We start from the raw sequence: 57,562 nt of genomic DNA on the forward strand, positions 1-57,562 counted from the left end.
CTCTTCCATGGGTACCTGCCAGTGCCCAGAACATAAATCTAAAGAGGAAAATATTTCGGCAGCTTGCAAGTAGTCTACCGCGTCATCGTTGCGTGGCAGGGGATATACGTCCTTGCGCGTAATCTTGTTAAGGCGGCGGTAGGCTACACAGAAACGGATGGAGCCGTGTTTCTTTTTGACAAGCACAACTGGCGAAGCCCATGGACTGCTTGAGGATTTAATCACGCCGCTCTTGAGCATTTGGTCGACTTGATCTTCAATAACTTGGCGCTTGGGTGCCGACACACGATAGGGGCTCTGCCGTAGAGGAGCGTGGGCACCAGTGTCTATGCGATGTGTGACAGTCGACGTTTGGCCCAGTGAGCTGTGATGACAGTCGAAGGAGGCGCGGAACTTGTGGAGCAAGTCGAGAAGCTGCTTGCGCTGCGGCGGTGGAAGATCTGCGTCGATGGAGCGGAGAAATAGTTCGGTAGATGAAGAAGTGGGTGTAGAAGATGGTGGGCTGAGCGCAGCGAGACTGATGTGCGAAGAACCGGCAGTCTCCTCATGGGTTAGAATAGACGCGACAGGTTGGGCACTGCCGACACATTCGCCACGGTGCAAAGCACTAGAGTAGGGAAAGGGGTTACAGACCCACAGTACGGAAAGGCCAGCAGAAATAGTCAATACGGCGTAAGGCAGAGGGAGGCACTTGCGCCGGAGAAAAGTATGGGCAGGCGTGAAAAGAAATGTCATCACGGGAAGGGGCACAAGAGAGGCGCACAAGGACGGAAGAGCATGGAAGCAGGTCCATGTCTTCGGTGACGAGGGCTTTAATAAATGGCGGTGAAGGAACAGCGTCCGACAGGGATTGGGGCAGAGCAGAGAACCCGACTTCAGTGCGAGAGCAATTGATGACAGCGTCATGACAAGACAGGGAATCCCAACCCAAAATAACAGAGTAGAACAAAACGGCAGTACGACGAACTCGATCATATAGAGGACATCCTGAATTAAAACTCGAGCGGTGCAAGCTGCCGACGGCTTGATGTGCTGAGCGCTGGCCGTGCGCAGCCAGATACCGGCAATTGGCGTCTTAACTTTCTTCAAGCGGCGACAAAGGTTTGCGTCTATTACTGAAATTGCGGCGCCAGTGTCTACAAGGGCCATGACAGAAATTCCCTCGACCGAAACGTCAATAAGGTTCGCAGGTGACAGCTGAGGTCTTTTGTAGTTCGACGAGGACGCAGTTCTTGCCTCAGGAACTCCGACATCTAGCTTTCCTCTTGAGAATTACTTGCGCGGCGACGCAGCGGAGAAATGGAGCGTCGTCGCGGGGAAGGGGTACGGCGGTCGGTAAACGCTGAACGGTCGAGGGAGAAAGGACGAGTGGACGCACGGGGCTGAGTAGACGCGGAGTACTGACGCGCTGGAGGCCAGTACCCGACCGGCGGTGCCGAAACTGGGAGTCCGCGACGGCAATGGCGGGCTACGTGGCCAGGCAATCCGCAAGTGTAGCAAATAGGCCGGTTATCCGTCGTGCGCCAATGATCTCGGTCTCGTGGAGATGGTTGCAGATAAGGTGCCGGCGCTTGTACGGGCACTGACATTATAGGGTACGTAGGCGGCCGAGGTTGTGCGACGACTTCAGTGTAAGTCATTGGACTGGCGACAGGTTGTGGAGCGACGTTGGCATAATTCAGAGGGGTGGCGACTGGTCTTGGGGCGGCGTCAGCGTACGCCAGCGGAGCTGCGACAGGTGATAGTGAATGCGCTGACGGAAGCACCTCAGCAACCTGCTCTCGAATTGCATGTTGGAGAGCCGGGGCGAAACATTGTGGCAACCCTTGAGGGCTAGGCAAAAGCGAAAGCTAACGGGCCACCTCGTCACGTACAAAGTCCTTGATTTGGTACAGCATAGTGTAGCTGTCAGCTGCGGGTGGCAGTCGAGAAAGTGACTCTGGCTGAGCCGAGTGCTGACGAGTCAGGACCCTCTGCTTACGCAGCTCCTCGAAGCTCTGGCACAGCGTGATGACTTCCGAAACGGTGCGCAAGTCCTGAGCGAGCAGGATTTGAAAGGCGTCATCATCAATGCCTTTCAAGATCTGCTTGATCTTGTCAGCTTCCGGCATGCTGACGTTCACTCGGTTGCAGAGGGCGATTACATCTTCTATATAGCTAGTGAAGCTTTCGCCGACCTGCTGGGACCGTTCACGCAAGTGTTGTTCGGCGCGAAGGTGTCTGACAGCTGGGCGACCAAACACTTCGGAGAACTTCGTCTTGAAGGCCGACCAAGTCGCAACGTCACCTTCATGGTTGCAATACCAGAAGTTTGCGACGCCGGTAAGATAAAAAATTACATTATTGAGCTTTTTCTCGTCATCCCATTTGTTATACAGGCTCACCCGCTCGTAGGATGCGAGCCAGTCTTCCACATCATGGTCATCTATGCCGCTGAAGATAGCCGGGTCGCTTTGGCGAAGGGAGCCGGCACAATATGAGAGTCGGTGGGCCTGCTTGCACGGCTTGGTGTTGGATGTCCACAGGCATCACAGGTGTCGGAAGAGTGCGGCTACGGAGCTCCAGAGCCGATATCGTTACCCAGCACCTCCACAAAATTTAGGATGGGGGTTTGTTAAAGGCACTGGGACCTCAGGAGCAGGGCGGCAACAGTCCGTGGTCGGCGAAGGCGAGAACACAGCACGCGCAGCGATGGCGATGCCATCGCTAAGCAGAGCGGTCGTCTTCACAATATATTGATTTTTATACTGAAATTTTCCAATATACGAAAAAATTGTTGTTCATCAACTTATCTCTGTTAAAAAACGTGTTTGCCCAGAATTTCTGAGTATGGTTATCTGGCAGCAAGGGCAGTCTAGAGGAAGGCAAAATATTCTGAACGACACCTGCGCGTGGTTGAATTGTCAAGGTCATTTGCTCTTATTAAAACCTGAAACGTAAATAGTTGAGCGCTCTTATCTGGACAGCTGTCGCAGGTGCCTGAATATAAATATCAGGACACAGCTGAGAGCGAATTGCAATACACAGACACCCGTGCCTTCATTCCAGTTCGTGTCGCAGGCCGACGCATTTGCTCATTTGTCGCATAGATGCATCGCACAGTGCCTGGAGAGGAGACAATGGAGGCTTCCAGCAGCACTTCACAGGCAACAATCTCTAATCCTAACAAGCGACTACTTTTAAGGAGGACCTTTTTGGTCTGTGCAACTTAGAATCTCGCCCGCAATTGAGTAGTCGCCCCACGGCTGCAATGGCTTCATTAAATGCTCCGAAATTAGCGACTCTGGCGGCTTCTGGGCCGTGCCGGTTCACACGAAAATGAGTGATTGCCAATATGCACCGATGGTCTAATCCAACTTCCGGAATTTGAACTCTGGGATGAAAAAATGCTGCTGTTTTATCTTTCAGTTACCTGTCCATTCCTTTTTTTTTTGCGGTAAAAACCTTCCAATCTCCAAGCGAAATTTATCGCTAAAGTTCGCTTTCAGCTTTAATTCACAACAGCCGAGAGCGGCGGCATTCGGCTCGACGACCTTCGAGCTCTCTTGTTGCCACGCCGCAGCCGGCTCATTCACGACTTTCCGGGCGCAAGTCAGCCAAATCAAAAGCTTCTATAAAATCCACGTTCGCTGTCTTCCTTCTCTCTGGACTGCAGTCACCACTACTTGACAATAAGAAAAAAATAGCGTTCATAGAGGGTTTCCCGCTTAATAATCCCTTTGTACAGAGTTTCTGGGTATGAAGTTGCCCAAATCCACTCGAGAACAGTAAAAGATGGGACCTATGTAACATAACATTGTTGCTGCTGCCTGGCCTGTAAAAATTCCGCCTTGTTTTAGCACCGTGCCCTCCATCTTGGAGACAGCTTTTGAACCTAAGCACGATTCAAACAGGAGGGGTAATTTGTGCTGGGCGCTGACGAAAAGAAGTTCAGAATTTCCCCATTTTTTTATACCGCAATGCAGTGACCGATAGATACAAAATTTTTGGGTGTAACAGTAGTAAAAAAAATTGGCTGCGGCTTAGCTAAGGTTAAGCCTGGATAAGCGAAAAGCTCTCGCTGCTTTTCAGCCAACTCCCAAGCTACCACTTCTGGATCGATATTTCTGCGCCGTCGGACTGTTGCTTCTTCTTTTTCTTCCATGGTGAGTGTCTGCGCCTGTTCTATGGGCAAGGGCGCCTTTTATACCTCTCCTTTGAAATGCGCACTGCGCACGGCTGCGGCGAAAGGCCAGACGCTGAACAGAGGGTCTTTCTCATTGACTAAAAATGTCCTACATGAGGCACACGCCCTACCCACGGTTTCACTCAACTGAACAGATGCTAAGCTAATGCCTGCCGCATGCCATCACTTACCGGCTAAAGATCCCGCAAATGCCATAGTCTTTCACAAACGTCACACACGTAGCCGAACGGATTCTTCACAAATTCTCCCGTGAAGACCTTGGTCGCACTATCACTTCTGCCTGTTTCTGCGCCGTCCGACTGTTGCTTCTTCTCCTTCCATGGCCAGTGTCTGCGCCGTGCGTGACGTCACTCGGTTTCGCGCATGCCCAGAAGTGTCAAATCTGTAGTGTGGTTTACGCAAAGCACGGCGGTGACTAGCCTAGTGAAGCTTTTAGGTTCAAAAAAGCATGGACCAGTGTAAAAAGGGAAGTTCTGTTTAGAGGGAAATTCTTGCACCCCTCCACGAGCACCAGCCACCCCCCTGTGATGCGCGGGATGATGGCTAGCAACAAAAGACTGCAGCTTCAGCGTCAAAGGCGGGAGGAACCAAAATGCCCAGGGGTAAAATAATTCCTGGAGAAACCATTTATGAAGACACCTCAGTTGTGGGATAGAGAAAAACTTACGCTTCATACGTTCTAGAGCAACTAATGGGAAGAAAATGACCTGGAAGGTCGTTGTTAAGCAAGAGAAAGTCAACCGATGGGCGGTTAGACTTCTTGCCGGTGCAAGGGAAGCACACATACTGTATAGTGACGCTTATAGAAGGAAGCCTCATTCGCACCACTAGGATACTGAGGGCAATCGTTTTTCAAGGAAAGCACGCACTTGAAAGTGGCACATACTCGATAGAAATCCCAAGTTTGGGAAGTTTCGTGGGTTCGAGCGCTCGCGGAAGACGTGAACTCTACTCTTTCGAAAGCAGTGGCCATGATCCACCGAGCGAAAACAGCTATTCGAAAGTGGAACGAATGATAAAGATCACACGTGAGCCGAAATCTCCAAAGTGGTCTGAGCGTCGCCCCCGTTATATACGTTAAATGGAGCCACAGCGTCCCCAAAGCCGAGCAACATTTTCACCTATCCGCTTCGGAGTCATTTTTATCCTTAAGTATCGTTTGAAAATGAAGACATTAAGAGAACAAAGAATTAAGTGAAACAAAGAATCAAGCAGTTAAGCAAACAATAAAAAATTTCTTCAATTGAATAAGTTATTCATTCAATCCTTTTCTCAGTGGCGGAGCATGCTAACGATTCAGCCACCCCGCCAGTTAGACGTGCACCCCGAAATCTAAATGCAATGCTATGCAGTGCTGGCAGAAATGTCCTCTAGCGGCTTCAATTTTGAGCCCTGTACACACCCCGTCCAATACGAACCGCATAACAGTAGAAGTATAGTGTTCTGCAGCAAAGCAATACATTATAAGTTAGACACACGTGGGGATAAACAGAGTTGCGAGAAAAATTATTGCAACATATCGCATTATCCAAAATAGATGTGAGCTTAAAATGCATCGCAGGGTAGGCGTAGCACATTGCAGAGCGGTTTGAACGCGAACAGGCTGGCTACCAAACGGGAGCTATTTCCACCACTCGTTCCACGCACCGAGCAGGAGTAGTGCCTACACAGGTGTCCTGCTGTATCAGGACACCTTAATACACAAATACATAACGATGTACATACGGCAGGAGCTAATAATCTCCTCTATGCACTCTTATTTTAGACACGCGTTGCGTCCCTTCGTTCTTTTGGCCCTCCTTAGGGCAAACTAGCCTTGCCGGCTAAAACCGGTTCTCACCCTCCAGTCGTCGCAAGAATTGTCCCAGAGTCGTAACTTCCAATTATTTGGATAGATAATCGCAGCCAGCAACCCGGATACTATTCGGAGGGAAGGTTTGCACACTTCGTCCTGTGGTTCGGCTTCATTTTCGGCTTGATGTACGCCGTGGTTCCTGAACAGTGTTCGCATGCTTCTCCCGACATTAAGCATTAAACGTACTCTATATTTATTAGGCAGACACAACCTAATCTTCAAGGGCTATGATTTTTGCAAGGGGTCAAGAAAATGTTTTGCCGATACTACGTGGCTTACATGTAGAAATACAACATCGAAACGAAAAGGCAATGAGAACTTCGTACTCAAACCATACTATGGCAATTAGCCTTTTGTGCTGCCTGTCCGCTAAGCATGTTTCTCGTAGCTCCTTTTCTAAGAAGCTCAACCGTTACACCGACCAATGTTAATTCTCGTAGCTTTAAAGAACCACACCCGTTGCAGGCTTGTAAAGAGGACAACTCACGGTAGTAAGCTTGGCTTGTCGGTACACGTCAGCGCCAAGGACATTCCAGCTGTAAATTTGTAAAGCCAACAAAACAACAAGGGCTCTCATGGACAAGCCTACGTCGTGAAACTGCAGTCGCATGTTTGTGCAGTATATGGGATGGCTGCAGCGAGCATGCACTTATGAAGGTGTATAAGCTGATTCTTTTATAGCGAAAGTTTTGTTGTTTTTGGTAATATTTTGCGTCTGAGCTTGTTGCGCGATTTTTTTCATGTCAGCCTGGTTTAGGTTCAGCAAGTTAAAAACAGGCCACAGGCTCATTTTAAACCGCACCTCCTTTACTAAAACTGATTCATTCGCCGCTGATGAGTAATAACATGAATAAAAAACGTTGGTGGTGAGCGCTCTCGTGTTCAGCTGTGCTCGGCGAGCGCAGGTGATGTCAAAACGTCTGTTTCACAGAACAAAGGGGTCACTGCCAGGAAGAAAAATATAAACAGCTAGATAAACCTGTTTTCTAGCGTGGATGTCGGTCATAAAGGATCGTGTTCAGTTAGAGAGCTGTCTAAAGAAGGTAATTGGATTATGAAAGGATCGGTTATCCCTTATACGTTTTTTTACAAGCGTGCTCACACACTTATGAGACTGCATAATACCGCAGTTTGCCTGGATGAAGCAATAACTACCGTGTGATAGGTTGCGGACTATTTTATTTCGCAACAAGGCATAGAAACGTGTCTAATACGACTGCAGTTTTAGGCAAAGGAACAAAAAAAGGAATCCTGTTCCCTATACTTTCTTGAAGTGCGTTTCGGGACAACTTTTTTTGAAAATGCAAAGAAAGGTAAAAAGAAGAAACAAGTCGTATCTAGTGAGGCAGCTGAATATGCATGGTGTTACGCCTAAGAAGTTCGGCCATTTTAAAAATAGGCCTTTTCAGTAAGAAGTGCGCTTTTTTTTTTGGCACAGTAGTGTCAATGGTGTAGCGTGTCGGAATAAACCAAGGTCTTGCTAATCGGCTATTTAAATGTGTAGTAATTAGATTTGAACTATTACTCTCATTATTCTTACCTATGTGATGCATGTAGGCCATTGTAAGTAATGCCTGTATCGGTTTTTAAATTTTCGAAAACGTGGTTACCATGAGTGCTGTCGCGTAACCAAATCTTGATTTTTACAGATTTTCAGGTACTGGAGGGTTTGCTTTGCCTGCAAGCTTCTGGGAAGCCTATGTGTCTTGGCGCCAGGTGACCAAAATTTGGTTTGGTTTGGTTTGGTTTATGGGGTTTAACGTCCCAAAGCGACTAAGGCTATGAGAGACGCCATAGTGGAGGGCTCCGGAAATTTCGACCACCTGGGGTTCTTTAACGTGCACTGACATCGCACAGTACACGGGCCTCTAGAATTTCTGTTTGGCTACCTAGCCAAGGGTAACTACGTCTTCGAAACTCCAGAAAATATGTGAACATAACTTACGGTGGGCGTCACGCCTCTAATAAGGAGAAAGAAACAGCAATGACTAAAACTTATAAGTTCAGCAGTATTTAACCGTGCTGATAGCTAGCACGTTTTAACTCTAATCGAATGCGCTACATCGCTGACAAGCCTATTCCCAAAAAAGCCGTCTTCTAACTCGAAAAGGCTGTTTTCAAAAATTGCAGAACCTCTATACTCCGTTTCATACATCATGTGCAATTCTGTGAAGGCTACGGAAGTAGTCCGCAAGAAAAAAATAAAGAGAGGTGTATCGCTCCGCGCTGTTCTGTTGCCGTGTGGTCTAACGCGTCGCTCCGGAGAGTCGAGAGGCAATGGGAGTGCGTGGGTTCAAATCCCGCATGGTGAATCTTTTTTTTTCGCACATTTTTTTTTAAATCGCAACTTGAATTTTGCGTGACTTGAATGAGAAAACTCGTTTTGTTCAGAGTCGCGTGAATATTATGCCGGGTTCTGAAATGAACTGCACGCATCTGTTCATTTGATGCATACCCTGTTAATGTGAGAAATATAGTTCAAAAGAATCTTCTGGCGGGCTAGATGGTAAGAATCATTCATAATTAAAACTGCGCGAACAAAACAAGGACACGAGCAAGAAACCAGACAACACACACAAGCGCAGACTTGCAACTTTTATTCGAAAAGATTGCCGCGCTCTTTTATACCCTCTGTGGATACAATCAACACACCCTCAAACCCATCCGTGACATTTAAAACACGTGCGCTTATCTCCTATGATTGTTCGAAACAATCCACGTTAATGACCAGGCGCCTAGCGGCACACAAGTGACTCATAACCACGCGCAAACTTTACCTCCAAAAAGACAAGGTCATGAGCCACGTGCCTTGTCAACGACATGTCTAACACGCCAAGAATCACAGAAAAGCAATTAAAAGAAGACAATCTCATCCTACATGAACAAAAGCCATCTGAAACATGAAAGAAGTGAAAATTGACAACAAACACATAGAAGTTATAAGGGTGACATGAAACAAGTGTAAAGTGAGAACCTAACTAAACAAAGCTACAGTACTAAGAGGAAGGCGAACAACTAACCATGACGGTATGCCTTCCTCCCTTCTAGAAACTCGATTTCTTTGTCAGACAGGTGAATTGACGGTGTGCTCACACATCGATCTGCGCTCTTGGCAATAAGAAAGGCCTCAATAATTTCCCTTTCTGTCTTCCCTCCCGCTTTCGCGAGGAATTCAGCATCTTCTAAAAACGCTCCGCAGTCGCGTTTTTCACACTTCGCGCAGTGAATGGTCATATTGCTTCCTGATTTCCTTGACAAATTGCGCTCATGCTCACTCGCCCTTTCGTTAAAGCAACGCCCTGTTTGGCCGATGTACGTCTGGCCACACGATAAGGGAACCTGATAAACGACTCCAGAGGCGCATTGAGTGTACATGGTGCTGTGGCTTACTCTGCACTCTTGTCGCCTACCATCACTATTCATCATGGCGCACACCCTAGATAACTTAACCGGTGCCGAAAACACAAGCCGGACACCATACCTGCCTGCAATTTTCTTTAGATTATGCGCCACGCGATGAATGTATGGTATAACGCATACTGGTTTATGTTCCTCTTCTCTGCGTCTATGGTTCCCTTGTTTAATCCTTTGTAGCAGGTCTTCGCAAACACTAGAAACTAATCGCCGCGGATAACCTGCGGCATACAGTCTGTCTATCTGCATATTAAGGCTCGATTCCTGATTATGCAAGCATGACTTTTAAAGCGCAGAACGGCAGGCTAGATGAACAATTGCCCTCTTCACTAACTTTGAATGAGCACTGTCATAGGGAAGGAACTGCTTTTTCATTCGCGGATTGTAGGACCCACAGATATGTGAGCTTGTGAAGTGCAAGCTAACATCTAGAAACTGAATCCGACTGTCCTTAGGGAATTCACAAGTGAAGTTAAGTCCTGTTCCTTCTGCTTTAAAAACATTGAGGACGTTGCTAACAGTTTCAGAGAGGCCAGACGTGGAAGGGAGGTTAAGGACTACTAGGAAATCATCGACATATCTAAACACGCGCACAACATGAAGGTCACCAAGGCGATGTTCCATGCGTCGGTCAAAGCAAGAAAGGAATATACTACACAACTTAATATACTTAATTTGCAGATAGACAGACTGTATGCCGCAGGTTATCCGCGGCGATTAGTTTCTAGTGTTTGCGAAGACCTGCTACAAAGGATTAAACAAGGGAACCATAGACGCAGAGAAGAGGAACATAAACCAGTATGCGTTATACCATACATTCATCGCGTGGCGCATAATCTAAAGAAAATTGCAGGCAGGTATGGTGTCCGGCTTGTGTTTTCGGCACCGGTTAAGTTGTCTAGGGTGTGCGCCATGATGAATAGTGGTGGTAGGCGACAAGAGTGCAGAGTAAGCCACAGCACCATGTACACTCAATGCGCCTCTGGAGTCGTTTATCAGGTTCCCTTATCGTGTGGCCAGACGTACATCGGCGAAACAGGGCGTTGCTTTAATGAAAGGGCGAGTGAGCATGAGCGCAATTTGTCAAGGAAATCAGGAAGCAATATGGCCATTCACTGCGCGAAGTGTGAAAAACGCGACAGCGGAGCGTTTTTAGAAGATGCTGAATTCCTCGCGAAAGCGAGAGGGAAGACAGAAAGGGAAATTATTGAGGCCTTTCTTATTGCCAAGAGCGCAGATCGATGTGTGAGCACGCCGTCAATTCACCTGTCTGATAAAGAAATCGAGTTTCTAGAAGGGAGGAATGCATACCGTCATGGTTAGTTGTTCCCCTTCCTGTTAGTACTGTAGGGTTCATGCGTCACCCTTTTAGCTTTCTTTAGTTAGGTTCTCACTTTACACTTGTTTCATGTCACCCTTTTAGCTTCTATGGGTTTGTTGTCAATTTTCACTTGTTTCATGTTTCAGATGGCTTTTGTTCATGTAGGATGAGATTGTCTTCTTTTCATTGCTTTTCTGTGATTCTTGGCGTGTTAGACATGTCGTTGACAAGGCATGTGGCTCATGACCTTGTCTTTTTGGATGTAAAGTTTGCGCGTGGTTATGAGTCACTTTTGTGCCGCTAGGCGCCTGGTCATTAACGTGGATTGTTTCGAACAATCATAGGAGATAAGCGCACGTGTTTTAAATGTCACGGATGGGTTTGAGGGTGTGTTGATTGTATCCGCAGAGGGTATAAAAGACCGCGGCAATCTTTTCGAATAAAAGTTGGAAGTCTGCGCTTGTGTGTGTTGCCTGGTTTCTTGCTCGTGTCCTTGTTTTGTTCGCGCAGTTTTAATTATGAAAGAATTAATGTGAGCTGTCCGAAATTCGTTGTCAGTGAGCCCGCACCAGCTTTTGGTCAGCAGTGGCGGTTTCTTTCCCGATTCTGCACCATTGTGACTATACTTTTTAGATGCAAGCGAGAGACTTGTGCGAAAGATGACGTTCATTCGTCGGGTTTAATTATTTAGCACAGTGGTGAGTGGTTCGCAGTGGCCCGATTACCAAGTGGCCGTCCGCAACTTTCGATTTCGCCGTTGCCGAGGAGCCCTTTTTTGTAGGCCTCTGTTAAGGTACCTGGCATGTTAAGAATTGTTCTGTGCAACCGATTAGCGGCTGATCCAGTCTTCGCCAAAAGAGCCTGGGACCGACTTTGTCACTGTGCTGCTGAGTAGCCCAAAGGACTTTGCGAGAGTAATTATTTTTTACTGATTGCGAAGTTCAGAAGCAAGATGTCTGTTAATGTAGAATGCTGGTTTATCATGCAGGAGCGCAGAAAACGTATTGTAGACTTCTTAATCGCCTATTTTCTGACTGTATATGTGTCACATTCTTGTGCATATCTGCAATTCTTTTGTTTTTGTGCGTTTTCCTTTGTTATTGAAGAGAGCTCTATAACTTGGCTGTTACATGCGGCAAAAGAGCAGCATATTTACACTGATGGGTCAAATTATTCTTACACACACCACCTCCATATGGCCTGTTTTCCCGTGTTAAGTGTAAAATTTAGAACATAGTGTTGATTCACACAGAGACAGAAAACAGTACTGCCTCAAGGGTTACAGATTTGTTGTCGTGCACAAATGTATATGAAGGCAATACAGAGGCAAGTCAGCTTGTCTCGATTTCCCTGCTCTCCTAGAAGAGAAGAAGCTGATCAGGCAGGATTTTCATGCAGCCAGGTAAAAAGAGTTCCAAGCTGTGGGAGCGTCAAGTAAGAATGGAGAAAAAGTTGCACAACGCTAGGAAAAAATATTTCGATAGAGCAAACAATAAATGAGACAGGACAATAAAGAATGCTGACCCAACAGTCTTTGCGAGAAATGGTTTATTCTGGAAACAGCCAGTGGCATGGATCACAGTGCATACAAATTAAAGGACACGTGCAGTGGATGTACACCAACACACACTCAGTCAAGTGCTCCAAAATTGGAAAAAAAATGTGCAGCCAAAGAACAACACTATTTGATAAAACAAAAATCTGACCAATGTACTAACAAAGACATGACTCGAAACAAACAAATTTTCAATCAACTGAGCAAGAGCCAGCTTGAAATCATTCACACCTCCCAAAAATTAAGGACAAAACATAGGAACTGGCTACCTCAACACTGGCACTGCATAACATGTCAAAACGACCAGAGATTGACAGTAATGCAAGACAACACCTGACCAAGAATCCCTTTTCAGGACATGAAGATCAGACACCTATACATACCAATCCAAACCCTCACACACAAAATGAGGCCTATTAATAGGGGTTTGTGAATGTTCGAACTTTTTGGACAGCACATTCAATAAATTTCTGTTCAGTTAGCCGAACGAATCAAAGAGTACATGTTCAAAATTATTTTAGATGAATCTGATTTGCTCTCAAATTTTCAGATACTTTTTGAATAATTGACACAACGCTTGATTAAGCTCCACCGTATTTTTCTGCAATGAATCTTCCAAAAACTGCACACATTGACGACGTGTACCAGTATTCATATTCTAATTGGAAAAAGTACTATTTCCACTCCCTTATAAATTATACTTCTATACAGACGCTATTAACACGACCACCTCACCACCTACACTACAAGTTACTGCCGGATACAATTTGATGCAATGAATTGCAATGATGCAATGATTTGATCGAAATGGTACAATGTTTGGTGGAAATGTTACAATTTCCTCGGAAGACTGATCAATACACACACTAACATATTTCACATTTCCACCCACACACGCACAAAGGTGATCACAGCATGTCAATGAGTCCTCTCTCTTTCCTCGGTAGCATGTGTATTACACATCAATTCGAAGTCAGCCAAGTTCCTCGATGCCCCTTAAATCTTCATCACTGAAACCAGTGCTCGAGTCATCAGAGGAGGAGTTGCACGAGTCAGGAATGCTGAAGACAACCAGTTCAATTACAGCGTTAGCAATCATATCGCGTTGCCATGCTTCAGCCTCAACTTGCTCCACATGAACGAAACAGTTTTGAAAGTTTTCATGGCTTACAGACGCCAGTGCTTCCGGTAGGAGCTTTTCCACTTCTGCCAAAGTGAAACATTTGTTGCGACCCGCGATGTATCCCTTAACCTGGCTCCAAACAAGTTCTATGGGATTGAACTCGCAGTGGTATGGTGGTAAACGAAGAACCTTGTGGCCATGGGTAGCCGCCAGGGTGCCGATGCGGTACACAACACTGGGTGTGTTTACCTTTTGAGAAAGCTCCAGCAGTTCTGCCCTCACCATGTCCTGTGACCAAGGAAGGAACACCTTTCTTTGTGAGCCAAAGCTGAATGTCAGCTTTGCGCGTAGACTTGGTAGATGCTTTTTCAAGAGCCACGCTATGATATGGGGCATTGCCCATGAGGACAATGCTAGTGGCCGGGATGTGTGGCAAAAACTTGTCAGGGAACCACTTCTCCAAGTAGTTGCCATCCATCTCAGAGTGGCAGTCAGCGTGGTTTCCCATTCTTGCTCGGATGAAATCAGCAGCGTTTTCCACGAATCCTGCTGCACTGCTCCCAGCACGTACAAGGCTGCCCCTCTGCCCGAAGGCGCAGCCAATCCCGTTGTTAAACCTTTCAGGAAGGCATCCTGAGATGACTTCGCAGTCTTGTCCTGCCATACGTATTCTTTTGTGTGCCCTGTGTTGACCAGGGTCTCATCTAGGTACATGATGCACCTGTAAATGCAAAACTGCACGAATTAATGCTTGTAAGTAAACAAACACACTGCAGCATATAAGTAGGCAATGCACTGCAACAAGCACACTACTGACCACTGTCTGACAAAAAGCCGCTCAAAGGCACTCGAGAAAAAGAATTATCTCGGCTTAATTGCTCCCTTGTTCAGGCTTATATTTCACGCCCAGGCGGCATTTGGTAGCCACTTTATATTCACTGTATGTTTGCATGGGGCACTTGACTAATTCGGCAACGTTTGAAATTTCTTCACTAGATTGAACACACAGTGTTCTTTCTTCTTGGTCCCGTCTAATGCGCTGCTTCTACTCAAATGATGTACCAACTAGCCCGGCTTATTCCTCTCTTGGATTTATCTTCACTCGCGTCGACTGCGAACAAAAATTGCCAACGTTCGCAGCAGTAGCGCCAGTAACTCGCACCACCGGAGCAACGGGCAGTGTACAGTGGGTGTCCATTCGTTCCTACGGTGACGACGATATGGCACTACCCATTAGAGTGCTACATTTTTGGCTGTTTTGCTTTTTTTGCTTGCCGCACCAATTGGGATTTAGCGATTAAATCTGGCCCATACAGACACGTACCCCACCCAAACGTAGCGTAAAACTGGTCGTGAAACGTCACCTCTACGCAAAAGGTCGGCAACAGCAATGTGGTTAAGACGATTTCTTCTAAATGTGTTATTCTGAAGCAACACTCACTGTTACGACTACGAGGTTGCAACGCTAAGTTCAAGCTCTATGTGAAGCCAGTCTAAACGTGCTGCGTAAGAAAATAAGCATGGAACGACCCGTACCTGCCCTGTCCTCGGAATTCCTTGATGGCCCGCAGGTATGTACCTGGGACGCCAGGCAGTGATGTCACTTCACTCGATCAGCGCAAGGTTCCGTTTACTTTTTTTCAAATGTGAATACGATGTCCTTCATCAACCTCCACAATGTGGTTTTCTTGAAGTTCGGGAGGTCGTCGTCCTCATTGACAGCCTTTAGCACACTGCGCAGTGTTGGGACTTCCCTCTTCGCGTACATGCTGTGCACTTTCAGACGGATGGCGTGGACTGTGAAGCTGTCATTCTTGACTGTTCGCTAGCTTGAAATGTTCACGTCGCGAGGTCTTTTCTTCGGAGACGCCACAGGCCCGCACAGACGCTCCGCCTTGATTTTGGCAACGGTACGGGGAGATATGCCGGTGTCCTCGCTCACAGCGCTCAGTACTTCCGGAACAGACTTCACCGGAAAACGGATCCTGTTACGGCAGAATACATTCGAAATTACTTGCTTGGCGTGTCTTGAGAGCTTGAATGCACGAACCTTCAGAAAAATGCGTACAGGACAGCTGACCGTGGCCGCTGAGCTGGACGCCATTTTGTCAAAAGAAAAAGGGAGCCGGACGGAAAGAGCAAACACGGCGACCAACGGGGCAGCGACAACGTGAAATGGAAAAAACTACAAACGCAAAATACAAAATCACAGATCTGGATCGATTCACTCGCAACAACAGCGTTTTTTTGTCACGCTAATGACAAATGTATTAATTATCCACGAAGCCTGCCGGCAAAGCATTTGTTATTTTTCGCTAACCACAAGCAACGCACAATTTTCTGTCACGGATGCAGGCTGCGCAAAAAAGAGCGCTAGCTTTGGCAGCGTCGCACCTGATGTATGAAACGAAGTATAAGGTGAAACACCCGGTAGTGTGCGGTGGCCGCTAATGCCTTCCGTTTTTAAAAAAACTTACTGTGGCAATACTCCTCATTTAGTTCACATTTCTAACGGCGTAATTTCAATGCAGTAAGGTAACCGAAATGGTGGTTTATTTGTATTCACCAGAATTTTAAGGCTGGCATCCATCGTGGGTTTTCGAGACACCCGTGGCCGGAAAAGGAGACTCCAGAGCGAGCACTAAGGAAGGAAATGCTTTCCCCTAACGATGCAAATATCAAACACGTCACGCAAGACCACTCTGCGCTGTCACCAAAAATATCGGCAAGCATTACCAGCAACAGGTTCCTAACAGGTTACGCTTTTACAGTTACACGTTAGGTATCTCAATATGTCGAATTCGTCGTGCAATGTCTTCTAAATGTGCAAGCAAGCGTTATTTTACTTTGCAGTGTTTTGTTGTGGAGCCTTTTCTCTTGTTAATACAAAGGATTAAAGGGAATGTCGTCTGGAATCAGGAAAATTGAAGTTCTATGTGGAGCTCTCATTCCGCACTTTTTCTTAACCAGCACTTCTGCATAAGCCAGCTCGGCACCAGTCGCGGCACTCGAGCAAGCAGCATGTGCACATGCGTGCCTTCTTTTTGGAGACGTAGCTATTAAGTCAATGGTGCCCGGCCTGCGTGTAGTAGTCGAGACTGTCAACAATAAGCCTTCGCACGACATAAGTAGTTAATGAAAAATAATGCATGAGGCGTTGTCTCACTTTTCGGTTGATATCCGAAACGCGGGGTGGAGGAAGGGTTAAAGGAAAGAGCGAAAGAAGGAGGTCAGATTGAGGCGCCGAGATGCCTTAATATTGCCTTAATTTTGACTACCTGGTGTTATTGAAAGAGATACAGAGGCGAAATTTGGAACCTAAACTATTCATAAGATATGATTCAGGGGCGCAGGAAGATGACGTCTAGAAAATTTCAGTCGACGGTGTTGTGTGGAACCTTATTTGATACGATTTGGAATCTTTTCGAGGGAGCGGTTCGGCATTTCCACCCGCATCGATTGATGTGATGGTGCACCTTCCCATAATATGACTGCCCACATGAACTACCAGTGCTTGCCACCGACGCCATCCGCGTTATAAGAGTCCAAGCTGGCCGGTTGACATGGACGTTAGTACACTTCAGCGCTGGTGCCGACCTAGACCGAAACTGCTCGAATCAAATCATTTATAACTCTTCAATCTCCGAATAGCTGTTTAGGGGTCGTTTATAAAAATTACTTCGCCCGCAGCCCTCTTTAAAAGCACAGATAAGGGACGACTTAGCCTAGCTAGTCAAACTGAGAATAAGGTGTGCAGGCTCGTCGGTTTAGGTTCAAGGCTCGGTTTTAAACGTCAAGCAGGCTTCAGACAAAGATGGTCGTAATCGCACTTCAGCTTCGCCTCAAGTGGCTTATGGTAGGGAGGGCAAGGGTGCATGCTGAATTAGCCATTCTCTACTTCACATTCATAGATCGCTAGGAGTCCTCATACCCAGTGCAGTGGCGCAGCAGTTAAGCGACGCGTCACTGCCCTGCGATGACATGTGCTGCCACAGATGAGGCTTGGGAGACCCAGCCAACCTTTCGCGACCAATCAGTTATTGAACTGACACCTGCCACAACGGGCAGTTTGCTAACAATCCGGTGGACAGGCTGTATTGTCCTCACAAGGTCACATGAACTAGGTGGCCCACCTGCCACCTATGGAGGCCACCTAAGGCAGGCCGCCCACAACACGGTGGGCACACGAAGGGACCTCACGGACAACGGCTAAGTGGCAATGGCAACACACTAAAACAAACGGAGAAGGGAAAACCTCGCGTCTGTATCCTTTCAACTTGCCTTGAAACCGTACAGCACACTGGCCTCTCTGCGTTTAGCATCTATTCAGACGTGGCTGCCGTATCCTGGGTTAAACCTCTGCTCAAGCTTCCAAGAAGGAAAATGAAATATTTGAAAACTTGCTGAAGTGGATCAAAACTGAACTTGCTAGTTAGCTTACCAAACAAGGTAGTCGCTATCATGCAGTCCATGTAAACACTGTCCGATCATTTTGATGAAATTGAAAGGCTCGAGAACCACGAAAAGGATATAAACAATGCCAAATGCAACGTGGGAAAAATAGAAAAAATACGCTTCACCAAAGGCGTTCAGTGAGGCTCACGCCGACAGAGACGCACTTGAGTGGCAAAGCAGCCGTCTGAACATGAAAATTCACGGATTACCTGAGGTTGACGGTGAAAACCTGCATGAAAAGGTGCATGAAATCGCACAGAAGCTTGAACTTGAACCCATATTTGAGGATGGTGTTCTGGCCGTTCATAGGCCTTCGGGAAAGCAAGAAAACAGGCGTGGAATAATTGTCCGCCTTGCGCGGATTGCCAAAACGCGGGACTTAAAGGGACAGTGAGGAGAGCTCAATTAATATTTTATTAAAAGCAAATCAAATAGTTTGGCATTTCATGGCTTTGTTGCCACTTGGCCGGCAGCGAAAGATGCATTTATTTCTAAGAAATTTGTATTCGAAGTTGAAAAAGTTTTTCCCGCCGCTCTGATTCAAACTTGGGATTCTCTTATGACGACATAGAACTAAGTGACGTGAAACATGACGTGCACATGGCGAAACGCAGACTCCGTGCTTTCTGGCGGTCAGCAGTGCGGCGTAGCAGCAGCCGAAAAGGTAGCTACCGCCGGCCACACGTTGAAGGCATCTATCGGCTATTGCGGCCGTCGCTACCGTCGCTTCGTTTACGTTTGCACCGGCGTTTTGCCAGCGTTGCGAAGGATCCCGTTCTCGAAGTCGTCAACGAAGTTCTCGCAAATAGACACCTTTAGCGTACCGTGTACTATCGCGCTCAATATGAGTTGCAACGCGCGGTCATCGACCGGGGCTCGTTCCTTGGTGTGCCTCCTCCAAACAGTCGCTCGGAATTCTGGGAGAAACTACTGTTCCAGCAAACAACAGCACCCCTGCTCAGAAAAAAGTTTCTCCCAGAATTCCGAGCGACTGTTTGGAGGAGGCACACCACGGAACGAGTCCCGGTCGATGACCGCGCGTTGCAACTCATATTGAGCGCGATAGTACGTGGTTACCGTTAGCGGAATACCGGGAGCCCGCCTACCGCCGGTCGGTGAGTAGGCGCTGATTGGTTCCCATGCGGCAGGCGCCCGCTTAGCTGCCGGGTACGTGGCGCCATCTGGTGACGTCAAGAAGATTTGCGCATGCATTGCTGCGCCTCAGTGATTCGTGTGTACCGTGTCCTATTGTTACTAGAACCATTGCAACACTGTTTTCTCCTATGACGTCATCACGCTTGTACTTGCGAGTTTGGCCTGTGGCGGCGATACCTGTATTTTGGTTCTTGCTCTTTTCGACGTTACAAGAGCTTTGTTGTCAGTATGAGTATAGTTTTTGTAATCAAGAGCTGGTATTCTGTCGATACAAGCCAACTTCACTTTCTCCTCAGTGTCCCTCTAAAAGACAGCCAGGACAACATCTTCGTAAATGAAAACCTTACCTCTCGCTAGACGACGCTCCTTGCAACCACCAAAAAGAGGACAAAAGAGGCTGGCAACAAGTACGTGTGGCACTCAAATTGAAAAGTTCTCCTGCGCAGGGCAAACGATGAACCGGCACGTGTCGTTAAGAATCAAAATGACTTTCGTTCTCTCTCAGAATGAACGCCTACTTTTTAATAGTATTACTTAACTGCTCAGCGAAATGAATCATTTGGGTATCTTAGGAAGCAGCATTAGTTGACTTCCTTCAAAGCAAAGGAGTGTCTTTCATGCACATGAATGTCCAATCTGTCTCTGGCAAGCTACCTGAATTAGAAGTTTTTTTTTATATATACACAGTATGTGCAATGTAATCATGCCAAGAGAAACAAGGTATTGCTCTGATGATGTATTTCGCCTGCCTCGAAAAAAAGTATTTTATAAAAACTTAACTACACGTCGGGGTGGCGGTGCTACCGTTTTGAAAGACGATCATGTATCATGTGAACTGTGAGCAGAGTACTCTTGCGTAACAGAAAGCTGTGAAATGCTGTTTGTTCAAATACCGGGTGCAATCTTTGCTGTATGGTACCGACCGCCAGATTGTTTATTCGAACGTTTTTTGGTTTTTTGTAGCGCATGCTAGTTTTTGCGTTACGAAAGAAATATGAAGTGGTCTTAAGAGGAGACTATAACATTGACATCAGCTCCGATGGCGCTAGGAAACCAGAATTTCAAAGGCTTTTTACGTCTAGGGAGTGTATAAACGCAGTTGAAACTTTCACGATAATAACACACACTACAAAAACCACTCTTGATCATTTTATAGCGAACTATATTCCACCATTGGTAACTAATCGAATTAACCTGTACTCTAAGGGATCAGTTGACAATAGTTATGTTTATCCAACAAAGAGCAACCTAAACGGAGAAAGAAAACACTAGGAAAAAACTACAAATAATGAACGAGCATGACTTTGCGGCCTTTCAAGATGCCCAGAGACAAGTATCTTGAAAGGAGGTTTTTCAGCAAATTGAAGCTCAGGTAACCTACGACAATTTCTTCAAACAATGATCTGCTGTTTATGTGCACCATTTTATACATATGAAAAGAAAGCATAATTCTTTTCAGAAGCCTTGGATCACTAAAGAGCTTCCAAAAAACATTAATGAACGAGGCAAACTTTACTCCAGATTTAAAAAATCTCTAAACCATGAGGATTTTAAAAGCTTCCAAACCTTTAGAAATACACTAAACAAAAGGCTAAGAATCGCAAGAAATCGCCATTATATGCGCATATTCTCTTCATGCGAGGGACATTCGGAGAAGCTCTGCAACTAGATAAATCACTTAATGAGACGAAATCAGAACACTGAACATATCAAGAAAGTTTCTGTAAACTGACGCCTTTTAAGCGGATACCATTTGGTGAATGCATTCAGTATACACTTTATGGACACTGATTCGTGTTCATCACCAATCCTACTATATGTAATTTGAGTTCCCTGCAAACAAAGACACTATATTTTTTCAAGCAAAAACACCTGCTGAACTTTCTTTAGTTTTTCTTAACCTGAAAAATTTATGTAGCTGCAACGCTCATGGCCTCAAAATAAGGCCTATCAAATATGTTATATGTGACACTGCACCAGTGTTAGTGCATATCTACAACTTATGCAGAACATGTGGTACTTTTCCAGAAAAAAAATGAAAATTGCAAAAGTAACTGTCTTTTATAAGAAAGGGGGCAAGCTCACTTAAAAAAATTATCGACCGATATCTATTCATCCGCAGTTTTCTAAAGGGCTCGAAAATATCATTCCTAACCAATTAACATCTTTCAGCAGGAAATACGAACTAATCACATAAGTCGAATGTGTCTTTCAAGAAGGTAAGTCAACAAACCTAGCCCTTGTATCAGAGAAGCAATAGATACTGCAAAGCCGGAAAATAAGTTACTTGTTATTGTTCTATTCACAGACGTTACAAAAGCGTTCGGTTGTATTAATCGTGACCTCCTAATAAACAAGTTGGAAAGATATGGTATCAGAGGCCTTCCTCCCCAGGTTCTGACATTATACCTTAGAAACCGACACCAATATGTGACCATAAACACTCCCACATCATCTTCACGACAAAAACAAGTAGGTGTCGCTCAAGGAGGTATCCTTAGTTCATTTCTACTGAACATTTACATAAATCCACAAGGAAGTAAACTTTTATCAACTACGCAGACGGCACTGGTGTTTTTTCATCACCAAACTCATATACAGGCCTGATTAAGGCAGCGAAAAATTTCCTAACACATTCGTCTAAGAGAGGCCAGGAAAACATTATAAACGTAAACCCCAAGAAAACAGAAGCAGACATCTTTAAGAGGAATAGTACATGCGTGTCTGCCACAAAGGAACACGGTATCATACAACGCAAAGAATATAGAGGGCGTTAGTTTAGTAAAAGTACCTGGCGTATATTTCACCGAAACATTGAAATAGGACACTCACGTGCACTTTATATTGCAGAAATTAAGCCGCATAACAGATATCCTATATCAAACTCGTTACCTCCTACCCATGTCATAAAATTTGCTCATTTACAATGCACTTGTTGCCCCACATGTAAAATATTGCCACCTTGTATTGGGTACAGCATCAGCTTCTAATCCCACTAAAATACTACTGATGCAATAAAAAATTTTACGAGCTATTGGAAGCATGCCCTAACCTCACACACCGAAGACCTTTTCGCCGAGCACAACATAACAAAAACCATTCTTCTCCGCAAAGACGTCACAGACCTTGTTTTTTTGTTATTTTGTAAAAGTATTCTTTCCCACCCATCTGCCCCTACGTAAAGGGGGCCAAGGACCACTAAAGCTGCCAGCAAGCAGCTTTTGCCTTGGCCACTTCGATTTCTTTTTAAATGGACAGAAATGACATGAAAAATGAAACCTGCGCCCTCGACTTGGAGCCGCGCCACGTCCGCTCATCCGCCAGACGGAGTGTGCAGGAGCTAGAGAGAGGAGGAACGGTGCAGAGGTTGCCTCGCGCACAACGGCTGTGATTCATTCGCACGCATCCAGAAGCAACGGGTGTGAGCTGACGTTTTCTTGCCATTTGCATAGTTGCACGCGTGAGTCATTCGCATTGAGGAACAATGTGATGCAGAACCTTGGGTGAAGGACGCGGCGCATAAATGAGCTGCCAGGAATCTCAAGTAGAGTGATGGCCGTCACTCTGACAGAAGCATTTGCGGCAGGAGCAATGCGCCGAGGCCAGACGTGAAGCACGTGCACACCCCGATGTGCGAGCCTGGGTTCTCCAAGCCACCCTTGAAAGGCGTAAAAATATTTAGGTACAGCCTCTATAAGTAGAACTCGCCGATGAAACACAGCGAAGACCAGTTAGCTGTCATCATGCGGGTTACAATGAACGTGTTATCGGGGTTTTTTTTTTTCTGCGTGCTGTTAGAACTTCAAATAAATGACTGACAAGGACGTAGCACCGACGGTGGATGGAGCTGCACTAACTGCACTCGTTTCAGCGATATATTGATTTTAACACTTTTAGTCGCTAAATAGGCCCTTTGACTTCATGCAATGCCATTTGAAATTCGTTACAACGTGGTTATGTGTTAGCACAAAATGCTGAGGTGAAAGCGTTCCAGTCCATCGGTTCCATCCCTTCGCAGCAGGGTGTCGAACCGGAATTTTTTCGGGTTCGGTTCAGGTTCGGGTTCACGCATTTCGGGTTCAGCTCCGGGTTCGGCTCCGGAGCGACATTCCGTTCCGGTTCGAACCGCTCCGGATAGTGTCGAACCGGTTCAAACGGGTTCAAACGGGTTCAGACTATAAGAAATTCTGAATGAGGTTTTTATTCAACCTTGTTTTGTTTTCTTTATGATATCAGCATATAAAACAGCACTGCAAAATTTGCTCAATGCCAGATGTTTTACTGTCCACGGCAAAAAGATTTAAATTTACGCAAGGGCCGCGAAATCAAAAGAACTAAGAATTAGTGTACACCGGCTACGTATACTAGACTCTATCTGATGAGATACATGAAAAGAAAAGCTGATGGATTTTTCATCTACAAAACATTTCAGCTTCAGCAGTTTCGGAGTCCCCGTGAGGCGAGTAATAGGTCTTTCTTGAAGGTAGTGTCAATCGGGAATTTCCCCGGCGCAAAATGCTTAAGCGGGCGCCGTTAGGACCGCTGCATGCGCCCACTATGAGCGGAAGTTTCCTTGTATTTGGAGGTATATACAGCCAAGCCATCTTTCTGTCGCCCCAAAAGCGGCTTTCCAGTCACCCCCCCCCCCCCCCCCCACACACACACTCAGGCACACCTGCAGCATACATCTAGAGAGTTTACCAAAAATATTTTATTTTCATCCCCTGCTCTACATCGCCTTTGTAACTCGCGTTATATATCTCGACTACCTATAGCTCAGTTTCTTCAAAAACACAGCTAATCATGGCTTGTCGCTAGTACAGTGTAAAATTAAATGTTGGCCTATGCTGATGTCATCTCCGTCTTTTGCTCTGATGAAAACAATATGATAAAAAAAAAGCATGCTTGCATTGGTTGGGGGCACTTCGTGTCTGTACGGACATAAACTTGTGACGTCTTCGATGAGACGTTGCGTTGTGAAAATGTTGTCATTGGTGCATTACAAGAGGAGGACCGTAAATTCGTTAAATAGAATATTTGTGACTTTTCTGGGGCGCTTTAAAAGGGAGCCCATGTGTGGACAGAATTTCATGCTACCTTTATACAGTACGGTGAGTCTTTCGTGCAGTTTTTGCCCACTAACCTGTTTCATGATTTTTATTTTTCGAAACCGAAAACCACCGCTTCTTGGCAGCTGTGCTTATTAGGTGACTAAATGCTCATCTGTCTTTAATGTACATAGTCGTGAAGGAATTTTGTGCTGACACACTCGATTTCCTAAATATTCGTTTTTCCTTAGATTACCTGTACGGCTTCTCCAGAAGGAAGCTGACAAAAGTTATGATCAGTCATTACTTCCTCTACGTGCAGCCTTACCTAGCCTTTCTTGGCGGCCTTATATTAAGGCCAGTTCAGAGGATGTACAGTCAGGCCGGAATGAAACGCGAACACGCATATGTCATACATTTCTGCTTTGCAGAGAGATATTCCTTTACAACCTATTTTCGATTACACATTTCAGTAGGCCCTTTACCCAGATACATGAAACAGGCTAGTTGTACACTTCAGCTGAAAGTAGGCAGGTAAAATATTTTTTTCTTCACATGCTCTGTTCGCGTTTCATTCCGGCCTGACTGTACATTCAATAGGCCCCAAAAACCTTTCTTAGACTTCAAACGTCGACCTTACGTGTTAGGACATGCCATCGAGCCAAGCGGATGTTTGTGCCATGATCAGTGAATTGCTACATCTGCAAGCAAGGAGGAACTATTGAACAACGAAATTATTTGTGACGCTATGTTCGATTGAGACATAGCACACCTCATCAGTCTCTTAAAAAGGACATTGAGATCATGCCTTAAACTATAAGATTTGTGCCAGTAATGAAGAACACCGGAATTCCGTGTGAACTTTTCCTGTTAAGACTGCTTAGCGTGTGAAGAAGCCGCATGATTGATAGGCACGCACAATCGCCACTTTCGGCGAGGACACTGTTCAGAGAACAGTTCATTTTAGCTTAGAACGTATATGCTGCGAAAGTTCAACCTCCTGACTGATCACCCTTTCTTGACATGTGCGCCTTCAGGAATTTTTATGTGCGGGCAGAGCAAGGGAGTGATAGTGGCATTAGGCCGTATGCCGAGGTCGCAGAATTCGGTCCACTCAAGTAAGGTAAGATGAGGTCAGGGAGGTTCCTGATATTCCATGCGGCAACAATAAAAAGAATCTTCGAAGATGGCCGAGTAGCCTAATAAGGCATCAGTAAACGAAGCTTCTCTGTTGCGCCCGCCGCCACTGGCTCGATTCCCACTCAAGGTTATGGTATTTTAGTCGGTTTCTTTACTGCGTTAGCAGTTTAGTCTCCTTTCTCAAAAATTCAAAAATTTCCGTGGTGCGCGTGCACGTGTGTGTGTGTGTGTGTGTGTGTGTGCGTGTGCGTGTGCGTGTGCGTGTGCGTGTGTGTGTGTGTGTGTGCGCGCGCGTGTGTGTGCGCGTGTGTGTGTGTGTGTGTGCGCGCGTGCGTGTGTGTGTGTGTGTGCGCTTAAGCATGTGTATGCACAGGCGTGCACAATTCGGTCGGCGCACATTCGGGCACTCACTGGCAATAAAATGACAGACGGTTGCAATTGTCGGTATTGCGAACTTTAAGCGCAACTCATCACACGCTACCTGGCATGTGGCGTATTATGCTGCTAGCCAATCTTGGGGTCTTCCCGTGGCATCCACCTTCTAGGTGGCGTTTAATTCGCTCTGCTACTTGGACAACCGGTCACGCCGGCTACGCCGACTACGACGCGGAACGCGGGTACGGGCGCATAAGAGCTGAGGTCTAAAATGGCCCATCTACCTGCAGCCGATCTACCTGAGGTGGAATGCTGTGAATGCTGCACGTGTGCCGTCGCAAAGCGTTCCACAAAAGAACTCGAAAACGCTAGCGAATCTTGACACCGCGATGCAAAAAATGCAAAAACTTGTTTTGGAGTCTTCGCGGTGGTGAGCAGCGAGGTTGCAAGTTGGAAATTTTCGCTGTGACGGGCCGCTCAGTCGCCCATTCGCTTGCATGTGAACCAACCTTAAGCCTCTCGCCTCAGACACAAACAGCCCGAAACGAAGGTTCTTGCACAGCTTCCGTCCTCACCGTTCGGCTTAGTTTTTTATGTGGCACTCTCGGTAAAAGAAGACGCATTACGTTCGCTACTATTGACGAGGGTGGAGCTGGGGAACACTCTCATGGTTCGGTTGCACTACACATAAGTGCCCCCGAAAGCTAAAAAGATTAGACAGTCGTCGCCGCAGCGCGGAAGTAGCGGACACCTTAAATTTCCTCACTGTGCGCTTTTCTTTAGACTACCTGTATAGCCTCTCCAGAAGGCAGACGACTCATGTACTTACAGGGTATTTGGTTCCTGTACTGTTGTATCGGCAGCCTTTTCTGGAGTTCCTTAACAGCGAATGTACATTTATTTCTTCTGCTGCAAAAACGTCTTCTCTGAACTTCACACACTGACGTTGCCTGTCAATGCATTATTACTTCATGCTGAGGAGATGTTTGTGTCATGGATGGTAAATTTCCGCCTGCGCAATGCGCGAAATACCATTGACCATTGTTTTATTCTGTGCAATGATGCTACGCTCTTCTGGGACATAATTACGGCTAACGTACACTTGAGAAGGACATTGAAATCACACGGATTAGTACCCGTTTTTGGCCAGTGGAGAAAAACTGTGTTGTGTTGTGTGATCTATTTATGTTTCTGTGACTGTTCAGTCTCCATAGCCGTATGATGGACCCTAGAAGAGCCGCCTTGCTGGCTCCCCTATCTAGATGCATGGGTGGGCCTCTCAGACTTCTGATGTTTAGGGAGGTGGGGATTTGCAGGGGTATGGTGGGCTCGTATTACACAGCTTGGTGTTTTGTGGCATGGACTTACTGCGATTTTCCTTTTCGGCACTGTTTCCATGCAGCAAAGAAAAAATCGTCGCCGTAGCTCAGTTGGTAGAGCACCAGACGCAAAATTCGGAGGTCAAGGGTTCGGATCTTATTGGGGGCATGTGTTTTTTTTTCAGTTTCATCAATTATCGTTAAAAATAATTGCTCTTTAAGCTCCTATTGATGGACACCACAAATTAATTTTAAAAAAGTACATCCCCTATGCTCCTTGGTTTCGGTTATTGTTGGCTTCCCTCATGAGCGGCAGAGAGAGGCAGATATAAGCCGCTCGTCAGAGAATTCAAGATACAGCAGCAGTCTGAGAACAGCGGGACGAAGCTGCCTGCTAGCGATTGACATTTCTTTTTATATGAGCAGAACAATTTCAATGCATCGACATAACAGAAAATCACTTCATCGCAGTAACATTTCATTTAAGTAGCACCTTTCTAGGCGTTTTTCACATCTCAGCGAGCGCATGTATTTCCGCATTGCCTCTTTGTGTAATCACTTTTTTTTTCTAAGTATCGTACCGCTGCTACATTCCCACCTTTCATTGCTTATATCCGTCGCGTGCAACAAAGAATGTTCGGATTCTTTAAAAAGAAAACGCATATGTATATTTCTTTGCTTTGTAATAATCGTATTATGTGTGGTCTAACGCGTCAAAGCGGCGCGGAGACTATCGGGAACGCTGTAGGGGAGGACTCCAGATTAGCGTAGACCAGCTGGGGTTACTCAGAGTGCACTCACATCGCACAGCTCACAGGCATTTTTCCATTTCGTCGCTATCAAAATGCGACCTCGCCACCGGTATCAAACCCGCGACCTTGGCATTAGCAGCGGAGCACCACAGCCACTCAGCCATCGTGAGGGGTCTTATTCATTATCTGCTATGTGAGACAAGGAATGCCTGAGAAAGTAAATGTTGCACAACGTGATTGGGTCATTGCGCCTATGCTTCACATATTTATGGTACTTCACACAAAGAAAAGGAAACCATTCTCACTCAGTGCTTTACGAGTTAAAGCAGTGCTAACAATTCGATTAAAGCTGTACGTAAGCATGTGAAAGGGGGATACTATAAAATCCAACATTTCACGTAAATCTGGCCTAAAATACTTCAGAATTACCAAAAGCACATTGCGGAAACGCCAATTAGCTTTCTTCCTAGCTAGGAGAGTTCTTTCAGTTTTGTTGTTGACATGGATGCCATTTCGACTGGATGCCATTTTCGCACTCCATAGCGCCGACAGCTTTCCCTGGGTAAATCTACGCGCTGGCATATGCCATTTGGTCTGAAAAAAAAGTATGCCGTGTTGCACAAAATGTGCGGCTGAACCGAGTCCCGAACCGGTTCGGAGCGGTTCCTTTGAATCGTTCCGGTTCGGGTTCAGTTCCAAGATGGCGAAAAAAATTTGGGTTCGGTTCGGTTCCAGTTCCGGGCAAAAATTCGGGTTCGGTTCCGGTTTCGGGTTCAGGTTCGGTTCCGGTTCGACACCCTGCTTCGCAGCGTCCTTAGCATCTCGTGTTTTCGCCGGTCGGGTGGGCCGAGCACTACTAAGGTGACTGTACTTATTCAGTGTTCGCGCTGAGGAGGACACGCGTTAGTTCTGCCTAGTAGAGTCGGCACATTAGGAATATGACGTAACGGCAACTAAATATATTGTCAGGGCGTGTGGTTTACTAGAAATGTAAGTGGAACGAAGGGCAACCCAGGTTACTCTTCCTGAGCAGCCTCTCAGGAATAAATGGGCTGCCGCCTGATAACCGGTGGGTGGGTGAGCAGCCTAGCACAAAACTGCCTTGAGACAAACTTTAAACACAGAACGCCCCTATTAGGGGAATGGCCATTATAAGTTCTAGCGCCTTAAAATGGGACATCCGCCTTCCTTTGCGACTAAAGATATCGAGACTCTTATTTGGTCGAGCTAATATTTAAACAACGAAATTATGAAAGCGCTGCCTTTAAAGTGCATGCTTCGGCACAACACATTATCAAAAATAACACTGAATTCACTTCACAAAAGAGTACAAAACAAGACATCCACACTGCACACAGTCGAATTCCAAAGCTAAAAGCGATAACAATCAGCGCATTGGTACGTCCAATTAAAGCCAGCAAATTGACAACACACACAAAGCTTTCAGGATATAGCAAGGAACTAAAAACTAACACTACACTTTTTGTTGTATATTCGTCCTAAACCATTCATACACTATATATTTGACTTTTCCAACGAATTTTAGTCTCGGATCTACCGCAAACAGACAGAAGTAAGATAAAATAGAAAATGATCTAGTCTCCCTCCCACAGTTTGTGGAGACTCTAGGTACAAGAAGCGTTTCTATAGTACAGAAGCCGCGAGTTTTGCGCTTTTTGTTTTAGATTTACTGTAAAAGAAGTTCTTATTAAGTACAATATTTAACATTAGTTTCTGAACTGCAAGTATTCAATACTCTTTCATAAGTTCTTCAATGTTATGGTTATTCTTATTTTTCTTATGAGCACTACGTCCCGGTATTTTATGTAATACTGCGCTGTTTACGACATTCAACTGGCGTTCGCCGCCCATCCAATGACTCCTGCACCGTATCTGGATGCTGCATCACCAAATGCTTTGAACATGATTCTCTGTAATGCTATACGGCAGATTGATCTTTATCTGCGAACATGTGCAGAACCAGTTCTTAATCGTTGGACGAGGTATTCGATATAGTACGTCCAGGAAAAGCTCCCATCACAAAACAGTTCTAGATTCTTCAAGTTTTCTGAATTGTCGTCAACTAATGCATCCACAACACCGCCAGTCATCGCGCTGTGCATGTAAAGATGGGATGACACCACAATTTACTCGCGAGAAGTATGTGCAAATTATTCGAGTTTTTTTATACTGGATAAAACACATTAACTCATGTCATTATTTCACAGACACCCTGCTTTTCATCATAGTTTCGTCCAGCCAGGATTAGAGCAGCGGAGCCGCATACTGATTCATTCTTGTATGTGACGTTGGTGTGCAATGTCCCTGTAAGGAGATAGCGCCACCCAGCGGCGTTCGTGAGGAGAAGAAGACAAAGCACGAGGAGCGCGTGCGGAGGGGAACGCGGGGCAGGTCGAAGAGGATTACGTGGCAGAGGAGAGAAGAGCGCGGTGGGCGACGGACGTGGACGAGTTCTGCTGGCTCCCCGAGTTCCGGGCTTGGGCCTTAGCCGCAGACGTCCGGGCCACCAGACCTGGACATCCATCGTCGAGAGCCTCAACCACCAGGCCCAGGCGCCACTCTTCTCCGTCCATCCGTCAGCTGCTCCACACAGGCCGCCTCTGGCGCCTACGTGACCTTTTTCCGGGATACCAGACCTGGGAACCGTGCCGGGAGCCCACGAACGCTGACGCTGCGGTAGCGTTTCATCGACGTTGGAACGCCAAGAGACTCCTTGACTGCCCGACACCCAGCCAGTCCTCCCCGCTCGTTGCTCGAATAAGACAAGTAGTGTGAACTTTCCTCTTTGACTCTTTTTCCTGCATTTATCATAAGCACTTTGTTCTGTTCCCCCGTGTGTTTTTCCCGTGTATTGTTGCGTTGTTCTCTTGTTCCTTTCCTTTCTTCTCGCTCATATTGTAATTGGTTTCCTTTCCGTTAAAAGCCGCCTCGTTTATTGTTTGTACTTTGGTGTTTGTTGAAAATAAGACCTGCAATCTCACAGAGTCCTCACAAATTTGGCGTCCACGACAGGACAGGACGAGGTCGGTTTTTATCTATTCGCCTGTTGTGTTAATTTAGGAACAATATGAGCGCTTCAGATTTGGTTGCTTTGGGCGAGCGCATGGGCTTGTGCGGCGCGGAGTTACGAGCGTGGGTGGAGGACGAGCTTCGTAAGGCACGGGAAGAGAGAGCCGCGGAGCGTGAAGCTGCTAAGCAGAAATTGGAATTAGAGGCACGGAATTTAGAGGCGGAGCGTGAAGCTGCGAAGCAGAAATTGGATTTAGAGGCACGGAATTTAGAGACGGAGCGAGAGGCTGCGAAGGAACGCTTGGAGTTAGAGGCGCGGAACTTGCAGCTACAAATAAGGCTCATGGAGGGTGGCGCAAATCCTCCGAGTGACCGTGGAGAGCGTAGCGTCTCATCGACCAGCTCCATTAACCCGCACAGCCTCATACCACAGTTCAATGAAGCGCGGGATGACCTCGATGCCTACTTAAAGAGATTTGAGCATGTGGCCACGGGGCAGGGTTGGCCAAAAGAAAAGTGGGCAACGGCGTTGAGCTTGTGCCTTGGCGGCGAAGCACTTAGGGTCTTCGGTCGGCTCTCGCCTGAGGATTCCGTGGATTATGACAAAGCGAAGCTTGCCTTGCTTCAGAGGTTTAGGTTCACCGCGGAAGGTTACCGAGAGAAGTTTCGCCAGAGCAAGCCCCAGGATGGAGAAACGGCCTCGCAATATGCTGCCAGGTTGTTTAGCTTCTTTGACCGTTGGGTCGAGATGCGGGGAGAAGGCCGCACTTTTGAGGTGGTTCGCGAGATGGTCGTGAGCGAACAATTTCTGAACAACTGTCATTCTCGTTTAGCCCTTTTCTTACGTGAGCGGGAGGGCAAGACAGTTTCTAAGCTGGCGGAGGCTGCCGATCATTTTCTCGAGGCACAGCGGCAAAATAACTTGTTGTTCTTTAAAGAGGAGGGTGAGCACACGATAGTTAAAGCCAAGGACGAGGTTTCACGTGCACAATCCCGCCTTCGATGTTTTCTTTGCGAGAAGACTGGGCACAAGGCGTCGGATTGTCGGACAAAGCCGAAGCAATTGTATTGCACCTGGTGCCGCGAGGTAGGACATGATGCCCAGTCATGCAAAGCTAAGAGGCCAGGAGACCGTGAGGAGTCCGCCTGTTGCATGACACCTCGATATTCACATCCCGATAGCACTGCAGTGGTAACGCGCGTAGAGGGCCAGTTGGGGGAGATGGTCTGTCCTTCCAACCCGGTGGAAATTGCTATGCCCGTGGCGCACGGTGAGGTGTTCGGCCAGCCTGGTTCGGTATTACGGGACACGGGCAGCACCGGTATTGTTGTGCGTGAGTCTCTTGTACCGCCAGCGGCACTAACAGGGAAAAAGGCTACATTATTCTTGGCCAATGGGACCCGTGTAGAAGTTCCGGAAGCGGAGGTGGTGATTTCCTCACCATACTTTTCGGGTAAGGCCATCGCGCGGTGCTTGTCTACACCCTTGTACGACATCATAATAGGCAATGTCCCTGGCGCGAAACCTCCATTCTCGGTTGACCCGCGAGTTCTCACTGATCAGGCAGTTGCTCTTGCCATGACGAGTTCGGTCGATGTTCCTTCCCTTACGGTGACAGCAAAGGTTTCAGAGATTAGTAAAAGCCCCACTCTGAACACACTCCACTTGTCACGGCCGGAGTTTTGCCTCAAACAGGAAGAAGACCCGACCTTAGAGGTGTGTCGCAGGAAGTTGGGGCAAATATTTCGTGGCAAGGGACAGACCGCCCACTCTTTTCATACAGATGACGGGGTTCTTTTCCGGTCGTACCAAGTGTGTCCCGGCCAAGTCGTTGAGCAAGCGGTGGTACCGAAGGCCTTACGCACGCAAGTTCTTAAGTTGGCACATAAGAGTGCATTATCCGGCCATCATGGAATACGGCAAACAATAGATAGGGTGCTCAGTGAGTTTTACTGGCCCGGTGTACAGGCTGACATTAAGAGTTATGTCAGATCGTGTGATATGTGTCAGCAAACTGTGTTGAAGGCAAGGGAGAACAGAGTGAATAACGTCATAGGACGGGAACATGTAAAATCATGGTGGAAACCGAGGTCGGCTTGGAGAAAACGGTTTCACAAAGGAAAACGTAAGTACTAGCCGAAAAAGTTCTCGCGACAGTGAAGTGGTTTGATGTGAACAATGGAATACAGGAGAATGTAGCCCACACCTGTTGTTGGAATTGTTTTTATTTGTTCAGGTTTGTTTCTGAGTGTCGGCTATCTACTTTTTATGCTTTCCGTGTTTCTTCGCCCTCTATGGACGCTTTACGTTGACGTTCCGTGTGCTCTCTGTGCTGTGTGTGCGAAGGTCTGTGAACGCTTCGAACATTGACGACCGTCGTATTGTGTGTGGTGTGTAGTGTGCGCGCTGTGGTGCGGTGTTCTTTCCCTTGGAAAAAACTTCCGAAGAGGGGGCCTTCTGTAAGGAGATAGCGCCACCCAGCGGCGTTCGTGAGGAGAAGAAGACAAAGCACGAGGAGCGCGTGCGGAGGGGAACGCGGGGCAGGTCGAAGAGGATTACGTGGCAGAGGAGAGAAGAGCGCGGTGGGCGACGGACGTGGACGAGTTCTGCTGGCTCCCCGAGTTCCGGGCTTGGGCCTTAGCCGCAGACGTCCGGGCCACCAGACCTGGACATCCATCGTCGAGAGCCTCAACCACCAGGCCCAGGCGCCACTCTTCTCCGTCCATCCGTCAGCTGCTCCACACAGGCCGCCTCTGGCGCCTACGTGACCTTTTTCCGGGATACCAGACCTGGGAACCGTGCCGGGAGCCCACGAACGCTGATGCTGCGGTAGCGTTTCATCGACGTTGGAACGCCAAGAGACTCCTTGACTGCCCGACACCCAGCCAGTCCTCCCCGCTCGTTGCTCGAATAAGACAAGTAGTGTGAACTTTCCTCTTTGACTCTTTTTCCTGCATTTATCATAAGCACTTTGTTCTGTTCCCCCGTGTGTTTTTCCCGTGTATTGTTGCGTTGTTCTCTTGTTCCTTTCCTTTCTTCTCGCTCATATTGTAATTGGTTTCCTTTCCGTTAAAAGCCGCCTCGTTTATTGTTTGTACTTTGGTGTTTGTTGAAAATAAGACCTGCAATCTCACAGAGTCCTCACAGTCCCTTATGCGGGGAAAAGTAGGTTTCACCGTGAAGCAGGTGCGCGGCGCCGAATCGAGCGACGAGCTTTCAGCTGCGTCTCTTGGCCTTTCTGTGCTGGCGCTTCCCGGAGCGTGGGGACACACGCATATTGACAATATTCTTACTTACCCGGCCCCACTGCACAACATAGTCCGAAAAGAGTAGGTCATTGCGTGGCCATATGAAGAGGATCCTCCTTATGGAATAGTGCACGTGCCCTCGTTCTCCCGTGCACTTTTCCCCTTCTTCATAAGGTTACGAGAACGGAAGCGGTATCTCTTAGAAGGAGCAGGGCTGGGGTGGTCCAAACCCGTCGGTCACGTGCCGATGCGGCTCTCAAGAAGACGCAGGACCTACCACCTCCCGAGGTGTTCCACACCAGCTGCAGAGCTGGATGTTCACCGCTTGCTGCTGACTTGTGCAGCGACAAGGGATTCAAGAACTCAAATTTTACAGGAAGTGGTCTATCGACGATAAGGGCAGAGGATTTCTCCAAGTGGCTAATTAAAACAGTAAGAACAGGAGATTTCTTCTGTTCCTGTACGAGAATACCTTGCATGATTTCCTTTAGTACATAGAGAACTAATATTATGCATTTTTGGAAAGTGTTCGAAATGAAAAATCATAGAGAAAGTAAAGGCGACGCTTTGGGCTGACAGGATGCGGTGCACTGCACATGATATTTGTCAAGGATGCCCTGACGTAGGTTCGAGTTCAAATCAGGTGTTCCCTTGTGGCACTGCTGGTCTTATAGAATAAAATTCCAGGCGTACTATTTTGGCTGAAATCCTAGCATAAATCGTTATCGTAGTCAGCTGGCTTCCTTTTCATGCCCTCGCAGCGGCATATCTTTTATGCAGGTATTGGTGGGTTGCGGCACCACGGATTTCTGAGCATCCGCAGGGACACCCCACTGGGGATGACGGCGGAGCAGTACGCCACCACGCACCCGAGCAGCCGCGCTCAAGCATGCGTGGCATCGCTGTGTCCGGGGAAAAAGGGATCCTGGTAGTTGAGCCAATGATGAGTGTCTCGACCTTTAATGCACCTCGATGGAGGCAACGCACTACTTTATGCCCAGTTTCCGGTAGACGGCAACTACGGTTAGTCCCGACTGGGGCAAATCGGCCGTCGCCTGTTCCTATTCTTCCTCATCTTTTCCTTTCCTATCTGTTTCTTTCAAATCTCCAGTCTCCTCCTTTTTTCCCGGCTTTTTAACTTAGGCGGCTAGGGTTAACCTCGTGCGGCAAAGCAACCTGTGTTAGACCATATTTGGTTATAGTTGTAGTGTACAGATGGCGTGGGCAAGAGTGGCTTGCAACTTTCTCACCCGTCCCTCTGCTGGGCACCATGCTGGGCGGCGGCCAACGCAGGGGAATAACATTTTTTTTTTTTGAATTCCTTTTCTGAAACAAATGAGCGCCGTCAGAAACGAGGTCTGACCGATATCACTGCGCAGTTGCTGCAAAGAACAAATGAACTTTTCCGTAAGTACCATGTCATACATAGTGGAGATGGCGAACAACCAGCCCGGAAAATGTCTCCTTTTCCAGTTCCCAACACTCTTACTGACACCCTGTGCCTTGGCTACAAGGTGACGAGGCTAGCCAGTGGCGACCTACTTCTTCAAATCCGAGACAAAGTGCAATTCTAGAAACCGCCAACCATAGTTCCCTTTGGAGACATACCGGTATGAGTAACTGCATATCGATCAATAAACACACTGAAAGACGCAAAATCTCAACATGATTTCCTGAATCTTTCCGAAGAAGAGGTGCTAGAGGGTCTAAAGATCAGAAAGTCACCAATTGCCATCGAATCAAAATCGGAAAGGGCGACATAGAATTGCTGACAACACGGATAGTGCGGACCTTTGCCTCCAGCAATCTCCCCGAATCTATAGCAGTAGGGTACCTTAGGATACCTGTAAGACCGTACATTCCAAATCCAAGACGATCCTTTAAATATCAAAGATTTGGCCCATGGCTCTCAGAGCTCTCGCGGCTGCCAAACACATGAGAGCATCGGCGGCTGCCAACCGATGCTGTAACGGTTCTGTCGAGTTGGCGCGCCATTTTGTATGTGCACTCTGTAGACATCCTTAAAGCTGTTTAGAATCTCGAGATTAGAATGCTAAAGGTGAAACCAAAGAAGTGGCGCTCCTCGGTCCTCTTATCCGTGACCCAATGCAGCTTCTTTCTTGCCTTGAGGTCAGTGCCATCAGTGCTAACCATACCTTGCCTCTCGCGCTTTCATCTTCGCTTAAAGATTGTAACTATGTTTAAACGTTAAAATGAACACAGTGATGTGTTTCTTGTAGCCACTTTGTTTGAAATCGCCATCGAAATGCGCAGATATAAGTATTTGTTCAATCAGTGCTCATTATGGCCTTTGTCTGGCTTTTAATGGGATGAAATTCACCTTGTCGAAGGTCGTGAGCGATACATTCACCCACTGATTCATGCTGCTGTTGTGCTTGTAAATCCGTGTTTAAAACGTTGGCCTGAAGCAAGCCAATGCAGGGGCCCTGGAAAATTTCCAGCGCACACGCGTGTGCACCTGCTCACACTGAAGCATAACCACAGACGACACTCGGCCAGCTGCGTTTCCCTTGATTATACTGCCGGAAACTCGAATGACGTACGTAATACCGCTCAAGGCCAGAGTTACGAAACCCGTCGCAGCTCGCATTATGGGTTCTGGAAACGTATGTGGACTGGATATTGTGTTAGGAGAGGGCGTTTGCCAGAAATATTGCAAGCAAAGTCACGCAGAGTATTTTCACTTCGTTCAGATGTCCTACTGGGGAAATGTTAGCGATGGGTACTCGGGCAAAGAAAAGCGAGCTTTAGTTACAAAAAAGCTCTGCAGGAGGGGTTGTAAAGCGTTTCACTATAGTCAATCCCTGCACTCGCTTCCGACGCATGGTTGCATGTGAAACTTGAATGGAACAGGGTGTTTTTTTCGCGGTGCAAATTACTGTTCCTTTCCACACGAATAATGAAGTAAGATTGTTTCGAGGACAGTGACTGTCCTGTGCATTGTAACTTTACGTATCTGTGTCCTGATTAATTGCTACGGCCGTTTTTGCAGTTAACGCTACTCGGTGGTGTCACACTGACCATGGTGGCCATGGCGTCGCTCAATTACTTCAGTCCATGTGACATTGTTTAAAAATGGATCTATAGGGTGTTTTTGGTGAGTTTGCTAAAATTCACGAGGCAGGCGACAGAAACATGCAGGTTTTCTTCTGTACGCATATAAAATATTTGGTAGTTATCCGCTCAATGCAGCGGATATCGTTACAAGCCATGATGTTCTCCAGCGCTGTTGCTGAATGAAAGATTCTAGCCCCGTCTTTTTTGTTCATTCTTTAACTTGAGAATGTAATTTGTACACTGTGCACGATTCAGTCTGGTTGTAATTGTTGGCGGCGCAGACAGCTGCCGAATGCACGAAGCAAAGAGAGGCGAAATAAATCCACGGATGGTAGTACACAAGCCGTTACCCATGTAAATCCAAATGTGCCTTTTGTATGTTAACCCGCTACAGTTGATAGGGCGCGCAGCTATTGAACGGGAGTACGCGCGTTCGAAGACGACTGCGGCGTCCGTGTTTCAACGGAGGCGAAACGCAAATAGGCGCACGTTTGCTCTGTGATGGCCGTGCACGTTAAAGATCCCCAGTGGTCGAAATTATTCCGGAGACCTCCACTCCGGCTCTTTCTTCCTTCTTTCACTTTCTCCTTTACTCCTTCCTTACCACGCAGCTCGGGCGTCCACCGAGACACGTTAGATAGTGAGGCAAGTAACTTTAGAAACGCTTTATTCTAAAAGAAACGTTTAACCCATAGAACTGTAATGTTGTGCAAATGCATCTTTGAAACTATGAGGAACCACATGCCAAACATTTCATGTCAGTGAGGTTTATTGAGAACAGGACCAACAGGAGATGGTTTGAATTCTGAATTTTATTGGGGTGTAAGCCTCCCCTAGAAAATACCTCGCTTGCATGATAGAATCTAGACTGAAGCAAGACAGAAAGTGTACACTTAAATAAGATTCCAACCATGGCTGCTTCGAGCGGTCTCAATCGGATCCCAAGACCCGCCATCCAGCATGGCTGTTTTGTGCTCGGCTCGTCTCAGTATGGTCTCCGAGCATTTGTTGCACAGCGAACGCCTCTTTTGCACGTCACAAATCCTCTGGACGCGTTGAGGCAGGAGAAGCAACAGCGACATTTGTGGTTCGGAAGCGGTGGAGCATCCTAGCCCCCAAGTTCAAACCGATAGTCAGCACCAGAACTGTTGAAGCGGCGCGTGGGCTGCGAGCAGCAGGTCATGCTCCAGCTGAACTTTGTTGCGTTCGGGTTTTTTTATTATCACGGCCGGATGTACAACCAGGCCCCACGAGTCTACATCAATTAGCGCCGAGCGCCCAGTTCAGGTGTTCTCATACGTTGATCTCGACTAATGCAAGCGGAAAATTTTTCAGTCGGGTGCATCCGAATGGAGGACAACTGCTCAAGTTCGCTTAGCGAGCCAGCGTGAGGCTGCGTGTTTCAAGCTGCGTGATCATTGCACCGTCGAGCGAAGCCGGTCTGCTGAGCAAACGAGTTGAAAGCTGCGCACCAGAGCGCTAGTTTAATCTGAATGCAGGTGCAGCATGCCACAGCTTATCTGCAAATCCCAAGTATCGTCACAAAAGAACTCTGAAAGCACAAGCTGGGGCGCTATGCTGGAAGGCCCGAGTTTGCTGAAACTCGGAATCTTCCCGAGCTCTGGCGACGCCCTCAGATGAGTGAACTAATGGTAGCAAGACACAATCCCACCCTCGTCACGCTTCCAACTTGATTGGGTTATCTGGAAATATTCCGTGCTTTATCATCACATCGGCGCCAACTCATGGGCTTCTTGGGCGGTCTACAAAGAACGGGTCACGTGAGCCAACCGCCGGTGCACTTTTCATTTGTGTGTCGCTCCACCAAGTGCATTGCGTGTGCAGTTAAACAAACGAGGTTTGTTAAATTTTATAATGCACTTAGTACACCTTTATAAGCATTTTATAGTGTGCAAGATATGAATTTAAAGCGCTTTAGAGTGATTCATGCATTATTAAATTTTGCTTTGTACCGCGAGGGAACGCCACCAACGCAATGATCCCGTCATCAGCTGACTGCCAATGGCGACGAGGTACACATGCAACGCTGTGAAGGCTACGGAAGTAGTCCGAAAAATAAAATAAACAGTGGTGTATCACTCCGCGCTGTTCAGTGGCCGTGTGCTCTAACGCGTCGCTCCGGAGAGTCGACAGGCAATCGGAGTGCGTGGGTTCAAATCCCGCATGGTAAAACTTTTTTTTTTCGTATATTTTTTTTTTCATCGCAAGTTGAATTTCGCGTGACTTGAATGAGAAAACTCGTTTTGTTCAGAATCGCTTGAATATTATGCCGTGTTCTAAAATGAACTGTATGCATCTGTTCATTTGATGCATACCGCGTTAATGTGGCTGTCCGAAATTCGTTGTCAATGAGCTCGCACCGGCTTTTGGTCACCAGTGGCGGTTTTCTTCCCAATTCTGCTGCATTGTGACTATACTTTTTAGATTCAAGCCAGAGGTTTGTGCGAAAGATGACATTCATTCGTCGGGTTTAATTAATTAGCACAGTGGTGAGTGCTCTGCAGTGGCCCAATTAACAAGTGGCCGTATGCAACTTTCGATTTCGCCGTTGCCGAGGAACCCACTTCTTTGTGGGCCTCTCTTAAGGTAATTGGCATGTTATGAATTGTTCTGTGCAACCGGTTAGCGGCTGATCCAGTCTTCGCCAAAAGAGTCTGGGACCGACTTTGGCACTGTGCTGTAGAGTAGCCCAAAGGACTTGGCGAGAACAATTATTTTTTACTGATCGCAAAGTTCAGAAGCAAGATGTCTGTTAATTTAGAATGCTGGTTTATCATGCAGGAGCGCAGAAAACATGTTCTAGACTTCTTAATCGCCTATTTTCTGACTGTATATGTGTCACATTATTGTGCATATCTGCAATTCTTTTGTTTTTGTTAAGATATCTTTCGTTCTTAAGCAAAGCGCGTTTTCCTTTGTCATTGAAGAGAGCTCTATAACTTGGCTATCATATGCGGCAAAAGAGCAGTGTATTTAAACTGATTGGTCAAATTATTTTTACGCACACCACCTGGATATGGCCTGTTTCCCCGTGTTAAGTGTTAAATTTTGAACATAGTGTTGATTCACACAGTGACAGAAAATAGTACTGCCTCAAGAGTCAGCTTGGCTCGATTTCCCTGCTCGTCTAGAAGAGCCGAAGCTGCTCAGGCAGGATTTTCATGCAACCAGGTAAAAAGCGTTCCAAGCTCTGGGAGCGCCAAGTAAGAATGCAGAAAAAGTTGTACAATGCTAGGAAAAAATATTTCGAAAGAGCAAACAATAAATGAGACAGGACAATAAAGAATGCTGACCCCACAGTGTTTGCGAGAAATGGTTTCTTCTGGAAACAGCCAGTGGCATGGATCGCAGTGCATACAAATTAAAGGACACGTGCAGTGGTTGTACACCAACACACAATCAGTCAAGTGCTCCAAAAATGAAAACAAAAAAATGTGGAGCCATCGAACAACACTGTTTGATAAAACGAAAACCTGACCTATGTACTAACAAAGACATGACTCGAAACAAATTCACACTCAACTGAGCAAGAGCCAGCTTGAAATCATTCACACTTCCGAAAAATTAAGGACAAAACATACAGTACTGGCTACCTCAGCACTGGCACTGCGTAACATGTCAAAACGACCAGAGATTGACAGTAATGCAAGACAACACCAAACCAGGAATCCCTTTTCAGGACATGAAGATCAGACACCCATACATACCATTCCCAACCCTCACACACAAAATGAGGACAATGCCTAGGGGTTTGTGAATGTTCCAACTTTTTGGACAGCATAATTGAATAAATTTCTGTTCAGTTAGTCGAACGAACCAAACAGTATAGGTTCAAAATTATTTTAAATGAATCCAATTTGCTCTCAAATTTTCAGATACTTTTCGAAGAATTGACACAACGCTTGAATATGCTCCACTGTATTTTTCTGCAGTTAATCTTCTAAAAACTGCACACATTGACGACATGTACCAGTATACGTATTCTAATTGGAAAAAGTACTATTTGCACGCCCTTACACATTCTACCTCTATACAGACACTATTAACACGACCACCTCACCACCAACACTACAAGTTACTGCCCGATACAATTTGATGCAATGAATTGCAATGATGCAATGATTTGATGGAAATGTTACAATTAACTCGGTAGACTGATCAACACACACACCCTCATGCACACATACTTCACATTTCCACCCACACACGCACAAAGGTGATCACAGCAAGCCGATGAGTCCTGTCTCTTTCCTCGGTAGCATGTGTATTACACATCAATTCGAAGTCAGACAAGTTCCTCGATGCGACTCAAATCTTCATCACTGGAATCAGTGCTAGACTCATCAGAGGAGGAGTTGAACGAGTCAGAAATGCTGAAAACAACCTGTTAAATTTCAGCGTCAACAATCATATGTCGTTGCCATGCTTCAGCCTCAACTTGCTCGACATGAACACAACAATTTTGCCAGTTTTCCTGGCTTACAGACGCCAGTGCTTCCGGCAGGAGCTTTTCCACTGCAGCCGAAATGAAAGATTTATTGCGACTATGGATATTGCATAAGAATGCAATCTGCCAAGTGACACAAATGCTACCGTTTAAAAACACATAAAAATGCATGCATGAAATAGCTGGAAAAATCCATGCACTTATTACATCCGCAAACATGAGGTAAAACAAAAAATTATCTACACTGTGTGTAAAACGGCTCAGTTACTGATAAACAAAAGCGGTTTTTGAGGTTTAATGCCCCAAAGTAACTCAAGCGATGAGGCATGCTATGGTGAAGGGCTGCCAATAACTTCGACCATATGGGGTTGCTTAACATCCACTGACACTGCACAGTACACGGACCACAATCACTAATAAATGGGAGAACATTCCATTAACCATAACATGCATGAAAACAAAAACAGAGCATCTTACAACAATTGTGTTCAATTCATAATGTGCCTTCCTCGTGAAATAGTTGGCCTTCACCATGTCAGGGCTGGACTTCGAGGAGCCTTTACGCCAATGTAGGTCCCGTGGACGCATCCCACGACGTATGTGATGCCGCCGCGCACAAGGAAACGCTCCTTAACGTACGCACGCTCGGCCGCAGTTGTGGGCAAAGAGAGCCACCGCTTCTGCACAGCCGCGTCGATAAGCGCATCGGAGACGTCCCTCACACAGCGGCTCACAGTGCTTTGGTGGCGTCCAATAAAACGGTCTGCGCTGACGCTCCCCTGGAAGCTCCCGGTCGCGAAGAACCGGAGGGCGCAGAGGACTTGCTCTTCGACCGAAAGCGAATGAGGCCCGGTACGCACTCTCCGCAGGCGTGGGTCGTCGCCTAACTCTTTACACAACCATCGTACCGATGTTTTGGAGAGGCGAAAATGTCGCTGGAATTCATCGTCGGCCATGGCAGTAAACGGGTCCAGCCGGCCGTACTGACATTTGCCGTCAGAGGAAGCAATGACCCAGGCTGCTGCTGCCGCCATGACAGTCCCGAGATGAATTCGGGGCACTTCACCGTTCACGAGTTTAGCTCCGAGTTCACCTGTCAATCAAAACCATTGGTCACGCCCCCGGCGTGCCGTACATAAATTATAGGCGTACGCGCTATGGGTGGGCAACTCCCAACATCCTTGCCGGCTACAGGTATGCTGCGCGGCTGTGCTGATTGTTGACAGACATCGACAATGTTGACCATGGAAATATAACAGGCAAAAGGGACGTCATCGCTGATTAATCTAAGCACCTCTGCGAAGGAAACGCAACGTGGCGACAGCGGCCAATTTTTTCGATCGCATATCAAGATTGCACAACACTATAGCCTGTTGCAACCACGTAAGACGCAGCGCAACGCTGACGGCGCGTCACACCTGCTTGCAAGGCGTCAAACACGGAGCACGGCGACGAAACGGTGCTTGGAGCACGTCCTACTCCACCAACGTCGCATCACAGGTGTTTGGCTTGGCCGTCCTTTCATCGCTGATAAAGCTCAGCATCAATGTTTCAAACACATCCGGGATGGACAAACGGTCGCTGCTCCAGACCCAGTGTAATAAAGAGTTTGTAATTTCCAGCACGCAAGCACTGCTTACTCCACAACCGTAACACCTTTCTCTGTTATAAGTCCGATTCCATTATTGCAAACAGGATCCTTCATCGGCACGAACGATATTATTGCGATGTCACTGCGGTATACAACGGCGATCGACGTTAGTGACAAAACCAGTCCGCAAAACCTTGAAGTGCGCGACGTAAACAAATACTACGCAGATACGCGCGCCACCACCTTCACAGCTTTTAGTCAGCGTCTGATGACATAGGATGAGTTGTGTCACTGAGTAGCACGCTCTTCGCATCCGCAGAGCACTAAAGAGGCGTCACACACAATAGGCATGCGTAATGAATTATTGGATACAGCCAAACAGCATTTTGTTTCTCACACCGCATCACAGCCGCTCGCACGGCCAATTTCTACCGCTGAGATTCGCCAAGAGCGCACTAAAAGCAATGGTTGGCCATAGCGGGGTGCGGCAGCGGCTGTAGCAGCGGAGAACTCCACCTGAGGTCACTGCAGAGAGCAGCAGAGACGCGGGGGTGCAGTGCAGTTCAGTTTTTTGCTTTTGTGCATTATGCAAGCCAGAAGATGCATGACTGTTATATTTTGATATACGACACAATAAAATATACTATCGCAATGGCCGAAAAATAAGACAGATTCAGCGTGTAGTAGTTGCCCAGTCTTTCCAGTCGAAGGCAGCGCTACCGGCGGCGTGTCAGCGCAGCAGCTCTGTCGTTTTCGGCACGGTGGGCTGCCGCTCTAGTTCGTATGCAAGCCACGCTGCAAGCCATGAAGTTCTTTCCTTCCTCCATGCTGCAAGCAATGGTCTCACTATCGCCACTAGCGGCAGAAAGTGTCAAATCTTTGTTAATTTCCTAAAGCTATGCTTTGCAACAACGATTCATTGGATTCAGATTTTAAAATACATTTGGAAATGAACAAAATGTTCATAATATTATCTGTTGCCTTGTAACGTATTCGAGAGAAGAGAAAGGGTTGATAAGAAGAGTGCACCTAGTGCGCACTGTTCGTCTTCGGAAATGGAGAGACAGATAGAGCCTGAAAGAGAAGCCACACCTTTGACGCGCCCGAAAAGGCGTGTCAAACAGCTAGCGGCGAGTGTGCAGATAGATAGCAGAGAAGTCACAATTTCGCGATTGCTGATATAGCGCTGATAACTTCAGGTAGCGCTGCGGCCTGGTATTGCGCGGTGTATTGTGTTTGAAGTGTGAAACAGGCGCGCAGGGTGCGCTTGTATCGCCTTTACGTGGCTATATCTCTACATTTTATTGTCCGCTGCCTGCGCACGTTCCGCGCTATCTTCGTTCACTGACTGCCGTCATCGCAAACTCGGATGAAACGCGGCCGAGCGCCAAACTCGGGCCTTCCGGCATAGCGCCCCTGTGTGCGAGTTGGTTTTTTATGATGGATGTGAAGCAACACAAGGGCACACGGCCAGAGAAGAGAGCAGAAGCGAAAGTGAAACGGACCCAGCACAACGCTGAATTAAGACACTGTCATTTACTTGGCGTGGTGCGCATATAAACACACTTAAGGCAACTACGAAAATGAATGACAACCACCGCAAGGAGAACACTCATTCACCACGAACTTCGCAAGACAACAACTGCTAAGTCATTCCATTTCCCGATAAAGGTACGACGGAGCACTTGTAGCGCAATCATCCTGGTTCTTTATCTTTGTGGCATGGGAGCAGTCGCTCTACCAATTGCGCTAACCGGGACGGTAAGTTTAAGGTAGGGAGAGAGCGAATTGATCAATAACTCGAAGTGGAAACAGTGTTGGTCGAATGTTTAGGGGAATCCTCCAAGGTGGAGTAGATTTGTAATAAGGGAGTAATCAGTCACTGACACCCACCCAAGCGTGGCTATACGGCTACAAAGGAAAGCTATACAGCTTTCTCAGAAACTTCGCAGTTAAAGGAAAATTCTGCAGACCACAACGAATTTTTTCTTTAACTGCGAAGTTTCTGAGAAAGCTGTTCAGCTTTCCTTTCTAGCCGCATGGCTGCGCTTGGGTGGATGTCAGTAAGTAATTACTCCCATACTACAAATCTACTCCACCTTGGGAGATTCCCCTAAACATTTTATCAACTCTGTGGCATCAATTTTTTTTCTACACACAGCTGATCTTTCTTTCAGCAACTGGGCATCTTACGACCAGCAGGTTGCTGTTGCTGTCACGACTGTGGATACTAAGGTTTAGAGAATCTGCACTATCAACACTGTTACGATGCTGCCTTAGCATAACACTAAGGGACTGCCCCGTCCGGCCAAAACAAAAACTGTTACCTGGGGGAAAAAGCGACCACATATAATCTTTCGCAGTTCAAAAACTTCTGTCCATTTCTATTTGTGCACTAAGGGATTGTTTGCGCTGGATTGTTCTCGAGCGCACACAATCCTGCTCTCTTCACCGGAGCCGAAAAAACAACGGCCACTCTGACCACGCCAAATAAATGCCAGTTCTTAGTTACGCGCGGTGTTTTGCCTGTTTCGACTCTTCTCTCTGCTGTCTTGTTTAATTTCAAATTTCAAATATTTATTCCAACATTACACCATACAGATATAATGTCGAGGATGGCAGGCAAAAAGCCTCCTGGAGGCTTGACCGGTCCTGTATCCTGGTGTACACTTAGCAGAGCGGCGGTGGCAGTCACCTCATCAGAACGCAAGAAGTGAATAAAGAAAGCCAAAAAAAAACATAGAAACATTCACAAATATGTATGAAGGAGAGACAGAGGTATTAGAGAAATAATAAAGACAAAAATATATTACATTTTATGCAGTATAGGAACGCATGAAGGCTTTAAAGTTTGACGGGTTCATGCTAAGAATGTCGATACCCATTTCAATTAGGGAATTTAACAACCTTGGTAAATTATTCTCAAGCATCTGTTTGCTATAATTAGTTCTGTATCTCGAAACATTCCATATTTCTGTGCGGCGTGTAGTGTTGGCAGGTACATTCTGATGCAGGTTCGCGATTTTCACTAACATAAAATTATGTTTCCTGCTGCTATAGTAAAAATCCCGCAGAAGTCTGTATGTGTAAATGTCGTGAATCTTTCTTATGTTATACTTCTCGAAGAGTGGTTCAAAGTGTTCAGTAAAGGATACATTGGCAATAATACGTAGAGCCCTTTTCTGCATGATTAATATATTATTAAGACTTGATTGTGCCGTTGTACCCCATACTAAATGACCATAATTAATGTGCGAGGCAAACAAGGCATTATACAAAAGTATTTTAACAAAAGTAGGAAAAATGTGTCGATTGCGACTTAGCATACCAACCGTACTGCTTAGCTTCTTGAGGACTGAATCTGCATGCTCGTCCCATTGTAGGCTGCTGGAGAAGGTTACACCAAGAATTTTAATTGAGTTAACAACCTCAATTTGCATAGACTCAAACATTATATTATGGTACTGTGGGATTTCTTTTCCTTGAGTTGGGAAAATTACTGCTTTTGTTTTACTGCAATTAACCTGTAGGCAATTTTTTTTCGACCAGATCGAAAGTCTCCCGAGAAGTTCATTTGCCATTCTTATTAATTCTGTGTAATTGCGGGACGATAAAAAAATACTCGTGTCATCTGCGTACATTATAAATTTTGCTTCTTGATAAATCGATACTATATCATTAACATAAATGTTAAAAAGTAGCGGCCCGAGAATACTTCCCTGTGGTACACCTGAGATTATGCCCTGGGTTTGCGATTTGAATTCGCTTAATGAGACAAATTGGTGCCTGTTTTTGAGGTAGGAAGATAATAAAGCGAGAGGTGTGCCCCTTACGCCGTACCATTCTAGTTTATTGAGGAGAATATTGTGGTTGATATGGTCAAACGCCTAAGTGTAATCAACAAATATACCGAGAATTAAAAGCTTGTTTTCAAAGTTTCTTAATATGTGCTCTTTCTGATCTAAAAGCGCTAGTTCTGTGGACTTCTCTTTCTGAAATCCATACTGTGCTTCGGTTATAAGCTGGTGTTTACTGCAAAATGAAGACAGCCTATTGAGGATAATTTTCTCAAAACCTTTAGAAAAAATGGGGAGAATCGATATTGGACGGTATTTTTTTGTATTCTGTTTGTCGCCTTTTTTAAAAATAGGAATTACTCTTGCGGTTTTCATTCTGTCGGGAAAAACCCCGCAAGAGATACACATGTTATAAATGTACACCAGTATAGAGGCGAGTTCATGTATGGCATATTTAACAGACCGTATCTGTAGGTCGTCCATGTCGCAGCTGCGTGAATTTTTAAGGTTGAGATAAATGGAACACACCTCATCACTGTCAGTTGGCGCGAAAATGTGTATAGATGTGTATAGATGTGTATCGCTGCGCTCCTTGACATCCACCGCCTCAACAGCTAAGGCTTTCGAGGTGTAAAAAATCAGCCGTATCGATCGCTAACATCACGGATATGCTGCTACAGAGGAACGAAGTGGGATAATCATTTACCGGTTTGCTTCTCATGTTGGCGTATGTGCGCAAGGGCCACCTTCAGCTATTATTTGGGATTGTATTTTTTTTTAGTTATTTGACTTAAGTTTTCGTTCTGGTCATCCATGGCGGATTTAGCATTTTTGAAACGCTTGGCCAAACTAACACAACTTTTTTTTTATTGTCACAGCTAAAGTCATAAAACCGACTCTTTTCGCTTAGAATAAGAACCAAATTTAAGTTTTATCTTCACTCAGGACCGAGCGTTGAGTCGCTTTGCTGGCGGTTGGGAGGATATGCTCTAAAGGTCGTGCATGCTGCTTACCTGTTGGGCTCATTTATACCTTTGGGGTAGGGCTAAGCGCCATTGAGTCGGTTTGGGTCAGCCCGACTGCGGGGGGAAAGTTGACTGAGACCGACGCGAAAGGCGAGGTGCTCATAAAACTGTCGAGTCAAAAAGCTTGGTTAATTAGGAGAGAGAAATAAAGGGAACCTGAGTGTCGCTTGCGCCTTCACGCCTCCGAGACCGCGGTGGCGCGCCGCGTCCCACGAAACTGGCAGTGCATGCTCGCAAAGCGCTGCTCGACTTGGGTGTCGATACACATGAGGTGGTCCTTATTCGCTAATATGGAGTCTATGTAAACACGCAGTCGTCGATTCGGAAGGAACCTTGCTCAGCCTGACGCCCAAACCCCCTTATCCTCTATGCCTCATGTAAACTTCGGTCTACATGCTTCTCCTCTGTGTTCCAATCTCGATTACAGGAGTGAACACTGCTCTGCCAAGCCAGTGCTTTGCAGGTGCAATACGCCCTTCCCGTTTTGAAGTCTGGGAGGGAGGGTGAAACACAGCTGAGCCAAGCATGGGTGACAATGCCTCACATTTGAAGTTATTTCCAACCAACCCTACTGAAAAATCCGGTATGAATTTTAAACCGGGACCGCATACCGGGTTATTGTACAGGATTTGCGATACCGGATTACCGGAGTATCCTGTATAAAACAGGACAGTCCTGTATTATACAGGATACTCCGGTATCGCAAATCCTGTACAATAACCCGGTATGCGGTTCCAGTTTAAAATTCATGCTGCATTACAGGAGAGTCCTGTATCATACAGGACAGTCCTGCATTGTACAGGCTAGCCCTGTATTATACAGGAGGGCCCTGTATCACACGACATAGGCAGGAATAAAATGCTTCAAATATATCCCACTTGGACTAAATCTGCACAGAAACTGGAGCAATTCTCCAACAAGTGCCATAAGTGTACATGCCAAATGCTGCAATTACAGAGCCTGACAAACTGGTAATCTGCGATTACCAGCGACTCGCATTGCAGTCGATGTGCAATTGTGTTATTTGCTCCCAGCTTTCACCAAGTATTGGTAGCTTGGTGAGTATTATAATGCATCAAAAAATCCAAACGATATTTATTTTTTTCGCATGTCTTGAACCAGCTCACTGAGGTAAGAATTGAACTCTTTGCGACAATCTACCGGCGCTGTGGTCTCTACAGGGTGCTGGCCAATGAAGTAGTCAAAAGCACCTGCAGAAAAGAAAATATGATTGCTGCTACATAATGCCTCCAGCTGATCATTTAATCTGGCACTGACGCACAACATAATGCAATGAGCACATTGACATGCCCAATGGCTTGTAGCTTCCACGTCCAATGACGTCCAATGGCTTGTAGCTTTTCAGGGGTCATTGGCTTTCTGCCCACTGTGGAGGCTTCTCACTTCAGGCACCGATGGCAAGCTTGCCGTCATGCTCCTTTCGAGGAGTTGTGGAGTCGTGCAAAGGCTGCGGGCTGCGTCATTCCAGAAACGCGAATTTCTGGGTGCCACCGTAACTGCTGCCCACTTTGCCGAAGGAATAAAAATTCCATTCCCTAGGTGGACCTGTATCCAATAATTACAAATGCATACCCCAGTAGCACAAACGGGGCTCGGAATTGCGGGTCCTCGTGGGCCCAGACAAGCCAGGCGTCTCATGACGCTTGGCCCTGAGCATTGGCAATGCTCAGTATTGTCAATGCATCTCACGCCTTTTGTATTTGAATGAATAATGTCAAATCTGCGTCGTAACATTGTTGGCGTGTAAACAGGTTGCTCGGACGATTGCAATGCTTGCGCGGTCATCCTCCATTATTTACTGCACATACCGCAGCATCGATGCGATGCGTGAAGTTTGTTCAAGGTCTTGAGCCGCTCCCCCTCAGGACGCTTATCGCTGATTGCTCTCGCACGTATACACCATATGCGTCTGTAAAGAAAGGATACAAACCATAAAATTAATTTTAGTCGTGTTATCATGAAGGACAAGCCATTTCGGTATGTAGCTTAAAGAAAATTTTGCGCTATTTCATCTCTCTATACTGTGCAATCCTCAAATAGCTAGTTAAAAAGACACTGGACAGTTAGAGCGTTTCTGTTCACGCCGAGCATATAACAGAGGCGGAGGCAGTACTTAAAGAACCGAGTGATTTGAAATGCGTACTTACGTCCTAACAACACGACGTCGCCGTCATAAAATCCGCCTTCACCGCCGTGGCCTCCACCGGTCAAATGTCACTAAATGTCACTGTCACTGTCATGCGATGCGTGATGTTTGTTCAAGGTCTTGAGCCTCTCCCCCTCAGGACGTTTATCGCTGATTGCTCTCGCACGTATACACCATATTGCTCTGTAAAGAAATAATACAAACCCACGTCTTTCGGAGCGAAGTCATTCATCACTGAAAGAAGGACCATAGGGTTCCACCATATTTGCACTGGACGTACGCATGGAAGGTGATGTGATCTTTCATCACGAATTGATCAAGGCAACACGAGAAAAGGCGCAAAAAATTGTATAACACAAATTCAACGCCGACGAGCAAGTGCGAGCGTGTTTTCGCAGCTTTCTTCATCGCCTCACACTCACCCCAACCGCAGGAGAGAAGAAAAAACCTGTTCCAAAGCAACGCAGGAAAGGCCGAGCAGCACTTCTGCATGAAGTCACCAGGCAGTGACCGGGCACAGTGAGCAGGCAGAATCGCAACCTCCTGGCCTCTTCATGGAACCGTCGCTGGGAGCGTGGTCGGGAGGGCGGCTTAAAATGTTCGGTCGTGGGTTGTAGAGTGAGCGCCTCCTCGTCGTTTCGGGGAACGGGGTGGGAGGGACTGGACAGACACAAAGGAGCCCAAGGGGAAGGACCAAAGGCCGACAGAAAAACCAGAGATGAGCACGTTTTTTGTTTCGACCGGACCCAGGAAAAGCAGAGAAGGCGGTGGTGAGAGAAAAGAAAAAGCTAGAAAAAAAATTGCCCAAAGACGGGTTAATCGTGTGAGGTTTCTACAGGTGTTTTTTTTTTTTTGTTCTCTCGAGCGCTGTATCTTTTAGCTAACGCGAAGCGTCGCCCTTTAGGGAACACCCCAAGCTGCCGGCTCCATTGAATTAACCTTTTCTTGTTCGTCGATAGAAGTGTTCTGGACGATTTGTGATTAGTACGTCTTCCTGATAGAGTGAAGGGTGGGGCCGCTAGCGATGGCGCTTGGACAAATGGCGTTATCAATAGGCGATCACTTGACGAAGTGCAAATAATTCCTGCACGAAAACCAAGAATTTTCTTTCTTGATCGATGCGTCGCTACAGACTGCTGCTAGCGAACATTAAGAAAGCTGCTGCAATCAACGCGACAGTAACAAACCTTTTGGAGCCTCTGGCGCAGTCGCCGGAGGCTCGCCATGTTTATCAACCAGTCGTGAAGTCCATGCGCCACATGTTGCATGGAGCGACGAAAGCGCTTGTAGTGCAGGCGTAATTGAAGTAAGTGCATTGAGAAAGCAAGAAACCTTATGCTGTCAGCTTTCTCCGCGGCGACCGTAGCACACAAGAAAACAATGCAATGCGATAAACGCAAAAGGCGCACGAACAAATCTCAGAAGCGGGTTCGTTTTTTATTACGGCATTCAAAGAGCAGCTCTTCATCAGAGTGAAACATGCAAGGTCTTGCTATTTGCGTATGCTTAACCCTTTTACCTCTGATGTAGGATATGCAGGCAGGCTAAATGTGAGAATGTCAACTTTTCCCGTGTATACAACTAATGTACGTGCGACTGTCGATAGGTGTTACCCGGCAACTCGCTAATGGCGCATGAACGTTTTGCACTGTGAAACCCAGAGTAATCTGCTCAGGACTTACGAAGGCTGCTGGCGGATATATACTATCCGTTTGCCCGCACACAGCCGCCCTGGCTTTGTCAGGGTGCTGCACGGAAAACCAATATGGCGGTTTCCCGCAATTCACCTTAATGCAGCCCCCGTCTTTCATGCACAAACTGCATGTTTTGCCCCTGTGCGGCTCACGCTTAGCCCTTTTCTTAGCCCTTTCAGCAAAGCCGTGTATGTGTTGATTATCGCACTTATGCGAACGCTGCCCCCCCCTCCCCCTAAAAAATATCCGCTGGCATACAACAGTCAATCTGCAGACCAACCACCAAAACCCCGCAGCACATGTTCTGTCCGGTTTGAGCTCCGTACCGGAGGGTCTGTCCGGTTTGAGCTCTGTACCGGACTGGTCTGTCCGGTTTGAGCTTCGAACCGGGGAATGGACTATCCGGTATGAGCTCCGTACCGGAGCGGTCTGTCCGGTTTGGGATCTATACCGGACCGGTATGAACCGGTATAGCCATCAAACCGGACGGGTCTCGCCGGTATGAGAGTGATACCGGACCGGTATGAAACCGATATGTTCCGGTAAAATCCGGTTCGCCGCGATACCGGGTTTTTCATTAGGGAAGCACTTGATCGTGTCAAAATGTATAGTTTTCAGCTGTTCAAAAAGCACGGGAGTGTGATCAGATGCTCATATCAAATTGCGGTCAGCTATTGGACCGCGCAAACGCCGATCACGCTTGCGACTGGCTTCCGATGCTTTCCGAGTTGCAATCCCAGCCAGCGGCGAGATTCCCAGCCTACGTACCAAAAATGCATACGACCTTCGACAAGTGTAGACTGTTGTTGAGTCTTACAGGCTCATGCATGCGCACTACGCCCGCAAGAAAGTCCACTCTTGTTGAAGATTGCAATTAGAATCGCATCTCAGGCGGGGCATGCAGGATAGCGTTCTTTCCAGCGGGCCCTCATTAGGCCAAAACTCAAATGTTTGCCACCATTCAGATGCACAGTTCAGCAATGCTCGAAACAAGAAAATAGTAGAGAAATGAAAGCTGCATGGCGGTAAAGATAGCCGACAGCCCAGGTCTCTGGCTGGGTCACTGTCTGGTAACCTACACAAAGCGGCAAAATCAAAAATGCAATTTGGGATGATTAGTGAGCCCTGCCCACCGTCAGTCTCCAGCGCTTCCTGTTCGACTGTGCACCTGAAGACTGATTAAGATACCCGCATTGGCCTCCACAAACGCAGGACTACATTTTCAAGCATTGAAAGCTCGTGTATAGCTGGTAAGAAGTCTTGCCTAATTCCCCTCGGCGTAGCCGAACTAACTTACCCATGGCTTCCATAGAGCGCCGATGTTTATTCTTTAATCGGATTCATGTGGTGTGAAAAAGCTCTGTGGGTGCGCAAAAACACTTTAATCTTTTACCCTATGGGGTAATTTCGAGGGACTCTATGAATGCTGTACTGAGTCAGCAGATGCCAGTGAGAAGACAAAGCCGTGTTGAGCGATGTGTGCGGCATGTGCCTGTGCTCGCGCCTGTGAGCGACGGCTACTCGGCTCAGACTGAGCATTAACAGCTCGCGAAGCACTGCCCGAGAACAGTCGTAAAGGCGGCCGGCAAGCCCCAATAAGTTTCGCCACCAGCCGAAATAGAAAAAAAAATTGGCTGTTGCTTAGTTAAGGTTCAGCCTGGATATCTCGAAGCGAAAAGCTCTCGCTGCTTTTCAAGCAACTGCCAAGCTAGCACTTCTGGATCGATGTTTCTGCGCTGTCCGACTGTTGCTTCTTCTTCCTCTTCCATGGCGAGTGTCTGCGCATGTTCTATGGGCAAGCGCGCCTTTTATACCTCTCCTTTCAAATGCGCTCTGCGCACGGCTGCGGCGAAAGGTCAAACGCCGATGAGAGGGTCTTTCTCTTTGACAAAAAATGCCCTACATGAAGCACACACCCTACCCATGGTTTCACTCAACTGAACAGATGCTAAGCTCAATGTCTGCCGCATGGCATCACTTACCGGCTTAAAATGCCGCAAATGCCTTAGTCTTTCACAAACGTCACACACGTAGCCGAACGGATTGTTCACAAAGTCTGCAGTCAAGACCTTGGTCGCACTGGCACTTCAGCCTGTTTCTGCGCCGTCCGACTGTTGATTCTTCTTCTCCTTGCATGGCGAGTGTCTGCGCAGTGCGTGACGTCAAATCTGTAGTGTGGCTCACGCGAAGCGCGGTGTTGACTATCCTAGTGAAGCTTTTTGGTTCAAAAGTAAGAGGAAGTGACACCGCTGTGCGCCATACACCTTTCTTCAACACTTTTCACGTGGAAAAAACAGGAGTAGCCAGAGCTCCTCTCGATAGATTATTTGTTTGTCTTGCCGTCAATAAGGACTTCAACGCAGGTTGACGTAGCGCGCTGTAAGATTTAGGGGAGTACACAACAGGCTAGAAGCACTGGACGCCAACACAACACAACACCACGAGGGAATTACTCATTTGTCATCAAGGCGCCGCTTCTTAACCGTGCAAAGGGTTCAAATAACGCGCCAAAATGGGGCGCTGGATTATGAGTTACCTCGTGGCGGGGAGAGAAACAGGTGACTTTTCCACGTCGCCTGTAGCGCGTCTGATCCAGGTGGTTGTGATTTAATTACCAATCGCACGGCGTTCGGTGTCAGCTCGTATATATATTTAAGCGTCAGCTATAGTTAACTGCTCTCACTACCGTTGCGGAAATGAAGCTTAAATAAACAACAGCTAAAATTCACGCTGCTAGGATGGCACGCACATAACCTTCACGCTATGAAAGTGATTGACCTGTTGGGTCCTAAATTAGAATTGAAGTCCGGAGTTATATTATGTGATCAGGTTTTATAGCACACACAATCAAACTGCGATGGTAGAATAAAGCTTAATTTTTGGAAGTTCTCCTCCTTCCTCTTCCTTTTCACATTCGTTTGGAACGATAAAATATTTTTACAGTCATTTACGAATAATGTTTTAAAATATGTTTTCGGTAAAATATGGGTTACAGTTAAGGTGTACATCTTGTGCAGCTTCATGTGCCATGTGCAGGCATTGCAGTTTCATATCCACTGTGTTATCCTTGCATAAAAGCCGGCTTTGAAATTTCGTTACTTCCAGCGCTCAGCATATTTACTTTATTTAGAATTTATTTAGAAATACTGCTGTCTCGGAGGAGAGACATAGCAGGAGTGGGTACATACATTAGTAAAAACAAATAACATGAGTAGCATAGAAATAGATAACATAGAAGTATCCTAGCGCTCGTGGTGTTCGTCTTTCGTCTCTTGTGTCCTCGTCTTTTGCTGCGCTACAGTGTATTGGAATATTAAAAACAGATCAACTAGTCAAATTGTTAGGCAACTGAACAACGAACTCTTCAAGTGGCAATAAGCGACGTAAGCCGTTTAATCCATTCCAAATTTCAACAGTTAGAGGGAAAAAAGAAAATTTAAAGCTATCTATATGTGGTTTGAAAGGAACAATGTTTAATGAGTGGTTTCGTCGGGTTGCATGTGCGCTTGAGGACACAAATGTGAAGAGTGCCGAATGCCAGATGACGTGTGAACGATCTTGTGCAGCATAATGATGCGTTCACGCGTGCGCCTATGTTCTAACGTTTGTAAAGATAAACTGTGCGTATGGGAGAAGGTGAAATAATAGACGAAACTAATAGACGAATAGACGAAATCGTAGCTTATTGGCGCTAAACAGTTGTTGCCGTAGAGTATGAAGCCACGTACCCCTGCTTCCTGCGAACTCTTTGACGGGAGTAACCTTTTTTTTTTGTTTCACTGCAAACTGTAGCCGCCGTCTGAAAAAAATATAAAAAATCTCTGAGGAGTTTTCTGCGCAGGTGGTGTCAGTGCGTAGAGTAAAATAAAATTAGGCAGTGGCTCAGCTCTCGTTAAGCCTGGATGTACAAGCGAAAAGCTTCAGTTATGCTTGGTTTGACGTCATTGCTGTCGCAGTTCGCGCACAATGCACTGGGAGCACCACGATAACGCTGGAGGCGTTCGGCCGTCCACACACTGCCTCTACGGAGGTGGAGGAGGAGACGGAGGAGGAGACGGAAATCGGTGTGGCTAAAACTGCCCGTAGGAATGCGGAGAGGAGGTTTGCGGGCTGCGACGCGGGAACATGCGGCTGCAACGAAAGGTCAAACGGTGGGCGAGGAGTCCAAGCGCGCAGTTGTAGCGACAGCGAGGAGGCGACGCGCATGCGCAGTAGCGCACGGCTGCGCCGAAAGGTCAGGTTACGGAGACGGTTACGACAACCTGCGCGGCGCGTGATGTCACTCGGTTTCGCGCACGCGCATAACTCCCCAGTTCGGCTCCCGTGAAGCTCGGCTCTGACCGGCATAGTGAAGCTTTTCCCTTCAAAAGCCGTCGAAAGCAATCCACACAGGCACTCACGCGAACCCAGAGCAACAGCTTTTCAGTCTCACTAGGGTACAGAGTAGAACGCAACTTCGTGCCTTGCCCCAGTGCGTATTGCTCTTGTTCGTTGGGTCAGCCTGTCTTGATGTGTTTACTCATTTTAAGGTTGCTACTTCATGCATATAATACTAGGCTCTTCGTGGTAAGAGGGTTCATTAAGGACAATTGCTGCCGTAAGGGGTGTGCTGCTGAGAATGTTTAGTGCACTTTGTGCACATTGGCACTGCTTTTATAGCAATTATTTATTGCGCAGACTTTCGTTAATTATCTCAATTTTACTCAGAATTAATAAGGTTTAAAAGGCTAATTACTTTTGAAGAGAAAATAAGCGGCGTTGATGATTACACGATGTTTCCGCTCCTACCCCGGAGTCGTGTTCGAAATGAAGGCGAAACAGAGTATTGTCGCTTTATATACAGCTCGTAAATCATGTCCGTGGGCTAGCTGGTGCATAACATTGATGTTAAAAAAATCTCTTTCCTGACCTCTCGTTTTCCTGTGTTCGTCTGTTTTTTGGCTGGTGTGTTTCCATCAGCGTGAATACGGCTCATGTGAAAACCTACAAATCATATGCACACTAGTGACAGATATGCACCGCTGGAGTGCAGCGCACGCGCTGTCACTTAAATAATGAAAGACTCCGCAAACAGCTGTGATGCTCTGTTCTCTTTACCAAGCACATGTGCCTCTGCCCTGTCTATATTGAGGCTGACACATTCCAAGTGTTGGGCAAGCGCGCTCAAAGTCGCTTGCCGATTCCTCGCGTCATTGTGGTGTTCTCAAAATCTGATTTTGATGTCGCCTCACTTACCTATAGCACAGCGCCACATTTGGCGCATGGTATGGCGTCTATGATTTCTCGGAATTTTTTCTGCGTTAGTTTGTCTGTTACCTGTACCACCTCCCTCCTGTGGTTTACTATATCCCAAACTAGTTTGTTTGTAGGCTTCAGCCATATACAGTCATACTGGTGACGCAGAGCCCTGGCGTTATAATCCGCATGATTTCTGTAGGTTTCTTCTGCAAGTATTTCCTGGGTTAATTTCTTTTGACATTTGAGCTATATGGCCTTCGACCGAAGCTGCTGTTGTGCCATTAAAAATTATCACCATCGTCATGACTTCCCTTCGCAAAAGCGCTTCTGGCGTGCCAGAAGTGGGCATGATTTTGGTGTGACATCTTACGTACGTTTCTGGATTAGAGCTAACGCTGAAAATTAGGCAGATGTTATGCTTACCAGGAGTCAAGAAGACAACGCTGTTAAGCCAGCTGGTCGACATGAGAGGATCGCAATGCCACTGATTTTAATAGCTCAGAACATGACAAGCAACTGACTAAGTC

At 46.7% G+C, this 57,562-nt stretch overlaps 1 pseudogene; it reads right to left on the bottom strand.

The window, feature by feature from the left end:
• Positions 1-551: 551 nt before the first annotated feature.
• On the bottom strand, positions 552-18,216 carry LOC149328417 (uncharacterized; annotated as a pseudogene).
• Positions 18,217-57,562: the final 39,346 nt, after the last annotated feature.

This window comes from Amblyomma mixtum, chromosome 9 (assembly GCF_055824585.1).
Source record: "Amblyomma mixtum isolate Tamu chromosome 9, ASM5582458v1, whole genome shotgun sequence".
NCBI lineage: Eukaryota > Metazoa > Arthropoda > Arachnida > Ixodida > Ixodidae > Amblyomma > Amblyomma mixtum.